Source organism: Gordionus sp. m RMFG-2023, chromosome 2 (genome assembly GCF_954871325.1).
Source record: "Gordionus sp. m RMFG-2023 chromosome 2, tfGorSpeb1-WG-v2, whole genome shotgun sequence".
Classification (NCBI taxonomy): domain Eukaryota; kingdom Metazoa; phylum Nematomorpha; class Gordioida; order Chordodea; family Parachordodidae; genus Gordionus; species Gordionus sp. m RMFG-2023.
In genome coordinates, this window is record NC_088776.1 from 63,589,045 (window position 1) to 63,661,133 (window position 72,089).

The window sequence follows — 72,089 nt, forward strand, 5'->3', positions numbered from 1 at the left end:
CGAGAAAAATAAACCTTACCTGAAATCCACTAACTGACTCAAATTACAATTTAAGGGAACTATAACTCAAAACAGTTATTTTGTAACAACACGATATTTTAATTCGAATATTTTATTCAAGAAAAATTACATCAGTTTCTTTTTAAAAAAAAATAATAATCACATAATCATCTTCCTTTTTATAAAGAAAATATATATATTTTAAAAGCCAATTTTAAATGATTGACATATATAAAAAAAACAATCTATAACATTTACGACAATAAAATTATCTGAAGCCTATAAAAATATAAAATAAATAAGTTAAAAAAATTTCAATAAAAGTCAATAAAATTGGATATATAATAGCGTCATTATTCATATATCACATCATACAGTAAGTTTATAATTCATGCAGATATTTTAATAAATTACATCTACAAATAGTGCACTATGCTATAATATTATATTTGGCCATCTGATCAAATTTGTTATAGACATATTATATATAAACGAAAATAAATAAAGATCTATCAGGTTTTTGTTATAATATGATTTATATTATATTAATTTTAGTATCTTCTATTTATAAAAATACTTATTTTTTTAATTATATTGATTTTGAATGTTATTCATATAAAATACTTCTAAATATCTTAAATTCTTAACTATTTAACATTTTATTATTATATTTATATTATTTGATTATTGTTATAAAGGGGAAAGTTTTAATATATCTGAATAATTATTTTTTTTGCATTGGAAAATATTATTATTATATTTTACAAGAAATGATTTGACGCTAGTGTTACTAACTCATTTATATAAGGTAGGTGTAGGAAAATTTCAATAATTTTCTTAGAGACCTGCAGAGGTACCATTTTCACGGCCCCCGCAGTTTTTATAGAAATATTTTTTTTATTTTTGGATTATTATAACTAATAATGGCGATTTAAAATATTTGGTTTTAACCGCCCGGCCCAGGTATTCTAAAAAAAATTAAAATGCGGCCTGTCAGGGCTTAGGACCGAGCCAGCAGGTTTCTGAATTTTCTAATAATTTCTATAGTATCAGCTGGTGGATAGCTGCAAAAAATATAACCTTTTTAAGTTTGGTTTATCAAAAATTAATAATGCAACTTTTAAATATATATGGTTTACGAAATGATGGTAGAAAACCAGAAGAATTAAGAAAAATTAGGTGTGAGATTGGTTTAAATAAACAAGCCAATGGCTCTGCTTATTATCAAATGGGGAATACAAAAATTTTAGCAACAGTATATGGACCACATCAGGTTTGAATTAGAAAATATATATAAATATTTTGTATAAGATATTCTCAAAACAACCAATATCAAATGAATCTGTTATCATTAATTGCCAAATCAGTTGTGCTTCTTTTAGTAATAATTCAAAACCTAAAAAAGGTAAATCAAATCAAAGTCATTTTGAGATTACTCAAATATTGCAAAAGTCATTGGAATCTGTTATAATGGTTCATCTTCTGCCAAAATGTCAAATCGATATTTTTATAGAAGTATGCTAATACCGATTTATATATGAAAATGATATTAAACAATAATTATTTATTTATGCTAGTTAAGTTATTTAATATAAAACTTCTGTTACTCATCTGGCAACTATTTTCAAAAAACCAATCCTAGTAGATATTATCAATTGTTTTTGTATACATTATTTTAATTTCCTATTATTATTTCAAAACAGCAACATGAAATCTTTTTTATAAAATTGATATTATTGAGATGATTCTCTTTCGAGGTATAAAAAAATACACTTAAGAATTTGCTTGGTTGGTCATATTCAAAATAATATATATTAGAATATAAATACAAATTCATAAAAAAAATTTTTATTGAAATTTGAATATAAATACGTTTATTTTAAATATAAATAATACATAAAATTCAAAAATGATATTTAGATACAAATACTTTGATTAATACTTTTTGCAAGATTCTTACCACTATCAATTTTTTTAAATGATACTTTGAATATTAACCATTTTCAAAAATTCATAATTATATATAATATCATTGTATCAAAAATCTTACAGTTATTATATTTTATCTGTGGGAATACAAACATTATAAACACTATATTGATTGCAACAGTGTATCCAGTGATGTATTGCTTATAAATTTGGTTATGGAGTAGGGGGGCTATAATTTTTTTATATAAATTTTAAAAAAATTAATGTCACAAATCTAATATTTACCTGTTGTACAAATTGAAATATACATAAATTTAAAAGTGAAAAATTTTGATAAATCCTTTATTTCTTTCTCTCTCCCTTTGGGCTCAATTTTTTTAAAAATAGATTTCATTTATTGTAATGATTTCATGGTATCTTGATAAATGGATCTGGAATTTAATCTGATATCGAAGGTCCACCAATACTTAATAAAATTGGACAAATTATTTACTCTCTAACAACTTGCACAATTATCTACCATGATCATTCATAAGATGGAAGCCCGCCTTTAACACTTTGGCAGAATTTGCAGGATGATATATTTCATAAGGTAAGAAATTTTAAAAACTTTTCTTTAGGAATATCTTAAGATAATTTGGTTTCCCTTCAATACCAGTCAATTAATAAAAATAAAAAATGGTTCATTGACAAATGGATATTGAAGAACCTGATAAAAAAAATTCCAACAACTTAACAACCTATCTATTTTAAAATTTCAAATTCCTATTTAAGCATTTAAAACATCTAGATATGATTGTAAAATTTCTTGCCCTCTGTGTTGTTTGATTGGCTCAATCCTAACAGTCGACAAAATTCGCCACGTCTTGAGTCATGTGATGTGAGTTACCCTTTAAGCTTGAATCCGATCGAGGGTTATATTTATCGGTTTTACCATTTTTAGGGTTCGGCTCCAAACTTGTTAATGGAGCCATTTATCGCCCTACTTTCTGATGGTGAACCTCACGCTATTCGTAAATAAAGCAGCTAAGACCGGCTATTAACGGGGCACTAATATCTATTTTTATAGAATACTTAAATGGACCGATAGCTCCGCTCCCCCCCCCTCTATCTAGTCGGCACCTCTAAATAAGGTTAAAAAAAAAATTTTTTTTAAGTCTATTGTCATCGCATTTTTCTTCTTGGAGCCTTTAGTTTAATCTGCGCCCTCTAAATTATAATCAGAATTTTATTTTAATATATTAAATCCTAGAAAAATTACGAAGAGATTCGATGATTGGTAAGGCTTGTCGGAATGAAGGTGTTTTTTAGGTTAAATTTTATTTAAGTTTTAATATTTCACATTTTTCAAAAAATACATATATATATTTATTTTAAAAAAATCTATCTCCATAAATTTATTAAAATGAGAGAATAAAAAAAACATAAAATTAAAAAATATTGAAATATAAAACTTTTTGCTTCCTCTATCATCTATGCCGTAAAGCATGTGGTGGCTATAAAAAAAAATATGCACTAGGAAAAAAAGATTGTATTTTTTGATTTTATATAAAGATAATAATCAGTCACCTGCAGAGGTACTATTTGTACAGCCCGGCCCTAATTTTTTTTTCAAAAATTTTCGGCCCGGATATTTTTTTAAAATAAGTTTTCAGGCCCGGGCCGGACTTGAAGTATTACTTTTTTTAAAAAAAATGGCGGAGGGTGAGTTCATCTCTTTTTTAAAATTTTGAAAGGGGGGGGGGCTAAATATAACGGTTAGCTGGAGTAGGGCTTAGCCTCCCCATAGTCTTCCTGGCCATATATCCCTTGAGAGCATATCACACAAAATTATATTATAATTGATGAAAATATCATTAATTTAACAGTTTTTTTTTTTTTATATAGAGTATTATAAAACATAAATTTTGAAAATAATTAATTGCTCACATATAATTATTATTAAGCATACACTAAAATTAATCAAATAAATCACTTTTTAAAAATGGGGGAAAATTAAATATGGGGAAAGGTTTTCGAATAAAATGCCATTTAATCTACACTTTTTATTTGTTCTAATAATTAAATTTTTTTTGAAAAAACCGAATAATCTTCTAGTTGAGCCGGAAGGAGACCAAATAAAATTATATTTAATAAAATTATTTATTTTTTAAAATTATTTAGCAGGTTCTATATATTTTCGCGCTCAGACTTGCCAGAGGTCAATTTGGACGGCCCGACCCTACCCCAAATTTTTTTTTTTCAAAAATTTTATTCGACCCGGCTTTGATTTTTTATTTTCAGACCCGACCCGAGTATATTTTAAAAAAAATTACTATCCGGCCCGTTCCGGGCTTGCATGTCGCTGCTTCAAAATAACCGAGTGCTTGAAGCATAAACATTTTATCGAATTTTTTAAAATTCATATCATTGGTCTTCCTTAATATTTACATATTCCATATATAACATCATATTTTTGAATGAAGATGGCTACACTCTAAAAAAAAAAGGGGGGGGGGGAGTTAGTCTAAAGAAATGATAAAAAAATAAAAAATTTAGTAGACGCCATCTAGCGGATGGAATATTTTTTTTTTTTTATTATTTTTATAAATTAAAAAAAAATAAAATGTTACGAGTTTAATTTAAACTTTATAAAAATTAGTGAAACTTCTAATAGATAATTTATTTTTTAACATTTTTTATAAAAAAAAAATATATATGTTACAATTCCTTATTTGAATTGTGATTTTCTTCATTTCTTAATTTTATTTTCCTTTTCAATTTCTTGGTTCTTAAATTTAATTATTATTTTTTTCTTACCACTTTTTGAATATAATTTTCTTTATTGTAATTAACAGGAAGAATGTAATTTTTTTTAAAAATATATAATAATAATAATCTTTTCTTTTTCAGGGGTTTTTATAACCTAACATAAAAAAAATATAAAAAAATAATAATGACAAAATTACAATATTGATAAAAATAACAAATAATATTGATTAAAAACAAATATTTAAAAAAAAAACAAATAAATTTACCGAAAGCATGTTTATCACAGTAATCTAATTGTCAGACTTTAATGAAATTGATGGAACATAGTATTAATAAAAAAGAATATATAAGAAATTTAAATAATTTTGTCAATAAATCTTACAACTCCTGTTTTTTCACTAAACCAAATTTTATAATCTTGAATTTTGCACGACAACCACTAAGTTTCTTCAGATTATGAAACCAGACAACTGACGTTTATTTTAAAAATTTTTTTCATTTTATATGCATTTTTACATTAAAAATTCATAATAAAACATAATAAAAATTTACAAGTATATTTAATTTCATAATAAAAAAAAAAATTCCTAGACTGCATATTCAAATTAACATTTAACAATCGTCGATCACATATTCACCAACTAACTAATTATACAAAAAAATATAATTTATATTCAAATGATTTATATACAAAAAAATATAATTTATATTCAAATGATTTATATACAAAAAAATATAATTTATATTCAAATGATTTACGCGAATATAAAAATTTTGCACAACTCTTCTTATTGTATTTCTTTTCCTTATTTATATCTAAAAATTAATTGTCACTTTAATTTTTGCGGTCGAAAGAATTTTTTTAATTTATTTTTTTTTTAAAGAAAGAAAGAAATAATAAAATAAAACAAGAAGAAAAAAATCGATAATTAATTACACAATCATCGTTTTCCACGCTTTTATATATTATTTTAGTTTTTTTCTTTCTTTCTCATTTTTTCTTCATTTATTTATTTACTTTTTACATTTTCATTCGTTTAGTCATAATTTCATTTTGCCATTATACCTATATTTATTTGGAGGTTTTGGTAAATTACGTTCTTCCTACCTTTGACACCTAATTATATTGTGTCCTTCCAAAAAAAACAAGAAATATTAAATAATTTTTTTAAAAATATGTTGCCAAGCGGGGATGTTAGCTTGATTATTTGTACGTTAGAATTGATAGGAATTCGTTGGGATTTATCCTCGATATGAAGAATTTAATTTAAATATTTTAAAACGAATTTTTTTTTTATTTACAAAAGTTAACTGACTAAAAATTTATAATAAAAAATCTCTTTTTATATACAACGTAAATCAATTGTTTCAAATCACGTTATCCATTTTACAACATATAATATATTATAACAATCTTTCTTTTCTTTCTTTCTTTCTTTCTTTCTTTCTACAATATAATATATCGTTACTAAAAAACGATCCCCTTAACCTTCTACAATGAAAAAGTATGCTAAATATAAACAAAAATAACATGTTACAAACGTGTAACAAAATATTTCAAGACGCCATCTAGCGGATTGAATATTATCTTCTTTTTTTTATATAAATTAAAAAAAAAATGTTTAAATTTAAATTTTATAAAAATTATTGAAACTAAATAATTCTAATAAATAATTTTTTCAACATTTTTATAAATAAAAAAATATATTCCTATTATATTGTGTCTTTCCAAAATAAAACAATAAATTAATATTAAATAATAAGATATCGATTTTTAAATATAAGTTTCAATTTATTCATAAATTATTAAATATAATAATAAATTATACAGTCATTTTATAATTAAAGTTAAAAATAAAAATTTTTTTTAATGAAAACTAATAAAAAAATTAAATTTAAAAAAGTGCATTCGAAATTAGTCATCTATTTCGGTTTTAGTTTTTCAAATCCGGCCCGACCCGTTAACCGGCCCGATCCCGAATTTATTTTTGAATATAGAAAATAATTTTTATAATCACTCAAAATAAAAGACATGTTATGTTATATGGCATCCTAGTTTCTGTAAATAAAATAAAATCATATATTTTTTAATTTTACATAAAAAAATTATATATTAAAATTGATAAATTTAGATATATTTTAAAAAAAATTTCAAGGCTCGACCCGACCCAACCTGAATTTTTTTAAAAAAAATATCCGGCCCGAAGACTTTTGCAGATATCTACTCCTAAATATTCAATTATAATATATATTAAAAAAAAAACTATTTAAAAATACGACAATTTGCATAAAAACATTTATTATTTACATGAATATTTACAACACATATATATTTCTTCCATAAAAGATTCCTGAAATTTTCTTTAATTTTCCTTGATCTCACGTGGAATCAAGTGTAAACTTTTAACTTTGTTCAACATTATTTAACACTTACAGGTTCATTAATCACAACCTCAGATATTTATTTACCTTCTAATTTCGCTGAACAGAGTGAATTTTCAAATTATCTCTTTCGATATACAATGTACTTTCTCGAAATATTAGGTTACAACACCCCGTATCCGATCCTTTAATTACGTTATTCCGACTGGAATTATCTATTTATTTTTTTTTAGCCCTGGAGTTTCACGATTTTTGAGCTTCCATTAAAATCAAGTTTAAACTATTTTTTTTATATCTTCAGAAAAAAATCATTTGGCAGGTGTCACAGAGACTACATCCACAATATTTGGATCATTTAACTTACCTAAGAGATTTCTCCTTTAATTAATTGTCGAACAACAATTAATGATACGATTAATATGTAAGAAAAAATAGAGCAGGAACCATACTATTGGTCAGTTCCAATTCGTTCCTCTTATGGTTACCATCTAAAATTGTTGATTGGCATGTAGAGAATGTGCAGATTATTAGTGTTAGTATTACAGATTGTCTGTTAAATATTCTAGAAACTTAGGAACTAGAATCTATTTCTTCTTCTAGTTTTTTAGCATTATCATCCAAAAAATTTTATACGTACGGTTTTATATATCTTAAATACTCATCTTAAAAAATAAAATGGGATTGAACGGATGAGTTGTTAATTTTTTTGTTTTGTTTAACTCGGTCACAAATTTAGTATTTTAATTAAATAAATGTGGATTTATATTTTAAAATTCAGTTACATTTTTTTTAAAATAAAGTATCTGTATTCGTATTCTCCTGAAATGGTGAGTGAAAAAAATACTTTTGTAATTTTTTTTTTAGTATTTAAGATCCTAAATACAAAAATAAAGAGTATTTATATTTTTAATAATACAAGTTTTCGCGTTACTACCCAACCCTGTGAGGTGATAATGCACAAATATTGCCTTGATCATGAGAAACAAAGTGTTTCTTGTTTTGCCTTATTAAATATAGTTAAGTTAATTGTTTTTTGCATAGAAAATATTGATAATTTTTTATAAGAATGTTATCTCGGGTTTGATTTTGCTTAAATATCAGAAAATATTGGATCGGATCGATGAAAAGTGTATTGTCACAACCCCAGTTTTATACCTTTTCTATGACAGTTAAAAAATTTTTATTCAGATTTTACAAATGGACGGAAGTGTATTATCGTCTTGTGTCAATGCCTCGACCTTAGCCCTAGCCGATGCCGGTATTCCCATGTCCCATATGCTAGTCTCTTGTACCTTGGGAATTTCTTGTGCTTCGAATATTTCAACGGGCCAACAAAAGTTCCAATGTTCTTTGGAAATCCCCGAACACTATACAGAAAACATGGAGGGGAACATATTTCTGATAGATCTTAATGGCTCTGAGGACTCTGGCATGGTAAGCGGCAATGTTAGGAACAACAATAACCTGCCAGGTATGTAAATAAAAATTCGAATCAAATAGAATGATACTATTATTCCAATTTTTTTTTAGGTATGTGTTTGATAGCTAAGGTCAAGCAAAGTTCAGAAACCGACTCTACCAATACCCTTAGTTGCGAATTAGTCGCCTTAGAAATTTATCACAGAATACCTTTTCAAGTTATAGAAGCCGCCCAAGAATCCGCTAATTTAGCTTGCCAAAAGATTTATACCTTACTAAACGAAAGTTGTAAATACAACTACGTGGTTAATTATCCCGAAAAATTTGCGACTTAATTTATTATCATTACAAATAATATTTTTAAAAAAAATGTTTAATGAAACGTTTGTTTGATTATTTTTAGAAGGAAGCATTTATCAGTTTTTGGAATTCCAAAACTGTTTCAAAAATTGTGTATACATAGTTTATTAAATTGATAATATATATATGAGGATCTAAGTGGGTTTTTTTGTGATTGGTTACAATCCTAAAAGGCGCCTTGTGATGAATTAAATAAGGGAAATATCATCTTAAATTGTATGGGGGTAAGGTAAGCTATATTGTAATTGGATTTATGAATGGCAATGGAGAATCTTTGCCTAAGGCAAAAACTTTCCCTGGGTTCACCAGTGATTTTATGAATAAGAGATCCGAGTTCCTTGAAAGAAGCTTTAAGGCAGGCTACTAAAGGTGGCTAATGTAGAGGAGATTATAGTTTATGAAAATGTGTTTGTTCATTGGATATTTCCGAATATATATTAATTTTTGTATAGCTATTTGATGTCCAAGATGTCTATGGTAAGATTTGTAGGAGGGCTAGGGGATCTATGTCTTCCTAAGTTTTTCTTTCCCCATTAGTTATTCATTTCTAAGTTTTTGTTTTCTTGAAGATTTTTTTTTCTGCATGCTTTTCGGGATTCATTATATACCCTAACTCAAATTCTTGACCTCAACACCATTCTAATTTATACAAACACGTATGCAACACTTTTTTAAAAATCCTTTTTACACTATTTTATTTATTTTTTTTGTATATAATATTCATTTATTTTTAAAAATTAAATTAAAACGTGCTATCTTTGGAAATGAAGTGGAGAAAATATGTTTAAGATAACTATTTTATTTATTACTAAATATTAAAATTTTATTTCAAAATTCAATATTAAAAAAGATTACAATAAGATAAATTTTTAATACTATATATTAAAAATTATATACTATCTCTATAAAAAACGAGACAATATTTAAAAAAAAACTATTTAGTTTATGTCGGTGAGGCCTAATGATCCATGTACAGATGGATATTCTTTGTCGCAAGTAAAAACTCTTGTATCAACTTTGATTAAACGTAACCTTAAGTATTATAAATTTAAGTCAAAAATAAATGAAAAATAAAATACCAATGTTGTCTTATATGGGGCAGGTAGTGGAGAGGATAACATTGTGATTTATGTTTGTGCATAATTGCTATAACCTAATCATCTGATGGCATTGTGAATATCATGTTAGGAACTTCCTTAGAAAATATCATAAGAGAAATATGATAACGCATCTTTGTCCCTATTATTTATAGTTTAAATAGATTTTGACATTGTACTAGTCATATATTTTGGCAAATGAGTGTTTATTTTCCACTGAATAATTCTGATTTGAAATATTTCATTGCGCATGGGCATCTATTGGATTCATGAAAGACTTACAATTATCATATTCTTTAATTCTAACACAGAATATAATTATAAAAAATATAATTATAAATTTAATTTTTGTTATAAGCAAAAGAAACCATTATTAAAAAAAAATTGTCAATAAAAAGATTTTGTAACATGTTCATCACTTTCCATAAGTGGGGCAGTGGTCTAATTTTATCCCCCATTCAAAGCCCGGATCTGTGCTCGGAATTCGTGCTAAGAGCTGGTTTAGTCGATTTTTAGACCCAAACCCCGTATCTGGGTTTTACACTACCAATAACAACACAACTTTTGATGTTACTCGTGAAAGGCAAAATTTTTATCATGTCTGAAAAATTTATGGAATATTTCTTCTAAAGATATTATAATTCTGCCATATATTATTACCATAATTTTACATCAAAATAAAATCGTTTTATACCTTTTTGCGGTAAATAATAATTCTCGCTAATCAAATCACAACATTTATAAATCAAATCTTTATTTGACAGATGAGAAATGTCAATCTTTTTTTAAAAAATTCTAGTTGCGCTCGTCTTCTCACTAGCAAAAAAACGATTTGTGGAGATACAAAATTATCGGTCACTGTCGAGAAAATATTCATATCGAAAACTTTAATAAAAAAAATAATATTATGTAATAATCTATTTATTTAAAATATTATATCAAATTAATACATACAAGTTTATCAATTTATTTTTTGTTGAGTTTGTGAAAATTCTATGTATTCTAAAAAAAATAATTTCCCGTTTGATTCACGCAAAATATCTTATCACGTCCTACGATTTTCCGTAAAAACCCATGATCATCGCTTTATTCACTCATGGCGTTCCCCGGATGATCACAGAGAATTTCATAGCCCGCTTCCATTTCTATGTCTTTTATTATACGCGCCTTAAGATATTATATCTACATATTTTTTTTCTGTCAGATCTTTTTTCGGACCAGGCTCCCATTACGGTATTATAATATTATTTTTGTATGTGTCATTTTTGAAATTGACTCCTAAGGACATTGGGTCCATAAAACAATATTCGGTTCTTGTTAAAAATTAAGCCTAGGCTCAAAAAAATTTGGACTGAGCTAGGGGCTATAAAAAATTAATTTGCGATGTTTCTACCCTATGCATGCTGTCAAATCGAGGTAGATTTTAGCGATTAAATCCTATAAATGAATCCACCCATCTTAACACTGTCCAATAACAAATATTTTTTTAATTTCTTTCACGGGGAGACCCTTATAAAATGGTAATAAAATAACAACATCAAGATGGCGCAAAAAAATCAACCCCAACAATGATTTTTAAAATTAAATTGTCCAAATCAATTGGAGATCATTTATACAATCTGCTTAAATTTTTCTAGGAACTCGATGACAATTTATATCGTAATATATATTTTTTCTAAAATTCAATATTTAAAAAAAAAAATTTTCTCGTTTTTTAAGGTAATTTATATGACGAATATTATCCGTGAACACGATTTTGTATAAAAATTTGAGTTAATAAGGAAAACAAGTATAAAATTAAGGTAGAATTTCGCGTTTTAAACGCATTTGATGATGGATTGTATGCTCATAAGCTCTTCTGGAGATATGCCCACTTTAACCCTGGCTTCTTTACTGATTTTCTCCGTGGGTTCAACATTCTTTTGCCCCGCAAGCTTATTAGCCAATTCAACCTTTTCTGGAATGGGAGAAGGGGCGAGCTTCTCGTCTAAGTTATCATTTTCTGGATCGGGTGGGTCTTTGGCGTCAGGGTCTTGGGCTGGTCTAACGGTATTCCAATCTTTAAGGCCGGCAGGTAAGTTTACATCTTCTTCGAAGGAACCGGTATCTTTAACGAAGTCTTCGTATGTAGATTTTTCTTTGAAAGGCCTGGGTCCCAAAAGTTCTATCATATCCTCCCTGTTAATCACTTCCTTTTCTAACAACCTTTTTGCCACCTTTTTTTGTCATTTTTTATTTTTAAAAATGAACGTGAATAATTTAAAAGTATTATTTTTTTTAACCATAATTCTCTTCTCTCTTTACGTTCGTTCCCAGACGGGAACTAATATTTTTTAGATCTAACCTCATAAAAGTGGTTGCGGTTAAAAGGGGAGATGTAAGTCATGGTATAACATATGTTGTAAATAATGGCTTCAAAATAGGTTATCCACTTACCTACCAGTTTTTAATCGAACTTAACACAGATTATAATTACTTTATTTTAAACTTTTAGAGACAAGACGTGTGTTCCAGATCCTAACCTCTAAGTTAGAATACTTAAATATATTTGGTAAATGAGGATGGGATAGAGGTCTGCGTTGGGCGGCTTTTTCGCCGCCCGCCCATACTTTGAATGGGCGTTGTCGGGTATTTTTTAAAATATTTTCAACAGTAGACGGGTGGCGAACGGGTTAAATAAATTTCAAAACAACGAGTGGGTTGCAGACTCCTAGGATGGAATGCAATAAAAATGTCGAACAGCATTTCTCGAGTTATGCACCGAAGAAAACGGGGTACTTATTGTAAAAAAATAAATAAATAATAAAACCTTTTCAACTTGATCTTTTTTATCGGTGAGCAATGCCAAAGTTTTTTGGTAGGCCTTATTAACGAGAATTCGGACTTCTTCGTCGATCATTTGCGCCGTCGACTCGCTGTACGGTTTATCGAATGCCATTTCACCCCGGTCTTGGGCCGATTCGAAGGATATGGGTCCGATTTTTTCGTTCATGCCGAATTTGACTATCTGCGATATTTTCGTAAATATGTCTTCAGAACATGGGATAATAAAATATTCGATTACTGGAATTTCGAATAGGAATAATTTTTAACCAATATTTTAATAAAGTTTTTCCTAATAGTTCTCTTTTTTTTTTTAGAGATGTATGGCTATTTTGTGGTTGAACGCTTCACGAGATGCAAATGAGAGCTATTATTATTTCTTCTCGCGTACCGATTGCGTAATCTTAACCTTACAATTTACAACAGTTTCAAATTAGGTTTAAGAAAATTGAACGAGAAGTTTCACTTAATCACAATTGAAAAGATGATAATAACTCAGGTGCCAGAAAAAAAAATGAAAAGCCCGCAGAGATAGGCACGAGTCACATCGGTCCTTTGGGTGGTTATGACGGGCCAGACCGGATTTAATTTGTGGCTTATCAAAATTCCATATCATAGTTTTTTTTTAAAAAATACTTAAATTGTTGTAGGCAACTAATTTGTGTGACACTTGTTCAAGGATTAGTGAATAGCTTGAGTTGTAAAGTTTTTTTTTTCTCTCTAAAAATCGAATTTGAAATAGATAATCATCATATGGATTACAATATTTTTATCAGTTATTTGAACATATTTTGGTAAAATATCGCAGTTGTACCCTCCATTATGCGTCCACTGTGACCAATCCATGGAATCGAATGTCTACCATCTCTTGCACAGCAAGTTCGGAGGTTAGCGCCGCCATAAATCCATAAAATATTATCTTAACTCCTCGAAAAAGTTGATTATCTCAATCTACTCCTGAACCCGTGGGCCTTTCAAATAAAAACGCTCTATGCCTGGATGGTATATCCCTTATCTCCTAAATGAACGCTCTTCCACTGACCTGGAACTAGACTTGCGGTGCAAGGAAGACTAACCTCTCTTTTCTTGCCATAGAAAAGGCAGAAGTTCTTAACAAAAATAAATAATCTGGCCTCACAAAACACAGTCTTATACCTATACTCGTTAAAACCTTAAGGATTTGGAAAGGAAGCCCTGACAAAAAAAAGGGAGACAGATTATAGGTGACCCCAATCAAGGATTCTACCTATGCACTCCTATCCAGGGTGAAATGTAACTTTTTTAAGTTCCTTATTAATATATTCTTAGTTGGTATTTTAAAAAATATGATTTGTTTTGATAGTTTAAATTTGAAATTTTATTTTTAAAATTGAAACAATTTTTTTAAAAAATAAAATTATTAAAAGATTTTTAAAAAAATTAAATTAAATTACCAAAAAATCGATATTCAATGTTCATTGATAAATTCTTAAACTCTAATAAATTTTTAACATAACATATTATTGTTTTCCCCACTAATTGATAAGGTAATAAAATTATCAATACGTGCTCCTAAAACAAATAGCATAATTATTACGAATATAATGTCGAAATAATTAGGAATGAATATTCGATAACCGAGATTTGATTCTTAAAGTCGGATAGTAACTAATATAGAAGAAATCTCTCTAATTACAAATCCATTTTCTTTTTGTACCTTTTTGAAAACGTAGAATATTAAGATGAAAATATCTTTGGCTAATAAAAATTTACTTGGGAATACGCCATCTGAGTGATTTTCTGAAGGTCGTCAGCAGCACCCGTCGTTATTTTACCGAAAAATATTTGTTCGGAGACGCGCCCACCCAAGGTCATGCACATCCGGTCCAACAGCTGTTCTTGCGAGAGCAAGTATTGTTCTTTGGGAAGGTATTGAGCGTAACCGAGACCTTTGCCGCGAGGTATTATACTAACCTACAATTATTTATTCGCGAAATTTTGATTTCATTTCACGAAATCTGAATTAAATTAAAAAATTTCCCCTCAAAAAAAAAACATACATCTTTTAAAGAATAATATTTGACGATATGGATTTTGTGAATATTGGGACACTCCCAACAGCTAAAAGATACTTTTTCATATGTACCTGAATACTTCAAACTGATATGTTTTTAATAACATACTTGTATCTGCATCTAAGATACATTAGATTCCTCTTTTTGTAAGGGCTTGTTCTACTATGTATTCAACCGACCCAAAAAGTTTCCTATTTCTATCAGATCTCGTATCTCCCAATTTTCTGATCCCTACCATAGGGGCTAGCATAACTATAATTAATTTTTTTTAGCCATTTATTCCATCTCTAACTAAAATTTCTTCCTCTCCAACAGTTTTCCCCTTTTCGTCATCGTCATTGCTAACCATATTACCGTGGACCACTTTGCCCATTTATTTATTTTTATAACTATTTAAATGAGCCTTTTTTTTCAAATTTTATACTTTTAAAAGTGGATCGGCCTCCGCCAAAAACCAGCCAGCGACTGCGTGGCCCGCTTCGTGATAGGCGACGGTGGTTTTTTCCTCCGGTTGTAGAACGCGCGTTTTCTTTTCCATACCTGCAGTATAAAATTTCAATTTTTATTATTTATTCATTTTAAATCTTTGTTTTTTTCGTTTTATTCCTCTCTTATTTAGTTTTTTTTCTTCTTATTATTACCGGCTATAACCCTCTCTATGGCCTGTTCGAAATGTTTGAGATTGATTTCCACGTTCAAATCTCGAGCCGCGATAAGAGCCGCCTCATTGCAGACATTTGCGATATCGGCACCTTAATAAGAGTCGTTATTACAATATTTATTATATAAAATTATGAAATCAAATACGAATGAGATTAACATCAAAGCAATACGCAAGTATAGGGACAATAAAAATGTATTTTGTTTGTGTGTGAATCAGTACCTGCAAAGGCTATCAGTTGCACGGGCCGGTTTGTATTGTTTTAACGGGCCGGGCCTGCAGGTCTCTAATACATATATAATGTCGGTCAGCACGCAACTTACTAAATAGCAAATAAATTTTATTGAAAATAAAAATATACAGCGATTATTGTCTTAATCTTACCTCATTTACTAAGCTATATCCTTGAGGTTGATTTCAAAAAAAAAAAATGTTCCAAACTCGGGATTGAACACGAGTCAAAATAATTTGCTGCGCCTCAGTTCTATCTGTATCAGAGACCTGTAGGCCAGGTCCTAAGCCCGGGAACAAGGTCCGGGCAACAAGAGCTGGGCCGTGCATATCGTTTCTGTAAGTATCTGATTGATTTGCATATAAGGATATTTAAGAATAAACACATATTTTTTAATAAAACTATCAGTGTCCGACATTATATGACCTAACCCTTTTCTCCATTTATTATATTCTTTAGTGTATTAATTAAATCATATACCCGTAAAACCGGGTGTAAGAGCGGCCATCTTCCTAGAGAGTTGATTCTTATCCAGAGAAGATTTCAAGGGGCCTAAATGCACTTTGAATATCGAGGCTCTGAAAATAAAATGTTTATATATATATATAAAATTTATCCCTTTTTCTTCAAATTTTTTCATTCAAATAGAATAGTAAAAAAAAAAAAATTTTGATTCGCAGTATATTTTTAGTTCTTTTCGAAAAAGGCAATAAGATCCATAAAACGATTTAAATTAAATAATAGGATCTAAACCCCAAGATTAAATTCTTATTGCAGCTGGTAAGCACAAGTTAACTAAAGTTGTCCACCTTCTTCAGCAACGTTGTCAAACAGCTCAATTTAAGTCGATTTTTTTTAAAACGGCCAACTCGATATTTTATCCAGAATAATAATGCACGAGTCTGAAGAGCTTGACTGACAGATGGCACAAAGGTCTAAGACAGCTATTAGCAAAATATCGATGCTTAAAAAATATTTATCTGGTTAAAATATTGAGCGAGCCATTTAAAAGCACTAACTTCTCGGAAGGGAGGGGTCAGTGCTGGGCTGTAATTGGCAATAGGTTGTTGTTAATTTTTTTTTGGCAAGTTAAGGAAGCACGTTTAACAACGTGGCTAAGACTTTTAGGAGATAAAATTGTCAATCGTTTATGTTTCAAAACGCGAACCTTCCTTTGATATCGGGAGCTCCAACGTATATTTGTCTGTCGAATCTTCCCGGCCTTAGCAAGGCCGGATCCAATATGTCTAACCTATAAGAAAGATTTTTTTAAAAAAACATTAAATGTATTGTTATCGAATTATAATATTAGAATTTTTTCCCAATTTATCTGTCTTGTATAATAAATAAATCTTTAAAAGTATTATGCAAAAAAAAAAGCAATATTTATCCAAAGCCTAACCCGTAGCTTGCTTGGCCTCAGAGAGTATGGTTAAATCCTTATAAGCAATAAACGGGATATTATAACTTTAAATCTAGACTTTTTAATGATGGATCTTTCGTCTTAAAATAATCAACATTTATCCCAAGCCTCATCGGTGGCTTGCTTGGCCATGGAGGATATAGTTATATCCTTATAAGCCGCCATAAACACGATACTATAACTCTTAATTAGGCATTTTATGATGGATCTTTACTTCTCGAGATAATAGCTGACCCAACTAACTATTCAGTTTAAAATCCCTTCTCGCAAAGAAACCGCCACTTTTATAAAATATAAACATAGTAATTCGCTTAACTAACAATGAATTTTTTTTTAAATGATGTCCGGGATATAATAGTATCCGCTGGAACATAGTTGCTAAAATCAATTAAATAGCTTGGTGACAGGGCATTTGATAGTTTTAAAAAAAACAGTTTTGAACCAGTGATGAATGTGGTTGCAGTTCAAATGGAATTGAAAATAATGGGTCATACTAATGTCGACGAATATAGAGAAAAGGGAATTAGTCCTCATAAGAGGGTAAATCTAAAAAAAGGGACAATTGAACGAAGATAAAGGACGAGTGCTGGGTGCGGATTGAAAGTTTTCCGCGAGTCAAACTACGCGAAAAAAGGAACATATGTTTATATGGGAATTTCGTTATGCGGGTAAAATAAAAGGACCACGTGATCCTAGTCATTCATTTTTTTTTCGATGAAAAATAGCGGTTCGTTTTTAAAATTAATATACCAATTCATTTCCTGTAGACCGACCCCACATCTCACACGTGTCTTTTATCATACAATAGAATAGTAGTAATCTCGCATAAACTAAACTGAACTCTTGGTCCAAAGTCAATCATGATTTATATAATTTTCACGTTTTTTTAAAAAAATATAATCAAACTCTGAGAGCTTAAAAAGTGTTAGCGGGGGTTGGGTTCAATAAAATTTTGGGTTCACAGACATGGCTAAGATATTACCATATTATTTCGAGGAAATCCATGGAGCAAGCCTAATCTAGAGCAAAAATAAAATTTTCGTATAAAATTCCTCTCAAAAGCGTTCGTAAAATTCCTGAAATCATGAAAATAGTTAAACGGAAAAACGAGGCGGTATTAGACTAGGTATCGTAATAAGACCATAAGATAGGTAATGGTCGAAACTCGGCTAAATTACGGGAGCGTCCAGTTAATCTATTTACTCTTTTCCTAAAATTGGGCAGTATTTTCATTTTTTAAAAAAAATTCCTCCTCGCCGGCTAAAAAATAAGCAGTTTTCCGTCGATATAATTATAGGGGCCTATAAATATTTTTACCCTAGGAGGAGAAAGATATAACAATGTAATAATGTGTAAATATTAGACGGATAAATAAGTAAGGTATTATTTTATATCTAACCTATTAGTCGCTGCCAGAATAACTACGTTGGTCGCGGTATTGAAGCCTTGGGTAATATGGGGAGGGGGGAGGGGGTGAAATCGTATATATTGATAGGGTTTATAAATAGACATTATGAAAGTATTATTAACAAAATATAAGCGTTTCATTTGTAAAGTTTCCAAAAAAAAATCCACTTTAGCTTAGGTTGACTTCAATGCAAACTTTACTTTCCCATCTTATTTTATTTGCCATAAAATAATCATAAAGTGGTATTTAGCATGTAAAAAACACAAAAGCTACAGGAAATAAAAGGAAAGGGTAAGAAGCGATAAAAAGAATCAGAGATACATCCATACCATCAATAAAGTATCTACCGATACAAATATAGATACATATTTTTATATTGCTATATGTAATGTCTATAAAAAAGAGTGGAATGTATGGGTGAATCTCCGAAATAAATGGAATAAAAAAATGGACAGGAAAAAGAATCAAGATTATTCTAAGTTATACGAATTAAATAATACCGTCCATCTCGACTAGCAGCTGATTGAGCGTGTTTTCCTGTTCGCTGTGCCCCCCGAAAGACCTGCCCCCTCTCTTGCGGCCAACGGCGTCGATTTCGTCGATGAAAAGAATGCAAGGGGAATTTTTCTTGGCTAAGGCGAACATATCTCTCACCTTTGTAAAAATAGGAATGGAAAACAAACGTTAAATATGTACAAAAACCGGGCTTCATCGAATGCCAATCAATTTTAGTTTCAAGTTTATCAAGTCCCCCTTTGTCATCCCACCCCTTTCCAAATTTGAAGGAATTTATATCAAATTGATGATCAAACCCTGGAAGGCCCGACTCCGACAAACATTTCCAAAAATTCGGAACCGGAAACGGTTATGAAAGGGACGCTAGCTTCCCCGGCTGTGGCTTTGGCCAAGAGAGTTTTACCCGTGCCAGGTGGCCCCGTCAAAAGAGCGCCCTTGGGTATTTTCGCTCCCAAATCTGTGTATTGCTGAGGATTTTTGAGAAAATTGACGAATTCCATGATCTCTATTTTGGCCTCTTCGCAGCCTGCCACATCTCTAATTATATTATATTTTATTTTAAAAAAAATCAATTTTCAAATTATTCTCACTTTATTATTTGCAATCTTTAACTCTCTCTATCTTTCTTTCTTTTTTCTTTCTATTTATCTAAAACCGATATCGTTTTAAACTTGAATTTGACTCCGAGAGTATCCCCTTTGACGAGCTTGGCCGTACTTTCCCCGATACCGAAAAGCGAGGCAGGTCCCGACCCGCCAGCTCGTCTCCCGCCACCACCCATTCCTAGACCCCCGGCGGCTCCACCCTTTCGCCACATCCAAATGAACAATCCGAGAAACACCAGGGTCGGTATGAGTCCGGTCAGGGTTGATCTGCGATAAAATTATAATGTAGGACTTTTTTGTAAAACTATTTTTTTTTTTTAAAAAAATATAAATTGAAGGTAAATCTCAATTTAACCAGAGAGTTTGGAACAGGAACCAGAACATATCTAGGAACCGATTCCCTATTTCACAATTTCCGGAAAAAGATTCTAAGTGCTACAAATGTATATATACAAATACAACACAACTTCATATGATATTCGTTTTTTTTCTATTGATCCTCTGCATATAATATGTTTAATTAGAGGCTTAGAAAATCACTGGATAAAAAAAAATATATGATTCGATAACTGAATTTTATAAGCAAGAAAAAACTCTTTTCAATGATTATTTTTTTTTCCTTGAGCGCTTATCTAGAGAAATGATTGATAAATCTTCCATCCCAATTCCTTGTAAACTGGCAATTCTAAGAAAAGAACTTTATAGGTACATATTCAATAGTAGATCCTATATTTTTTCTTTAAAAAAATGATTACTCGAGAAAAGTCATGCCAGCCCCTCAGGATTTAGTTCATGAACGAAAATCTGCAGGGAGGAAAAGATTTCGGCAAACATGTACTATTATAGTGTACGCACAAATTAAGCGTTTACGTTTTGTCCCTTTGTTTAAATTGAGGATGTCTTTTTATTAATTATCCATCGATTCAAAATTTTAAAATAAGTTTTTAATAAAAAAAAAGGATTTGTCTTTTGAAAAATTATATTATCGTCTGCGTTCTTATTTCTTTTAATTTCTAAAATATTCCTTTTTTTTAGGATAATGAGTAAGTTATTTTATATTACATTTTTATATATAATATTACATACAAGGCGAAGAATAAAAACCTATTTCCGTTTTTTTTAAATGGCTGCTAACGCCAAACGATAATTTTATTAATTGCCACGAGGCCATTTTGAAAAGGGCATAAATTAGCGCTCGGAATGCAGCGTTTAAAACGCTTCAATTTGCGGGCACTAATGGGCCCTTGGATAAAGTTGTCGCGATGGAATACGATCTCCATTAAGGAGAATCCCGTTCCGACACCAACTAAGGGAAAATGTTACGGATATGGTAACAAGAGTGAAGAAGACTTCCATGACGTTTGTTTTTAAAACGATCTGTTAAATATCTAGACAGCATTTCTATTGGAGATTTACGAGTTTCGAAGGTGTTGAAAGTCGGTCTTATACAAAACGCAAAAATAAGCGTTTTAAAGTATTAAAAATATATCATAACCCAATTACCAGTGCCTAATTTCCTGGAGGAGCACAAGTATATTCTAACAACCAGAAAAATCAGGCTTCTACTGAAAAATGGTTTACCAGACAGATGGAATACTGCTTTTTGGATCTCCAGCAACAGACTCTCGGAGTTATACTCAAGGATTAGAGGAGAATCTAAGGAGAAAAAAAAACAATAGAAGATATATTCAAATCCAATTTTTATGAGAAGTATGCGAGTACATTCAGAAGATAAGATCAATGCGATCAAAAATAAATGTAATATATTTTAAGTAAAACCGGGCCGGGCCTGAAAAATAAATAAAACCCGGACCGGTCATAACAAAAATCCGAGCTTGGTCATGCAATTGGTAGCTCTGCAGGTTTCTGATATATATATATATATATATATCCAATATTCATATTTTATCTATATTTATAAAAGTGCGTAATATACAAAAAATTATTCATTAAAAGTTTACATCAATGAAAAAACAGCTGGGGACGCCATTTTGATTACCCATACCATTATTAAGAAATTTTAAACGAGAGGCCAATTTTATTCCTATTTCTGACGCAAACTTTATTAAAGAATTTACCTGATCATCCGAGATAATAAAGAAGCATGTTAGCGCAATTTAATAGTAATTTTTTCAACATGAGAATAATTACTACTTGGATTTACCAAAATGGCGAGTCCAGCTGATTCTCATTCAACGACGCTTCCAAGTGCATTATTATGAATGATTGGTCAGTCTAGGTATTATTATATGTCATTGTAAGTATATACGTTAGGAATGCTTCGCGATTCATTTTAGGTGGGTTTAGCTTGCTCTAATATAGTTCGAACGAAAACCAAAATTCACTTTTCCAAAATTGCCGGAGCTAGAATCGGAACCGCTCTTTAAAAAATATCCGGGAAAACAGCCATTTTCTTTTTAGTACAACCCCAATTTCTCAATTTACCCACTAGGGATGTAGACCTTGGCTGGATACATAATCCGAAGATTGGGACAGACAGTAATTCATCGATCACCAAAGAAATTAAGGAGAGGAACACTAGATCCCATTTTTTCCCTTCCTCCGGAAGTAGTAGAACAGTTAATTTAAAAAATTTATACTTGGCAAATAAAAATAAGGATTTTTTTTTAAAGAAAATCCTCAAAAAATCCAATATTTTTTAAATTCGTACACAAAAGTATTTTTTTTTTCGATTTACCAAGAGGAGTTATATAATGATCTTAAATAAAAACCCTTCGAATTCAGTTTTATAGATGACGTTAACGAAACTCTGGCCAGTGAGTGATTGATGTTTTTGATCGTTTTGCAAGTGTTCCAGGTTTCTTTCGAAGCTATCCACGCTTCCTATCATGAACCACGGAATTATCTAAGGGTAAAAAAAAAAAATTAGAAGAAGGCAAAGTTTAAATGGCAGTGTCCTAAATACATTTTTTTTTAAACCTATAAATTTTTCGTAAATTAATAAAAAAAATTGTCTAAACATGCCCCAAAAAATCTTCCATTTTGAATTTATGTAAAAAAATGCTTGATATGAATCAATTATCAGTTAATCGTTATGGTAGAGATCTGCAAAGTTAGGTCCGGTCCGAGTTCGGTCCAATTCTATTTAAAATAATCCGGTTCGGACCAGGACGGGCCTAATATTTTTAAAAAAAAATTCGGGTCAGGTCGGGGCGGACCTTGGAAATTTTTTTTAAATATATCTAAATTTATCAATTTTATATCGAATTTTTTATGTAAAATAACAATATTCGATTTTATTTTATTAAAACTAAACGACAATATAACTAGTGTTGCGTAATCGGCTAATTTTAGCCGACTAAAAACGGCTTAGCCGAGATTTTAGGTGGAAAAATCGGCTAAGCCTAATTAGGCTAAGCCTAAAAATCGGCTAAGCCTAATTAGGCTAAGCTTAAAAATCGGCTAAGCCTAATTAGGCTAAGCCTAAAAATGGGCTAAGCCTAAAAATTGGCTAAAATAAATTAGTCAAAATTCTGCATCGATGCTTAGCATTAATTATTATTTATTTATTTTAGTAAAATAATTTATTTTATTTATATTTAATGTAAATATTTTATTATTATCAACAAATAAACATGATATGATTTAATATTTTTTATTTATATTATTATATTTTGAAATGAAAATAAATTTATTTATTTGATGTTTTTTTAATAAAAAAAATAATATGCTGCTATATTGTAAAAATGTAATATTCTTTATAATATAATTTATTAGTGATTTTCACAATCTTCTTTGTAATTACATCTTTTATTGAGGAATTATATTGTAAATTTTATTAGATAAATAAACAATCTTTTAGGTGAAATCTTTTATCATTTTTTTAAAATTATCTATTTATTATTAAATAAGGTGGATTTTATGAAACTTTTTTGATGTTATTTTATATGATCTTTTTAAGGATAATATTTTAATGTGACAATTGTCATAATCGTTCTTTTATAAGTTTTTTGAATTTTTTTGAAGGAAGTAAGTTAAAATAAGTATTAATAACATGTGTAAATACAAATTTAGTGAAGATGTACCAATGAAAAGTGACAATTGTCATAATCGTTATTTTTAAAGTTTTTCGAATTTTTTTGACGAAAATATGTTAAAATAAGAATTATTAATATGTGTAAATATAAATTTAGTGAAGATGTACCAATGAAAAGTGACAATTGTCATAATGGTTAATTTTAAAGTTTTTTGATGAAAATTTGTTAAAATAAGTATTAATAACATGTTAAATATAAATTTAGTGAAGATGTACCATAGAAAAGTGACAATTGTCATAATCGTTATTTTTAAAGTTTTTTGAATTTTTTTGACGAAAATATGTTAAAATAAGTATTAATAACATGTGTAAATATAAATTTAGTGAAGATGTACCAATGAAAAGTGACAATTGTCATAATCGCTATTTATAAAGTTTTTGAATTTTTTTGACGAAAATATGTTAAAATAAGTATTAATAACATGTGTAAATATAAATTTAGTGAAGATGTACGATAGAAAAGTGACAATTGTCATAATCGTTATTTTTAAAGTTTTTTGATTTTTTTGACGAAAATAGTTAACTTGCATTGATATTGATTTTAAAATAGAAAAAAAAGTTTACCCAAATTTTAAACAAGATTGTCTGGTGAAAATTGGTAAAAAAATAATAATTTCTAACTTAGGATTAGATATTATGATATAAATTTTGCATATTAATTTCTGACCCGATGAACAAATGTAATAAAATGCCAATTTGCTCCTGTTTTTGGGGAAGAATCTATTATTACCATATGTTTTTCTATGGCATATACTCAGGCAATTTTAATTTTACAATCTATATTTTTACCCATTTACATAAAAGAAATTTTAAAAATAACGATTATGACAATTGTCACTTTTCTATAGTACATCTTCACTAAATTTTTATTTAAACATGTTATTATTACTCATTTTAACATATTTTCGTCAACAAAAATCAAAAAACTTGAAAAATAATGATTATGACAATTGTCGCTTATCTAGAGTACATCTTCATAAAATTTTTATTTAAACATGTTATATATACATATTTTAAAATATTTTCGTCAAAAAAATTCAAAAAACTTTAAGAATAACGATTATGACAATTGTCACTTTTCATTGGTACATCTTCACTAAATTTATATTTACACATGTTATTAATACTTATTTTAACATATTTTCGTCAAAAAAATTTAAAAAATAACGAATATGACAATTGTCACTTTTCATTGTCTTAACTAAATTTATATTTACACATGTTATTAATACTTATTTTAACATATTTTCGTCAAAAAACTTTAAAAATAACCATTATGACAATGTCAATTCTCTATGGTACATCTTCACTAAATTTTATTTAAACATGTTATCAATACTTATTTTAACATATTTTCTTCAAAAAAATTCAAAAAACTTATAAAATAACGATTATGACAATTGTCACTTTTCTATGGTACATCTTCACTAAGTTTTTATTTTAACATGTTTTTACTATTTATTTTAACATATTTTCTTCAAAAAAATTCAAAAAACTTTAAAAATAACGATTATGACAAATGTTACTTTTCATTGGTACATCGTCACTAAATTTATATTTACACATGTTATTAATACTTATTTTAACCTATTTTCTTCAAAAAAATTCAAAAAACTTATAAAATAACGATTATGACAATTGTCACTTTTCTATGGTACATCTTCACTAAATTTTTATTTAAACATGTTTTTAATACTATTTTAACATATTTTCTTCAAAAAAATTCCAAAAACTTATAAAATAACGATTATGATAATTGTCACTTTTCTATGGTACATCTTCACTAAGTTTTTATTTTAACATGTTTTTACTATTTATTTTAACATATTTTCTTCAAAAAAATTCAAAAAACTTTAAAAATAACGATTATGACAAATGTTACTTTTCATTGGTACATCTTCACTAAATTTATATTTACACATGTTATTAATACTTATTTTAACCTATTTTCTTCAAAAAAATTCAAAAAACTTATAAAATAACGATTATGACAAATGTCACTTTTCATTGGTACATCTTCACTAAATTTATATTTACACATGTTATTAATACTTATTTTAACCTATTTTCTTCAAAAAAATTCAAAAAACGTATAAAATAACGATTATGACAATTGTCACTTTTCTATGGTACATCTTCACTAAATTTTTATTTAAACATGTTTTTAATACTTATTTTAACATATTTTCTTCAAAAAAATTCAAAAAACTTTAAAAATAACGATTATGACAATTGTCAATTTTCTATGGTACATCTTCACTAAATTTTTATTCAAACATGTTATTAATACTTATTTTAACATATTGTCGTCAAAAAAATTCAAAAAACTTTAAAAATAACGATTATGACAATTGTCACTTTTCTTTGGTACATCTTCACTAAATTTATATTTACACATGTTATTAATACTTATTTTAACCTATTTTCTTCAAAAAAATTCAAAAAACTTATAAAATAACGATTATGACAAATGTCACTTTTCATTGGTACATCTTCACTAAATTTATATTTACACATGTTATTAATACTTATTTTAACCTATTTTCTTCAAAAAAATTCAAAAAACGTATAAAATAACGATTATGACAATTGTCACTTTTCTATGGTACATCTTCACTAAATTTTTATTTAAACATGTTTTTAATACTTATTTTAACATATTTTCTTCAAAAAAATTCAAAAAACTTTAAAAATAACGATTATGACAATTGTCAATTTTCTATGGTACATCTTCACTAAATTTTTATTTAAACATGTTATTAATACTTATTTTAACATATTGTCGTCAAAAAAATTCAAAAAACTTTAAAAATAACGATTATGACAATTGTCACTTTTCTTTGGTACATCTTCACTAAATTTATATTTACACATGTTATTAATACTTATTTTAACATATTGTCGTCAAAAAAATTCAAAAAACTTATAAAATAACGATTATGACAATTGTCACATTAAAATATTATCCTTAAAAAGATCATATAAAATCATCAAAAAAGTTTCATAAAATCCACCTCATTTAATAAAAAAGATAATTTAAAAAAAAATGATAAAAAAATTATAAAAGATTTCACCTAAAAGATTGTTTATTTATCTAATAAAATTTACAATATAATTCCTCAATAAAAGATGTATTTATAAAGAAGATTGTGAAAATCACTAATAAATTATATTAAAAAGAATATTACAATTTTACAATATAGCAACATATTAATTTTTTTATATAATTAACATCAAATAAATAAATTTATTTTCATTTGAAAATATAATAATATAAATAAAAAATATTAAATCATATAATGTTTATTTGTTGATAATAATAAAATATTTACATTAAATATAAATAAAATAAATTATTTTACTAAAATAAATAAATAATAATTAATACTAAGCATCGATGCAGAATTTTGACTAATTTTTAGCAGATTTATATAGGCTTAGCCGATTTTTAGGCTTAACCTAATTAGGCTTAGCCGATTTTTAGTTTTAGCCGATTTTTAGGCTTAGCCTTATTAGGCTTAGGCGTAGTTTTTAGCCGATTACGCAACACTAAATATAACACATGTCTTTTATTTTGAGTAATTTATAAAGATTAATTTTTATATTTAAATAAATTCGGGTCACTATATTATGGTACCCAATAATTGTAGCCAATCAAAAACTGGAAAACTAGAAATAATAATAGTATTGGCTCAAATTTGTTTTTTTTTTAAAAAGTAGCTTTCAATTGGACAATAACAAAACAACTCTTATATACAAAAATGATAATATAATTATATTCTTTTTACACTTATAAAATGCATATATTATTTATTATCATATATGAATATTGATAAAAAAAATTTTATACTTAAACAAAAATAATGGTTTAAATTATATAACAAAATTTAATTTTCAATAAATTTACTAATTTACTGTCATATCGTTAATTTAGTTTAACGGGTGTCTATAATCAAGTTTAGCAGTTTTGTTTAAATTCAATAAAGGTTCCCAGTAGTCTGGGTCTAGAAAGGGAGGGGGTGTAAAAATCACCTAAATAGGGGGTTGATGTCAGGATGGGCATCCGATTGTAAGAACCTTGCTGAAAAATACAGAGGAAAAAACTGGCCAACCCCTGGGTAAACCTGGAAATCGCCATTAAGCGGAGAGAAGAAGAAGATAATATATATGTACTATTTAGAATTTCTATTCAATTCTTTAGAAGTAGGAATATGTATATATATTTTTTATTTTTTTAAATCATAAAAGTGCTTTTTTTTTGAGTCTCATTATTATAATGATCTAACTTTTATTCAATAACAAGTATCAAATAATAGAATTATAATGCATAGACGTTATAGTATCACCAGAGGAATCAATACCTATATTTGATCAACTACTTAATAAATCATTCACATCAGGGTAAACAATAAAAATTAAATATATTTTATATACAAAATACAAAATAATTACTGTCCCTAGAATGGCAATATTTAGATTCCTAAATCTTGTGGGAATCGAAAACTTTGCCTCAGTGTGTTTGGCAATATCTTCTACATTTCTCCTTTAAAAAAATATTTTTGGTTCAATAAAACTGAAGATAGATTCTCTTGCTTTTCATGATAAGAGCACCAGAAGAATTTTTATCATAATTTTATTTTGATGGGTGAGATGCAGTAAATGGTCATTGGTCAGTTATTTAAAAGTTGTTTCAAAATATGGAAGATAGGAAACAACTTATTTGGATCCAGCAATTCAGAGGCTTCTTTATTAAAAAATAAATTGGTAGATGAATCTTTTTATCCTAATCTTCACATACTGACAGCGAGTGTTGTTAAACGGCTCGAATTCGAGCCGGTTTTTAAAAACGGCATACTCATTATTTTAGCCGGAAAAGATATTCTTTAAAAAACTTCGAGATTTCTGTGATTGTTCTAGAACCTTGTTCCTTCTAAGAACGAAATCTTCAGGGTTGCCTAATATTTTTCTGGATGAAACATGGAGTTAGCCCCGTTTGACAACACTACCGACAGCTGAGTTCTCTTCCAAGCCTCGATATTTAGGATTCTTATCAAATTATTCTTCTATTTCCCTTACCATTACGATTGATAGAACTGCCCTTTCTTAATTTGTAATATAAATCGCTATGAATTAACGACTTCTTTTTTTTCGTAAAGAATTTCACAAGTTTAAGAATTTTTGTAAATTAGGAGAAAAAAAATGATTTAGGCCACTATTTTTATTTTTACATTTAAAAAATGGCTTATGTTTTTTTTCTCATTAATTAATAAATTTATTTATATTTTTTGATATTTAGGACACAAAAAATAATGTAAATTTTTATACGTTGGAATTAGTAGGACTCGCAGATCCGCCAGAACTAGGCGGCGTTTCTAAATTCTCGTTAGGTTGAGGACTTTGAGGTAAACCGAACCCAAAAAAGGATCGATGAACAGCACCTTCGGGGCTCCTCATAACTACCCTCACCCATTTCTTGTTGACAACTTCCAATTTGTCGACCTAAATATAGTGTACGTTTATGTGTAAATATATAATTTTTTTTTTAATCTGTGAAGGCTCGTCAAAATAATATTATATCGTCAGTCTAACTGCAAGATTTCTTAAGTAATTAGTGTACCCAAGATGTTAGTTAGAAAGGGGGGGGAGCTAGGACTTTTGTTGATGGCCATTTATATATTTTATGGGATAATTTTCAGGCCTCTCTAAGAAGGCCTTTGAATTGTATTTAAAAAATAATGATTTTCCATTATAGTCAATATTTTAAATAAAATGCAGAGATTGAAGTAGAAGGGCCAAATTTTATACTAATGAATTTATTAAATTCCCACCCCACCCCCCTTGTTTATGTGCCAATGTGGTAACATAAAGTCAACAAATTAGCTTATTTTAAAATATAAATTTTAAAAAAAATATATCTTTGCCTATCCCTTCAATTTTTATTAAAACAATTGTGTATGATAAGGCCCAACATATTATTTGTAGGAATTTTTTAAATAAAATTCACAATTATTTTACAGTGTAAAAAAAAATAAAATTAAAATGTAGAAAATTGTAAATTAATATTATATACAATCAAACTAGAGGTGTGCGGGATCTATTTTTCTCACGAGTATTTTAAGCAACAGATTGTATAGAAAATTCATGTTTTTCAAATGAAATAAATGCATCTATATTTAAAAAAGATGGCTATCTTAAAAAGAATTGGCCATATCTAAAGGAAATCCTGGCCCAGACTGGTAGATTTTTGTATCATATCCCTAATTAAATTTAAACCCATTTCAGAAATAAAAAGTATTCACAATTTCCAGACTCATGGGTTGGGCGAGGCTTTGTAGCCATCTATTACTTTTTTAAATAATAATCTTGATATATGAGTGCCAAGTCCTAAATGTAAAATAAATTTGCCTTTATTTTCCTCAAAAATTTCCTTGATCTAAACTTAATTTTTATTCCTTTATGTTAACAAGTTATAAAAAAAAAATGTATCATACCAATCCTTTGTCAAGATAATCGTTAACAAATTCTTTCCATGTAATCTCTTTGTACCGCATTTCATAGAAGGCTACTAATGCAGCAGAACCTATACCAGCAAGCAAAGCTAGAGCAGTTAATTTGACATTATTTCCCCCCTTTCTAATTTTGTATACAAAGTTGTTTAATAAAAAAATATAATTTATATAATATTTTTTTTCAAAAAAAGAATAAAAAAATTGAATAGCTTAAAAATTTTCCATTTCTAAACTGACATCTTTGTAAATTATGCTTAATTCATGCATATTTAACTTAAAATTATATATTTTTTAAGTTATATCATTAATCATTATAGTTTCTACCCAGATCCAAATGTAAATTCAAAGTTCCATTCACTCTTTTTTTTATCAGTTGATGGATTAGGTTTAGGTGGTGGGAGTGATTTGGATTCTTTTTTAGGAGGATTTGTTTCATCTTTGGGGAAAATAAATATTTATTATAATAAATATAGTAAAAAAAATTATAAATACTTTCAGATTTTTTATTTGGTTGTGAGGGTTTTTGATTAGGAAAATATTTCTCGAATCCTTTTGGTGCAGGATTGGTGGAATAGTGATTATATAAAAATTTACATGGTTGATATCTATATCTTCCTCGCAGCAAAAATTTTTGAAGCTATAAAAGATAAGATTTTTTAAAATTAAAAACATAATTAACTAACTTGATAGCTAAAAAATTTATAATATTTTGGTAAGATCTTTAGTGGAATAGGCATTGCTTAAATTTTTTAAATCCATGCATATGAGATTGGATAGATGTATAAATTATTTTAAGAAATTAAATAATAACTATTAATAATTTTATATTTATATTTATTACATATTGATTTTATATATAAAACAGATTTACAAGTTATATCCATCTTTAAAATATTTCGTATGCCTACTTAGATTAGTTAATTTCAATTTTATTATCTAAAGTAAACTTTATTGTTTGTCATCACGAAACATCAATCATATATTTATGTATATATATGATAATCATGATAATAGAATCAAAATAAACTCTAATGTAAAATGTATGAAATATAATAATATCTTATATAGCATTCATCACATTTCCCCACCCTTGAGATTTTAAAACTTCTCAATCAGAGCATATATATGCTTCTTCGATCGTTGTGATTTCTCATTGTTGATTCTAGTTCTCGGAGAATGAAGATATATCCTGTAGACCCAAATTTTTACCAGTCTTTTTTATTTCGTCATTTGGGTGGTCCTATATTTTCTAAATTTATATGTATTTCCAACTCCATATTTTCTTCCTCCCTCCTTGACCATGGATAATTATTTTATTATACTGGTTGTTATATAGCGCAAATTTTTATATGTCGCATTCATTTAATTTACACAATTTATATTAACTTCACTTAATAATTTCATTTAAATTATTTAATAGTTTTTTTTATATATATAAAGAATAAATTTATTATTTTTGAAATATTTATATATATTTTTATAAATAAAAATCTTAAATTTTTTTGTTAAATCTTGTCTAACTCCCTGCCAACCTTAACATGGTAGCAGCGGAATTTACAATTTTAAAATCTTTTAAATTTTATTTTTCTACAAAATATAATATAGATCAAATGGATAAATCAACAATGAGGAGAATTACTAAACTTAATATCAAACTAGACGAATCTATCATGGATAATGGAGTTGTTATAAATAGAAATGATTACTAAAATTAGGTATATGAACTTACAAGAACCAATATGATAGTTAGACAATTGGTTATGAATTCTATAGAGTAAAACCAATGACGATTTACAAAATATTCTAAATCCAAGTAAAAAAAAAAGAAGTTATTAAAGAGTTGTATAAAATAACTTTATAAAATTAAATATAAATCAGTAATAATGAACATATTTGAATACTTAGATGACCTTAAAAAATATTTGCTTAATAATGAATTAACAGTTAAATTTATTGATGACCTTACCCATTGATATTTTTTGCATTTTTGATTTCTGGGATTATGACCAAATGTGGGAATTAACTGAATTACCTAAAGATAAATTCTTAGCTATAATTAAAAAATATTATGTAGATAGGCCATAATTAATTCAATTCCCGGATCATTATAGATTTCATATTGACAAAATTCAGTCTAAAAAAAATTATTATAATTGAAAAATATTGAATTAGAACCAAATATTCAAAATGAAAGAGATTCTTATAAACTAAAAGAGATAAATTATATAATAAAATTTGAAACATTTGTGATTATAGAAAATAAGGAAATAAACATTAAAGAAAATAGTGAAAATAAGGAAATAGACATTAAAGAAAATAATAAAATAAAAACTTTTATAATTGATAAAAAATTTTAAAAAACTGTGAAAATAAAGAAATTTCAAACAATTATTATTAAGAGAGGCAAGGTGATAGTTAAACATCTTGATGATAAAAAAGTTTTTAAGAATATGATATGGAAATCATATATTAGAAATGGAAGGCTAAATAAAATTCTTTTTAGAAAGAACAATTAAAATAAAATTTATGATATGAAAAAGTTGTTTATATTGAAAAATAAGGGAGTAAAATTTTAAAAAATAAAAATAATTGAAATTTAATTTTAATTAAAAAAAATTATTATACAAAACGCTACAATTAAAGATATTTAAAAAAAAAGGATGATAAAATTGAATTTTAATATTGATAAAAATTATTATATAAAACGCGTGATTAAAAATAAATATAAAGTGATATATTATAAAAAACGCGGTATTAAAAATAAATGATATATTCTGAAATCTATTATATAAAACGCAAAATTGAGAAACGTAAAAAGCTATTATCTAAAACGCAATATATATAATACAAATTAAAATGCGACCAATCATTCATTTTATTTCGATTATTTAATATTTGATTAATTTATTCTACTTCAATTATTCTTAATCAAATTCGATATTCAATAAATTAATACTATTTCGATTATTCGACGATTCTTATTTTATTATTATGATGTTATTCATTAATACCTATATTCTAAAATCATTCAAAATCTTCGCATATATATTTAATAACAAACAATGATAATAATTAAAAGTAGGATGACAAAGTCAAATCACATGAACAACTAAACCGTTTTTCAAAGATTTGGAGGGAGTAAGACAAGATAAGAAAGTTTACGAACAAAAACCAACTAATACTAGATATGACAATACCCAGATGATGCCATATATTGAGAACAACAGACTTTATGATAATAATTACAAACATCAGTTTAGACAACCATGGCAGATTTGACCATATTATGGCAACCAAAGATTTAACAACCAAAACAACTATTATATTTCAAGACGAAATTATGACAGATTTTACGATCAAAATAGATGAGAAACCTTTAACACGAAAGATTAAAGTCTAAAGAGAACCTAAGCGGGGTTTTTTTAGAGGGTGGAATGAATAACATGGATAATTATTTTATTATACTGGTTGTTATATAGCGCAAATTTTTATATGTCGCATTCATTTAATTAACACAATTTATATTAACTTCACTTAATAGTTTGATTTAAATTTTTTAATAGATTTTTTGTGTATATAAAGAATAAATTTATTATATATTTAGAGTTAAACACTTTTAAAATATATTAATTAAATAAAAGTTTTAAAATCACTTTCAATTTTGTTCTTCTCTCTGCCAACTTTAACACCCTATATCCCGTTTTCGCAGTTTATCAGCAGGCCTTGGTTATCTCTCTTTTCTACCGAATAGGAATATCTACCAGTATTTGATTTTATAATTCCTTCTCTCCACCCTCAATTGATTTCATTATGTACCCATCATGTTGTGATACCATGCTATTTCTCATTTGAATGTGTTCATTATGAGCAGCCTTCTATCGGATATTAGATGGTTTCATCTATTTGGATGTAACCAATCTAATCCAGTTTTTAGATTATGCCCAAACAATCGTTTTTCCTGTTAAGGTCCATTTGATTTGTGCCCGTCGATTCTGTATTCTGTCAAAACTTCTCCCATCGCTTTCTCTTGCTCCTTAATATTTTCTCTTGTGGCAAAATATTGACTCCTATATGTTCTTATTTTTCTTTCAGTTAACATATTCGTTTTGGGATGGTAAGGTGTTAAATGTATAAATTTAATATTTTTCTCTATACAGAATCTTCAAAATTCTCCAAAAATAAATAGAGAGCCTTTATCTCGCACATTTTATCTTAGCGTTTTTAAACATGTAAACCATTTCCTTAGCACTATGCTCATTGTTGTAGACGTTGTCTCTCTCATCAACTTGACCTCAACCCAAGAATGTGCATCAACTCAACTAGCCATGAATAGGAATCGATAAATCTTGCGAAATCTAGGTGAATGTGTCCCATAGCGTATTAAAGATGTTCCACTAATATAAAGGAATCTCCATTGTATTCGACCGTTTGTTTGACGTGAAATACATTGATAAACGTGTTGTTCAATGTCTTTCAATTAGGTCACCAAAAATACATTCTAAAAATTGATTTCACAGCATTTATTCCTGAATACTCCCTGTATATGAGAGTTAATATTGATTTCCTTAACACTGTTAGAATTACCAACTTTATCTTTCATTCAATGTCATCTCGATCTACTGATAATTCTTCGCGATGATTATTAAAACAAATTAAGTCTACAAATTTTTTCGCATAAAACCACACCTATCCTTGCTCGATGCTTCTATTTACTTTATTTACCAATCTATCTTTCCTTGTTTCTTTCTAGAGTTCAACTGGACCAATATATATATCAAGCTAATCTATAACTCTAATTTTTAAAGCATGTTTCTGATTGTTATTCGACTCCACACTTGCTACTAGAAGTGTAAATAATGCATCAGCCATTATGTTTTCTTTTCCATGGACAATATACAATTTCAAAGTGAATTTATGTTTTAAAAAATAATTCTTTTAGGTTAATTATATTCTGATAGTTGGTAATAGAGCATTAAAAATTTAAATTATTCTATTTATAATTTATGGAGGGGTATCATTATAATTAAACCGGCTTAATTAAATAATGAGGGGGGGGGGGTAGGTATTGGCTTTTGAAGAGGGTTTGCATCTAGAAAATATCCTGTCTTAAACGCTGACCAGACATCAACAATTATCTTAAATGATCTAATCTTGTCAAGAGTAGCCACATATGTAACCGACGGTTGGCCTAGGAAAGTTAACGTAAACATGCAAAATTTTATTCAAAAAAGAATAAAATTATCAAAGATGAATAGTCTTTTACGAGGTTAGGTATTGCAAGAATCACCAGGACATCGAGAATGACACGTATGAAAACACTTCTTTAGGACATGTATGGTGGCTAACAGTAAATAATGATATTGAAAAATTCAGATTATATCACAAAATCTTCACTTGCTTTACATGTCTTAAAATTTGTACCCCAAGTCCCGTTAAATAAATTTAAACCAGAATACAATGAAAAAGAAGGTTATTACATGAAAAATACAGTAAGGTTTGAGATACAAGAAAAGGTATGGATAGATTTTCAGGGAGATCCATGGTGGGGTTAGTGAACAGATCGATTCGATGTTATATCTCGTAAAAGGAGAAAAAGGATTATGGAAAAGACATTGGTGGCAATATTATAAAACCCTACTGTTAAAATAAGCGCGATACCGCTATTTTCCAAAAAAAGGTAGTGCGCTTTTAGCTACTTTAAAAAAAAAATTAAAGATTCGTTTTTATTTTTTTGGGTATAATGTAATTTATTTTTGTATATAAACAAAAAATTAACATTTATAAATATTTAAAAATTTATTTATTATAAAAAGAATTTATATAGAAAGACTATAAATAATGCAATAAAAAATATTTATTTAATTATGTTTTTTATTGTATTAAATTTTAATAATAAAATTATTTCAATATTATCACTCCCAAGTCTAGATCGGCGATCACTAAATATAGGTTTAGCTTTATTTATAATGGCTCAAGCATAACTATCCAAAATACCAATTTGCATATTTATTAAATTAGAAAATGAATTAAAGGGGACAGGGGGACAAATTCCCCCCCCCCCCCAAAGCCAAAAAATTCAGATGCGGGATATATTTTTCAAAAATATTACTGTTTATATTTATATATTTGTTCCTATTCTATATTGAATATTTAATTACATTTATTGTTCATATTCATCTACTAAGTTATTTTATCAATTAATTTCGATTTCAAGTTTGTTTACTTATTATTTTCAAATTTTTAGTGGCGTGATATTTTACCATTTTCATATTTTTGTGTCAAATAATAATTATTTCTGAAACTCCTTGTCCAACAGGGAAAAAAAATTGCAAGTTTGTCCAACTAGATAGAGTCTTCGCCATCAAACAGTAACAGCTTTTATGGAGTTAGAAGAGCCGATTATTTGCTCTTACTGAATATCACAATGGCCTGAAAAGAAATATTTTATCAGAAGCAAGAAAATTATAGGATTCAATGCTTATTCAATTTTTTTTTTCTCATTAGAATGTATTATTTAATTATACAACTATATGTAATACTTTTCAAAAACATGACATTGCTTGATTAAGAAGATGAAAATAGCGGAGAGCATTTTATTAGAACTCAAGAAAATTATGGCTAATGTTGATAAAGAATTTCATATTTTATATTTTATTGTTGAGTCAAAAGCATAGCTATACGTGTTTAATATTTGTCTCCCTCGACTTGCAGCAAGGCAAGCTCATCGTTAAAACATTATTATAGGATCAGTAAAAGAGTATTAACTAATGTCTCCTGTCTTAGATACATTTAAAACCCAAATAAATGGATGGTTTTTAATTCATCATGCAGCACTTACCAATCTGCAGATATTACTTCCGCCCACCCTTCGCAACCTTTTTTAGATGGTGATTGAAAAAAAAATATTTATTAGATTTAATATGTTTAAAGGATTAACTATGGTTGTATAATTGTATAGTCCCAAAAAATGCTATGGATGCTTTGCATTTCAAATACATTTTAGATTATATTCCCAATGTATTAAAAGGGTTTATATATATTAGCAACTCTTCCCAATAGTAAACTATTGAGAGAAAACTCTCTTTTTTAAGAAGAATAACAAAGCCCTGCAGAAATACCATTTGCAGGGCACGGCCCGGATTTTTTAAAAATAAATTATATTTCTTTTTGATTTTTATAGCTAATAATATCGAATTCAACTATAGGCTGTTTTAAAATATACAACCCGGCCCGGATATTTTTTTAAAAAAAAATTGGGCCCGGTTTGGGTATATTTAAAAAATTGAAATACGGCCCGGCCCAGGTACTGAAAAACATACCAAGAATTACAAACTTCTGAAAGTAGATTGAAAGGTTTGGATTTTTTGAATATGCATAGGCTTTTGACGACAAGCAAGGATGAGATAATTGAAAAATTAGCTCAATCCCAACGAAGATTGGATTGTACATGTAAATATATTACATTCAAAATACAATTATTCCTAAGAAACTTTTTATGTATTAATTTATATTTCCAACATTTATTATTTTATAAATTTTAAAGGCTCAAAAAAATTCTTAATTTTGGGTCATTTAAGTGATTCATTGGTTATATTCACCTTATATTTTATAATTCACATTTATTTTATGGTTTTCTATACCGCCAGTTATATGCGTTTAATATTTTTTAATTCACTTTTATTTTATAGTTTTTTTATATGTCTGTTTATACATATAGTTTTTTTATAATTCACATTAATTTAAAATTGTGTATTAAAAATAATTATTTCTAATAAATTTATTTATATTTTTAAAAAACAATAATATTTCTTTAAAAATTTTATTACCCCCCCCCCCCCCCAGACCAAATTCCTGCGTATGCGCCTGACAATATGGACACTTCAACTGAGACAACCAAAGCTGCAGATTCCATAATGCCAGGGATTAAATAAAATCCTATTAATATAGAAAATAATACTGTTCCCTGATGTCAATTTTTAGATTCTTAAAATAAAAAACTATTTTATATTCTGCGTCCAACTCAAAAAGAGTAAAGAAGCAGATCCCCTCATGGTAACCACAGCTGCAACACTCACGACCTCAGAACTTTTAACTGACATGATACTGATAGTGGAACTAGGACCGCTGTAAAATCAGTATCCTTCTCGAATAAGGAAGCCCCTAGGAAGATATCAAAGTTAAAGGGTAGAAAAGTAGTGTGTTTAAAATAATATCTATTTAGTGATGTTTTTTTAATATATATCATATTTTGTTTTTATACCGTTCATAAAATTAATTAATTGCTTATTTTAAAAACATGTATAGGCTTAGACAGGATAGACGGGAGCATAGGCGTAGCCAGGATTTTCATAAGGGGGGGGGAATTAAAAAATTAGGCCGGGTTACTTTAGTCTATATATAGTCATAAAATATTTTTACAAATTTTAATAAAAAAAATAAGCCTGGAACAAATATGAAATATATTTTTATTAGTTTATATAAAATAAAATATAATAAATTACTTGTATTGTATATACCTTAATATAAGAGCATGGTAATAATTTATTCCAAACAATTATAAGAAATTTATTTATAAAAAGTAAGTAGACATATAGTTGATTTTACTCTATTATATAGAATTAGTTATAAAATACTAGGTAAAATCCCACTTTTACAGACATATTTGACAGTTAGAGAATATATTAGAGTTAATAATTTAACAACTTTTACTAATCAATGCTCTTGATATTAAATATAGCAACAATTTGCATTCAATTATTTAACGCCATATATTTATTTTAAATAAAGATGATAATTAAAATTTAATCTTCATATTATTCATCCCACAATGTCTTAAGATATTTTCTGATGTCCTTATCAATATTTTATAGTTTTCTGTAAAATATATAATTCGCTATATTGGTAAAAATTACTTGATTGTCATTTGATAATTAGATATACTGTAAATCTACGACATATAATATTCCACTGTTTGTATTGTGCTTTAATATTTTTTTAATTTATGATTTAATTTTATCAATAGTTATAATTATATTTTACTTTTATTAAGATAAATAAATTAAATTACTCACTTTATAAAAAATTATATTTGATATATTATATTATTTAGTAATTTTATGGATCTATTATTAATAATTGTAATACATTTCACTTCTGTCTTAAGACTTATCTTTGGCTTATATTCCATTTATTAAAAAACATTTTTGGTTCATATATATTTATAAATTTATTTTCACAAAAATCTATGATGAATAGTTTTATAAAAAAAATATCAACTTTTACATTCTTTCTTTCACATTATTATTTAAGATATATGCATACATATTTGAGGGTCAGGGAGTGGGGGGAGGACTAAGGGGGATATTTTTTAATAGTAGAAGGTTTTAAAAGAATCAGAAAACCAGTATTTTTAAAATTGGAAAACATAGTAGAAGGTTTTAAAAGAATCAGAAAACCAGTATTTTTAAAATTAGAAAACATAGTAGAAGGTTTTAAAAGAATTGGAAAACCAGTATTTTTAAAATTAGAAAACATAGTAGAAGGTTTTAAAAGGATCAGAAAACCAGTATTTTTAAAATTGGAAAATATAGTAGAAGGTTTTAAAAGAATCAGAAAACCAGTAATTTTAAAATTGGAAAACATAGTAGAAGGTTTTAAAACAAACAGAAAACCAGTTTTTTTTTAATTGGAAAACATAGTAGAAGGTTTTAAAACAAACAGAAAACCAGTTTTTTTTTAATTGGAAAACATATTAGAAGGTTTTAAAAGAATCACAAAACCAGTATTTTTAAAATTGGAAAACAGTAGAAGGTTTTAAAAGAAACAGAAAACCAGTATTTTTTAAATTAGAAAACATAGTAGAAGGTTTTAAAAGAATCAGAAAACCAGTATTTTTAAAATAGGAAAACATAGTAGAAGGTTTTAAAAGAATTGGAAAACCAGTATTTTTAAAATTGAAAAACATAGTAGAAGGTTTTAAAAGAAACAGAAAACCAGTATTTTTAAAATTAGAAAACATAGTAGAAGGTTTTAAAAGAATTGGAAAACCAGATTTTTTAAAAATAAAGAAAACGTTTGTAGTAGAAAGTTTTAGATAAAAGATAGAAAACCAGTGTTAAAAAAAAATATAAAAAAAGGTTTTAAAAAAAAAAGGAAAACCGGATTAATAAACTTCTTGTACGGAATACAAGATATATGTATAGTTGCATCTTTCGTTTGTTTACCATTCTAATAGTATTTTATTTATTAACGTTGCAAATAGTTAAACTCTTTATATTAAAAGTATTAATTAATTTTTTGTAGAGGGAAAATGAAAACTTTTAAATTTATAAAGTGTTGGGAATTACAATATAATATTGTGGAAGCATTAGTCATATTAGTGATTTGGATGTGTAGTTTGATTTGGGGAAGAAGCGTTAAAAAGAGTCATAGCGTGAGAATAAAGGGCCAGACATTAACAATAGAGGGCATAATGGAGAGGAGGATGTTATGGGAAAGGTAACATGGTTGCCAGTTCAAGCATTAATTAATGTATGGACAGAGAGTGAGGTAGATAAATTAATAAGTAAACCTGATGGGAGAGATGCATATAATAAACAGATTGGGACCTTATAGGGGACCAAGGGAGATTTCTCAAGGACGGAGAGGGGAAATAAGACCCAGTTTCGATTCGAGAGTGAAGGGAAGAATGAATTGTTATAATTGTGGAAGACCAGGACATATGGTCAGAGATTGTATGGAGGCAAAGTGTTTCGAATGTGGTAGATTTGGTCATATAACCCATTATTGTCCAGGAAAGCAAGAGAAATTACGATGTTGCGGAAGACAATAAGGAAGAATGTAATACGGGAAATTATAATACTCGAGGAGGTTTTTCCCAGAGAGTAATTGGACCAAATACTTCAACTGTGCGAACCATTGATGATGCCAGAGTTGGGGGAAGAGAAGTATTTCCGGAGGGAGTTGAAGATCAAACCGTGGAATGTTTTCGATGTCGAGAAAGGGGACATGTGGCAAGGGATTGTGCTAATTTGTGACTATATGATGGTAAAAAAAATGATACACGGGGCAAAGAGAGTGGGTTATTGGAAACAAACAAAATATATTCACGAGGACAAAGAAATATAATTGGGAATGTAAGGATGATACAAGACGAGTTAATACATGATCCTTGTCCTAGAGTAATAATAGACTTAAATGGAAATAGGGGACCTATGCTATTTGACACGGGAGCAGCTATTTCAGTAATGAGTTATGCGAGATATAGGAGTATTTGGCCCGATGGAATGATAGCAAATGAAGGCTTGAGATAACGACAATTCGATGGGTCGCAAATAGCAGTAATGGGAAGAGTGGAAATAGAGGCAATGACGGAAGGAGGGATAGAGGTTTTGGACTTATGGATTATTAATAGGAGAGTAGAAGCGGTATTAGGGTAGGATTGGATTACCCGGATTGGCCCATGGTATAGTTTTGTGGGGTTATTTGCATGGTGGGGGGTATTCGTTCCGATGGTGAGTGGTGATATATATGGGAGGAGGACTTATGAGGACGTAGAAGTAATGCCTGGAATTGAGAACATGTTCAATTGGGAGCGGGAGGAAGTTGAGAAAATGAGGGGAGAAATTAGGGATGGAGGTCGGGAAGTAAGGTTCAGGAATGAGGGAATCAGGAGAGATAGTTATAGTGAAGAGGTAAGCGGAGAGTGGGGAAGGGAAGGAATAATTTCATAAGAGGATTGGAACGAATAAGTTTAAGAGGGAAATAAGGGCGCATAATTCTAAGGGGAAAATAGGGAATAATTATAAAGGGGAAATAGGGAATAATTTCAAGGGGGAAATAGGGGCCTATAATTCCAAGGGGAATATCTCTAAGGGAGAAATAGAGGCGTATTATACCAAGGGGGAAGATGGGGGCAGAAATTTGTACAAAGGAAGGGGAAAAAAATAATTGTAATGGGTGGGTGGGAAGGAATTACGAGGGAGAATTAGCGGAGGGGAGTTATGGGTATGCGAGTAAGGAAAAGACAGGCAATGGGAGGGGGAGATCCAGGAGACAGCAGATAATGAAGCGAAGAACGGGAAAGGGAAGTTGCAAGATAATAATGAAAATATAATAAAAAAAAGAAATGACAAAGGAGAATCCGAGCCAAAAAACGGCATGTTGGAACCGGGAAGGAGAATTGGAAGTAATCAGGATGCAGGAGGGAGTAAGAAAATTGGTGGATGATTATCAAGAAATGTTTGACGAAGAATTGGGCTGTCTGAAAGATTACGAAGTAGATATCAAATTAAAAGAGGGATGCGTACCAAAATTTTGTGCTTTGAGGCGAGTACCGTTTGAATGGAGGAAGGATGTCGAAATGGAATTGGATAAATGGGTACAGAAAGGCATCGTATGTGCTGTGGAATATAGTGAATGGGCAACACCTTTAATGCCTGTGAAAAAAGCTGAGGGTCAACTACGCCTGTGCGCTGATTTTCGAGGGACTCTAAATCCCTGGGTCGTAGAAGTTAAATATCCGTTACCGAGAATTGAAGAAATTTTAGCGAATTTAAAGGGAAGTATATATTTTTCAAAAGTTGATTTTTTCAATGCGTACTTGCAATTGCGGGTAAAATCAGAAGTAAGAAAGTTGTTAACCATTACTACTCCCAAGGGGTTATTTGCGTTTTGTAGATTACCTTTTGAATTAAGTGTATCCGCTCCGATATTTCAGAAGACTAGGGCTGCGGTTTTTCAAGGCATGGAAGGCGTATTCTATTATATGGCTGACGTATTGGTAATGGGGCGAACTCCGGAACAGCATGAGCTAAGATTGAAGGAGGTGTTCCGAAGAATCTAAGAAAAGGGTTTGCGGACCAGTGCCGAAAAAAGCGTGTTAGGAGGGACGGAAGTCGTATATTTGGGACATAAAATAACAGGAAAAGAGGTTAGACCGTTGGATAAAAATATGACGGGAATTGCGAATATGTTGAGGCCGAATAATAAAATTGAGGTTCAGGCCTTTTTGGGAATGGTAAATTACTACCACCGATTTGTAGAGGGATTCGCTCATAGCTGCGCCATTATATACTCTGCTAAAGAAGGGTGAGAAATTTGATTGGAAGGAGGAACAGGAGAATGCGTTTGAAGAATTAAAAGCTAGAATTGGAAGGGAGCCCATTCTTATGTGTTTTAACAACGAGTTGAAGGTGGTGTTGGCGGTAGATGCATCGATTAAAGGAGTAGGTGGGGCGTTATTGCATTATATAGATGGGATGGAAAACCGGTTTTGTTTTTCTCGAGAATATTCAGAGCCGCGGAAACGAGATATTCCGTGATTGAAAAGAGACATTGGCTGTTATATTTGGACTGACGAAATGCCGTGAGTATTTGATTGGGCGTAGATTCGTGATATATACAGACCACAAGCCGCTGGTACACCTGTTCAAAAAGGATAATAAGGAGCTGATGTTATCGCCTCGATTACAAAGATGGCTCTTACTTGTGCGAAATTTTGATGTACAATTGAAATATCGACGGGGAAAGGAAAACTGTTTACCAGATATTCTTTCTAGGTGTAGAGCTGGAGGAGAGGGATATGAAATGGCTCAAGAAGATCTAGAGGAGGGAAAGGAGCAAGGACTAATTAGAGCGATGGTTAAAATAGCCAAGGGAGGACCGATAACGTGGGAAAAACTTAAAAGGGCAACTCTAAAGGATCGGGAATTGACTCAAATTAAGGCGTGTATAAAGGGGCGAAAACCTTGGAGCGACGGAGATAAGGTTCTTAAATACATCGAAAAGGAATTAGCTATAGTGGACGACTGTGTGGTACGGGGAAGTCGGGGTATAGTACCGTTCAAATTGAGAGATTCGGTCTTGGCAATGATTCATGCAGGGCATCAGGGAGTTGAGAAAATGAAACAATGGGGCCGAGATTATGTATGGTGGCCAGGAATGAACAAAGAGATTGAGGACATAAGCCGAGGCTGCGAATTGTGTAACCTGTGGGCGAGTATGCCTCACAGAGACAAGAAAAGTGTATGGCCCAAGACTACAGAGCCGTGGGAACGTATCCACACCGACTTCTTTGACTTTGAGGGGCAAATATATTTATTGTGGTAGATGCATACTCCAAATGGGTAGAGTACGAGGCAGTAAGGGGGTTAACTACGCAAATTGTAATAAAGACATTAAAGAATTTATGGGCTCGTTTTGGGGTCGCGGACGATCGTGTCCGATGGCGGTCCCGCTTTTGTGAGTAGACAATTTGAAAAATTTAGCGCGGAAACCGGGGTAAAACATGTCTTAGCACCTCCTTATCATCCAAGCTCAAATGGACAAGCGGAAAGAATGGTGGCTCTGGTTAAGAGTTGGTTAAGAATTGGTAAAGAAAATCAAAATATGGCGGGGGGGGGAGACTATGGATTGCCGTGGCTTATTATAATAATAGTCGAAAAGGGGAGGAGTTGTCACCGGCGGAAAATTTTTTGGGCCGTGGAACTCGCATTCAATTAGATTTGCTAAAACAAGAGGTACCTCCAGAGATGGATTCGAGAGATAACGCGTGTAAATTCGTGGTGGGACAAACGGTCTAGAATTTTTTGGGGTACCCGAAAATGAGAATCCGGTGAGGTCATAGAGAACGTGGGGCACAAATTTCATAGGGTAAAGTTCCTAGACGGGAGAAAAGGAATAAGGTATGGGGATCAGTTAAAGAGAGGAATGGACCCCGGAAGACTTAGGTCAAATCAAAAGACTTAGGTCAGGTCAGGAGGGAAAAGGGGGTCAGCATGTGTGAAGATAGAAAGTCGTATATAGAAGGAAAATAATAATAATTGAGAGAATGGGGAGTAGGGAGAAATTAATAAAATTGGCGAAGAAAACAAATGTAAATTATTTCTAATAGTCAATTTTTATCAAATGTAAATTCTTTCTAATAGTCAAATCGTATCAAATGTAAAGTTTTTTTTGATTGTCAAAATTTTGTCGAAGGGAACAAATATAATTTATATAGTCCCAATTTTTTAGTCGAAGAGAACAAGTGTAATTTTGTTTGTTGTGATAATTAAAATGTCAAAAGAGTTGGAACGAAATGTTGTTTGGGATCATATTATTGGAAGGGAAATTTGGATATGTTAGAGACGGGGGGCGGTGTCCCAAATTATTTGATGAAAAGATAATTAATTACTCGGCGTGCAAAGCATAGGCTTAGGAGGCACAAAGAAGGGGAACAGAGAAAAATTATTTATTTTTGTGAAGAATTTTTTTTTTTTTCGTTAAAAGTTATAATTATTATTTTTTTGTAAGTTAAATAAAATTGGTGATTACCTTGAATTGTAAAAGAGGAAAGATTCTATTGTATAGAATATATTTAGGTGGGTAATCAAAATGGATCAGAATAATGCTCCGGGTTTGCGTAGAAGTTGGATCTGTGGGAATTATGAAGTACTACTCATGGTGCGGCCCGCTAGGACCGGGGGCAGGGGTCGGGGAAGCTAACGGGGAATGATAAGACGAAATATGGAGGATGGAAGACGGTGCTATCGCTGCCAGGAACGCGGGCATATTCAATATCGATGCCCATGGAATCGGGAGAGAAGGGCAGATGGTAATCGGACGGAGCAAGCTCGAGCAAGGGTAAAGCAGGTACCAGCGAGGCTAGCGGCGATTGTGGGGGCTCGGACGGAGCAAGTAAAAACCAGTGAATTAAGGCCCGTCGCAGAAATTGAAATTATGGGAACGAGTAGAGATGAAGAAGAGGAGCAGCGTGAACATCGTCCAAGAACAGCTAGCGTGGAATGGACCATAGTTGATTTAACAGTCGAGAGTGAGGGCACAAACGAGAAGACGACGGGAAACGGTATAACGAGGGAAGAGGATATCGCGGCGGCCGAGCCTATAGGAACTAGTCAAGGAGTGAGGGGAACCGAAGAATGGAGGGATCGAGTGGCAATTTTGGACGATGTTGATGAGCTTGAAAGCTGGTTGGATGTCATGGTAGAAGAGTCTGAGTGGGGCAACCTCTGGGAGGAGGAGGCGGAAGATCGTCTTTTCTGAAGGGGGCGTGTTAAGGGAGCAAGCTATTAAGCCTAGCCCTAAAGGAAGATAATGGCGCAATATACGAATAATAAGGAGTTGAATAAATAAATATTAAAAAAAAAAGTTGATTGACTTTTGATAAATAAAATAATAAATAAACGGTATGATTTTGTAAAAAAAATTAATATATGAGCGTGAAAAAAAAAGAAACGATTATTATTTTTTTTATGTACGATTTCATATTTTAAGGAAAGAAAAATAAAGAAATTGAAGGAAATATCGTTTTGATATTGATATATTGTTTCGATAATAATGACTTAATTGCGAATTGCCTTATATAATGTTAAATTATAATAACTAAACTACGAATTGCGGTAAATAATGTTAAATTAAAATGACTAAAATACGAATTGCCATGTTAAATTTAAACTACTAATTGCCATATTTAGTGCTAAAATAAAGTGACTAAACTACGAATTGCCGTATATAATGTTAAATTAAAATAATTAAACTACGAATTGCGGTAATTAATATTAAAATAAAGTTACTAAACTACGAATTGCCGTATTTTATTTTAAATTTAAACTACGAATTGCGGTAATTAATATTAAAATAAAGTTACTAAACTTCGAATTTACTTAATTAACATTACATTAAGATAACTTATTGATATAAAGAAATGATGATAATCACTAAACTGCAAATCGCTGTAATTGATCCTGAATATTAGATTTTATCAACTATATTACCCTACATTTATACTATATTTGCCTCAATACAAAATTTAAACATTAACACCTATTATAAAGTACGCAATAAATTTACTATTATATTTATAAAATTTGTTGCAATTATTATCGTTTATAGACATAAATTATTTAATTTATAAATTTACAATCTTTAATTATTTGCATTTCTTGCGATTTTCGATAGGTGACTTCTTAGGTTTAGCTAAATGTTAAATACAGCATTTATAAATTTATACATTTTATCTCATACTTTTTAAATAAAAAAGGAATTTTACGATAGCAATTTTTTTTTTCATGTTGCAAGCTCAGATTATCCATAGTTATACTAACATATTAAAAAATTACGAAAATAAATGTAAAGATTCTGTCTCAATTTTATTTTATAAATATTAAATTAGTAAATCTAAATAGTTTACTATAGAAATGAATGTTTTGTAAATAAAATGCCCTTATTTCTCCTTTATTATAAAATAATATCTATAAACCTGATAAATTATCTCAAATTATTAAAAAATCTTATTTGTGAAATATACTTTGCATTTCACATTTAATCACAGCTAAATATTTTTACAATTAAATTAACTATAATTCTCAAGATGTGAGATTGATTAAAAGGTATTGGAACCACTTCAAGGGGTTTCCAAAGCCTCCGTATAGAATAATTTTATTGTTCAAAATATCATAATATTAATAAATTGACGTTAATTATATATAATTTTGGACATAAAAAAATAAGGAGAGATTGTGATTTCTTGGTATAAATCCTAAATATCAATCATAAACAGCCATGAAATTGCCTTTTCAAGACTTTGAAATTTTTCTTTTATTAACTGCCATAATTTACATGTATAGTTTAGCAAACCCCGCTAACTCTAAATTGCAAATTATGATTGAAATAATAACTAGATTTGATAAATACTCATAAAACTTACCCAAATTATAGAGATTGACATTAAAATTTAATTTACATATAAATGATTATGTATAATTAATAAAAATTAAAATTCTGTCGTAATATTTTGCAAATTTTATATCTTTTTGTCTATAGATGTAAACTAATAAAAACTTTATTAGGATAAAATTTTAACCTTCTGGTTTATTTAATTTTAAAATGAGATTAAGTGATTTGCTAAGCCCCGGGGTTTACCTAGCCCCAGTCTCTCCTACTATATTTGCCTGAAAACTAAATTTATAATTATCACCTATTATAAAGTATATTATAAATTTCCTATCTTATTTATAAAATAGGCTGCAATTATTATCAATCTCTATTTATTAAAAAAAATTGACATTATTAAAAATAAGATATTAAAAAGGTAATTTTATTTTACAATTTCAAAATGTAAATATACAATTAGAAAATATTATAATTATTGACTAATTTTATTTATTTTCAATATATATATTATAAATAATTTATTTTTAGTTCATAAACTTACAAAATATACATGCATTAAATTATGACTAAATTACAAAAGTAATATATTTAGAGATTTCATAATTATGTTCCATCAACTTCATAAAGAGGAATTTTAGGATAGCAATTTTTCTCATGTTGTGAGCTCAGGTTATCTATAGTTCTATAAACATATTAAAATTATAATCATAAATGTAAATATTCTATCTAAATACGGCAATTCGTAGTAGTTACTTTATTTTAACATTAGTTACCGCAATTCGTAGTTTAGTCATTATAATTTAACATTATATACGGCAATTCGCAGTTTAGTCACTTTATTTTAACATTAAATACGGCAATTCGTAGTTTAAGCAACATTATATACGGCAATTCGTAGTTTAAATTTAACAATATATACGGCAATTCGTACTTTAGTCATTTTATTTAACATTATTGTTGCATGTGCGCATGTGCGCTATTATTTTATTACTTATATTTAAAATGTCAGTTATATTTAAATAATTTATATTTAAAAGTTTAGTTATATATCTGAAGGCAACAGAAAATATATATAAAATACATATATATTTTTATTTTAATCACTTGTGTTTTTGTAAATTAAATTAAAACGTATAAATTCTCGTTCATTAGTCTATATTACATCCTTTGCGAACATTCTACTTTAAATTAGTCTTAATTGAACTTTTCCACCATTGCTCAATAATATGTTCAAAATTATTCTTAATTGAACTTTTCTCCCAGTTCAATAATTATATACAGCAATTCGTAATTTAGTCACTTTATTTTAAGATTAGATACGGCAATTCGTAGTATAGTCACTTTATTTTAAGATTAGATACGGCAATTCGTAGTATAGTCACTTTATTTTAACATTAAATACGGTAATTCGTAGTTTAGCCATCATATTTTACAGCATTTTATGATAATTTATCAATATATACGGTAAATCATAGTTTAGTATGGGAATTCGCAATTTACCTGGTAATGAAAGAGAAAAAGTATAAGTTTGAATATTTAAAGTAGAAAGGTTATTAGAATGGTCGCACAGGATGTAATATAGGCTAATGAAAAAGAATTTATAAGGCTTGAATATTTAATCTATATTTTTATTTATCTAATTTTTTTTAAAAGAAAACAATGCAAGTTATTATATATCAGAAAAAAGTAATTGTCAAATAAAAATATATATTTATTTATATATATATTCTGTTGCCTTAAGATATATAACTGAACTTTTAAATATAAATTATTTAAGTATTTAAATATATAATAGTTTTAACTGACATTTTAAATATAAATTATTTTAGTAAGTAATAAAATAATAGCGCACATGCGCACATGCAACACCTGGCAATTCGTAGTTTATAGCAATTCTTATTTTAGTCATGGCCTATTTTTTTTAACCTTTTTTTGAGAAACAAATTAAATATTTGCTTTTTACCAATTTTTATAAGTGTCGAATAAGTGTATTGCAAAAAAAATAAAAATTTAATTATAGATTTTAAAGAAACATTTAATTTTAAAATATATAAAATATTTGTAAATGATGATTAAAATGTTTTAAATTGTAAAGCAAAATTAAATGACAATTATATAAAATAATTATTGATGGTATCTAATACTTAAATCGAAAATGTAATAAGCGTTGTTGGGCTGACTCAATCTTTTTATTCATAAAACAATATTATGCTAGCCTAAAGATTAAGCTCACAGATGGCACATAGGATTGAACATCACATGGGGAAATCTCGACTCTCAGGCAATATTTTCCTGGCTATAATGTTGAGTTGTTTTTAAAAATTGGCTCAAAACGAACCATTTTATCAACACTAAATTTAGCGATAGAAGAAAAGACAAATGAAAAGCGAAACTTCCATAATTTTTTTAGTTTGATTTTATATTTAATGAAAGAGAAATATCAAGCTTGAAAATTTAATCTATAACGGTTATTAAGATGGTCGCACAGGATAAAAATTAGACAGAAAAAAGACACTTTATTAAATTCAATAGTCTTTATTGATTATATTATTAGAATATTGACGTTGATATGATGTCTTTTTATTTTATAATATGGTTATACAAAAAAAAAGTGGTGTTCGAAAATGAAAATATATATCAATATATATATATATATTTAATCGCCTTGAGATGTATTTGTATACATGTTAATTTCATTGAATAAAAAGATAATAATAACATATTTAAATATACAATTACAACAAATTGAATAAGCGAAATATTTAAGAAGTATTTAAATATACAATGAATTACAACAAATTAAGCGAACATGTAAGTTTTATTTATGTTAAATTTGGAATTATTTTGATCTACATATATATTAATAAATTAAATTTTGCATCTTCTATTTCTTGTTCATAATAATGGCTGTGTTATTTTAAACAATAAGTAAATTAAATTTTCTCTTGTTTATTAATTATTTGGAATTTTAGAAAAGTCTTAAATATATAATCGATGATAATTTTTTTCAAATTGTTCTATCTAACTTTAATGAATAATTCATCAATCCTATAGAATTCACGTTGAATTCCCATCCCCCCCCCCTCCCAAAAAAAACAGCAAATAAAAGAGTCAAATAACCACTTAATAATAAGGTACATTGAAAATATTTATTGAAATTCCGAAATGAGATTTTATTTAAAAAAAAAACGAAATGGCTCGGCATAAGAGCGAATAATTCATTTTAAGGTAAGTTTCAAGATAGACCAATTGTTTAATTCTAAAGGCTAGCGGTGTCAAACCATCTGACTTTGTTGGCCAGTTTTTAAATGGCTTGGTCAAGTTATTAGTCTAAAAAATAATTAGACTCTATCATTAAGTTGAGGCTAGACGTTTAAGTCAATTATTTAGAGGAATAATATTAGTGTTGTTAACTTTGACCATCTCTATTGTGTCTTAGTTAAACTTTTAGACTTAAAAAATTTAATTAAGCTTCTAGAGCCTCAACTGGAATGTTGATTAGAATATCTATAAAAATATGGATACGCTGTTTTATGGTTGACTAAGGATAGGTAGTTCAACAACGCTGGATAATCTTGACCATGCTGGGAGTTGTTTAGAGTTAGGTGATTTAACATCACTACTAAAGGCTTAAGATTCTTAATTGGTCCCCCCACCCCCAAAAAAAGAAGATAAGGACAAAAACTATCGAAAAATTAAATAATAATATTTTCATTAATATATTAATGTAGTTTACCTCATTATACATGAAGAAGCCTAAAAGAAAAAAATTCAATATTTGATTGTATGTTTTTTTAAAAAAAAAATAAAATGAAATGTCCATTCATTGTTTTCCTCTAATATTTTATCATATTTTAGTTTCTCGGGAAATGTGGTTTTTACTTTTTGTTCTTTTTTGTTGAATGCAGGTTTTCGAATGCATAAAGCATATTAATTTGCCGATTAAATAAATTTATATGGGATATACCGATCTCTATAAGAAGAGAAGAGAAGAGAAGAGAAGAGAAGAGAAGAGAAGAGAAGAGAAGAGAAGAGAAGAGAAGAGAAGAGAAGAGAAGAGAAGAGAAGAGAAGAGGAAGAGAAGAGAAGAGAAGAGAAGAGAGAGAAAGAACGAAAGAACGACATTTCATTATACACTGTGAATCGCGACTACAAAAAAATTTAATCGCAAAATTTATATTTATTTATTTTTTAAAAATGTATTTTTATCCACCCTTTTTGTATCCAAATGATTAATAAATATAATTATATTGAAAATCAAATCATATATATAAATATAAACAAATTTCTGACAAAAAGATTTTTAAAAAATTTAAGATAACCACCCCCCCCCCCCACCATGGTAAAATAAAAACACCTGATTCCACCATTTTTAAAATTGAGAGAAAAAGTTATGATAGATAAGATATAAAACGCCACAAATTTTTTTTGAAATGATCCATAATTTATTCTTGGTAGTTTTTTCTTGTGTTCCTAAGCGGTGCTTTTAACAGCTATTGAGGGTAAGAAAATAGTGACGTGTATTAAATATGGGTAAGGATTCATATGATTCGAGTATTCGCTAAGATTTTTAAGTAAGCACGTTTTATCTCCCACATACTTAATCAGGTGACCATTAATCTGTTTGTTTGTTTGTTTTTTTTTTCAAAATTTAGTGCGCTAGATTTTTTTTTTAAACATAAATTGTGGGAATTAGCCTATAAATTTTAGCCAACTTTGCCAGGAAACTTTAGAAACTACTTCTAATTTATACTAATATTTATATATGGATTTTTCGATATAAATTAGAAAAATACTAAAATGTCTATGGCCGAAATTGGCTGAAATTTATAGGGGAAATACTCTACACACATACTAGAATGCATTTCCGGTTAGACCGGATTTTAAAAAACGAATTCTGAATCCCAACGGATTTCTAATCCCAACGGATTCCGAATCCCCATACGACATACATATATAACTAACAAAACAATCCATTCCTAAATCTAACCCTGAAAGAAATCGTATTAATTTTTTTTTTTGAAAGTTAAATTTGATAATAATGGAATTATTATTAAATGGATAATCTTAAAATATTTAAATAAATCAATATTTAGGTTATTAATATTACACTGGAAAAGGGTGGCATTGAACAAACAATTGCCATTTGGCCATTCTTGTGTTTATAAACATATCCACATTGTTGGATACCTATTTTATTTTTTGTTTTTTTATAGCTGGAATATTATAATCGAATTTATTATTCAAAAAAAAAATAAAATTTCCTCTTGACCATATTTGCCGAAACTACAGAGATTCTCATTTATAAAAATTACTAAATTTTATAAGATTCGTTAAATATTTGTATTGTAAGGAGAGAACGTTATAATTAGATGAAAGGTATTCTCTAAATAATATTATACCCAATTCTTATGGTAAATCGAAAAGTGTTCAAGTGTTTTTGGCGGGGTACAGAAGGATTGGTTGTGGAAAAAAGAAATGGAATATTAAAATTAGCTTAATCCATTTCCCCAACTTAAATATAAAAATTTGTAATTGAATAAATAAAATTGGTTTACCATCTCCATCTGATATAAATATATATAATATATTAAAAATATTGGGTTTAATTTCTTTTTTAATAATATAATGTTATGTATTTATGATATAAAAATAATATTTACAAACATTAACAATTTTGATTTACTGTTAATTTATATATATATATTTATTTTAATTTAAAGTTTTAATTTTAAATGATATTAGTTTTTAAATATATAATGTCTTACGGCAATAATCCAAAATATTATAAGATTTATATTTAGTTGCTTTTGTTTATTTCATTGCTAAACTTAAATTTCAGTTAATAATATCATCCTTTTAATTATACATTTTATTTTGTTTTATTTTTATTATTGCGTAATTTCAATGATAGAAATATATATAATAGAAAAGATATGTTTTTGAATTTTGAGAGAGAGAGTTATATATATTTTTGAAATGTGATTAATGATAATTATGATATATTATGATAGCTACTTTGATACGAAATAAATTTATAGAAAAAAAATATATGATTATGATTCAAAGATATTTGATACACAATAAATATCCACTCTAACATACCTATAATATTATGCTCATATTTCGTGAAAAGTGATCATAAATTTTAAATTAGGGTTAAATAATTTTGATATTTGATTTTAATTGTATTCCTATCATATATTTCACTATAAATTAAATAAGTTAATAAAAGATTAAACTTACATATATATTCTGTTGGATGAAATAAATAAAATAATTCAAATCAATAAACTCAAATTTTTAGAAAAAATTTATTATAGCCCATTTATCACAAATGTTTGATTTTTGGAACATCCACTTTGGCATTAAATAATTCTTTTGCTTTGCGATTTATGAATTAAAAGCCTGTTTTGCCATAATCTTCTCTTTCTAAGAATTCAAACAAAAAATTTTTGAACATGTTTTTGTTAAATTTATACGTTTTTTAAAATTTGTAAATGGTTATGATTTCAGATATATTTTTTTAATTTCAAAAAACAAATATATATATTTTATAATATAACTCATTTTTTAAACTAATAATTCTTTAAAATATTAACCACAGAGATATAGATTTCCCCAAAGTTATAAGGTAAAATATTTATATGTTCCATTTTTTACCGATATCAAAATTAAAAATTTTTAAAATTATTTAGCCATTATGAAATTATTTCATTTAAAAAACAACTTTAGACGTATTATTAGACAAGATATAGATGTAGGTTCATATTTTATATAAATTAAGTGACATTTTTATCTGGCTAAAAATTATCGATAAAACTGATAAATTAGCGATGATTATACCATTTTTATTGATCAAAAAAATTTGCAATAATATGTGATACTCAAAAAAATTTAAGTCTGCATGAACAAATGATCCCCTATTATGGAAACTAAACCAATATACATCTTTATGTGAGAAAAGTTAATGTAATTTGGAGGAAAAGTTTGGGGTTTATCTTCATCTTGTGTATATCCATTTACTTTTGATATTTATACCGAGAAGGTTAGCAACGTTCTCTTGCTGAATGAGTCCTGTGAAAAATTAACAGGTGTTATTTCTAATGTTCAAAAACATGACACTATTCTTAGGTAATTATTTTACTTTACGTAATACTAGGAAAAGAGGTTTAGATTGCACAGTAACAGTCTGCATAAATCGAATCGAAAAATGTTCTGTTAGATCAAAAACGAATGAAAAAAAGTCACATAGCAACTTATGAAACCTTCAGTGATAAAAGATTGGTAGTCAATAGCAGTCTTGAGCAAGTAGCAAGGAAATCCTCTAAATAAAGTTAAGCAATGGAGTTCTAAACATAAGGTATTTATTAATATGATCACATTCTAACATCTGGGAGGAATCGATTTATTAGATAGATTTTTGAATGATTATTCTCTTCAACTGACTTTCTCGAGGTAGACATTGTACAAAGTCTTCGACAGTTTTGGCCCAGACATCAAGGATGATAAGATGCCCATCAATCTGATAAGTAGTGAAAAGTTAAATGCCAAATTGTCAAAGTTGTTGCAAAAGTTGAAAGATAAATACGACATACAAGTGTGATGTGTACTAATTTCTGCATATAAAATGCTCAATGAACTCGTTTACCTCCCAATGTTTTATTTTTGGAACATTCAAAAAAAATCGTATGATGAATGATTTTTTTTAAATAAAAATTTTTATACAGAAATATGTCCATGCTAATTGTATTAATAAAGATAAAATTAATTTGTTAAAATTTTTTTTAAAAATGTTTTTTTGAAATCTTGTTATTAAACGGGTTAAATTCGCGACAAATTGAGCGAAATCACTTTGCTAATAAATAGCGTTATGTGTGATAAAGTCAGGGAATTAATTCCTCAAGAAGAAGAAAAAAACTGTCAAAATCTCTATTTTTCTAAAATTCTATAAAATATAAGTTCAGAACCAGATGTTAAAAAACTGTGGGGAACTATGTGAAACTGATACAAGGAAGGAAAAACGGAGTTATAAAAACTTATTTCTAACTTAACTCCGCTTGCTCTTTCATTATCATTCTTGCCATAGTAAACGATTCTTCAATATCCAATATAGAACCTTTTATTTGTTGGCAATTAAATAGCTTTTTGTTTTTTTTGTATATAAAAGATAGTTAGAAATGTACATAATTTATTTTTCCCCAATTAACTTTATAAGAGTGTTGTGTGTGATACTTACTGATCACCTATTTAGGGGATTCAATATATTCCATACTAACTAAGGTGAACTATACGATGCATTAAACTATGTATTCATCAAGTAAGATGTGATTTCAGATTATCATAGTTTTCAGGAATAACGCTAATGTAAATTCATACCAAAGGCTATAATTTGGTATGTCATATTAAATACAATTCATTCTATAAGCACAAATCTACGATAAACACTCTTGTCAAAATAGATTTGTTTAAATTAAAATGATTACTCATGAATGTTATGTATAGATTATATTATATATTAAAGGTTTATTGCATTATATTGAGGTTATATGTAATATTATTTAATTATAAAAGCGTTTAATCTTGTATATTGTAAATTCATTATATAGAAGTCATTGTAAATTGAATAACTTAAATATAATCGTTTATTTATATAAAGGGATATAATTATGTTGTTAGGTTGCAGAATCTTAGAATACTTAGATCATAGACACTAATAGAACTATTGGCGCAGTTAAGAAATGGGTCTATTATTAGAGAACATATTATCTTTAAAAAAAATCCATTGATTTTAGAGAAATAATGAATGACATTACAAAGACATCTATAAACGAATTTCGCAAAGAAGAAAGCAACCCTAGAATATTACTTGAACTACATTAGATAATTTATATATATATACATATTGCATATTCTTTATATAAATTAAAAATTACGTCAAAATTAATGACAAATTTTTCTGAAATTTGCAGAGTATGTGCTTGCTCTCTGCAGGCTAAAATATGATTTTAGTAAAATTAGGTGTCCTTATTAAATTAATAAAAAATGCTAGGTATAAATAAGTGAAGTTCTTATAAATTTGCTAAAAAAATTGGGACCTATGAAACTTATCCCTGAATTTTTTTTTAAACCTCTCTATAACTCACGTAATTTTGTATATCTTATTTTGTTAATAACCTTCAAAATTATATAATCTCATTTATATTTTTCCTACTATTCGTATTGCTAATTTAGGCATGTATAAAATTTTTTTTGAAAAGCTTAAAGCTATCATTTATCGCATGAAGAATAGAGGCAAAATATAAATTAGGGGAAAAGTTTGTAAAAAATTAATGATAAAAGAAAGAAAGAAAGAAAGAAAGAAAGAAAGAAAGAAAGAAAGAAAGAAAGAAAGAAAGAAAGAAAGAAAGAAAGAAAGAAAGAAAGAAAGAAAGAAAGAAAGAAAGAAAGAAAGAAAGAAAGAAAGAAAGAAAGAAAGAAAGAAAGAGAGAAAGAAAGAAAGAAAGAAAGAAAGCTGAAATTCAAAAGGTAGGTACAATCTTCCTGTTAATTTTTTAGTATATTGAAGGTAAATTCCGTTCAAAATCAAGTTCCCATTTTATTAAAACCCTAATATAATAACTATCTTAATATGATAAGGAACCAAAAAAATATATAGTATACTGATGTTATTATTTTTTATAACATTAGATCAAGATAAACGTCACTTAAATGTGGTTGTAAAATTGATGTAAAAAAAATATGAATAGTATGGGTAATTATAGATAAGAATAAAAAATATATATAGTACTATTGGTATCTTGCGCTAAATAAGGTTAAAATAGTATTTATATATTTAAGATATTACACATAAAATTTTCCAGTGTTTAATATATATTTTTAAAACATCCCTTCCCCCCCCCCTCCATCAATCCCTTATTTTCCTAATTTTACAATACATCTATTTCCGTTTTTTTTAAGATTTTTCTAATTTATAAAAACTTTAAACAATTTTAATATAAATATTAAAAAAAACATCTCAACAAGGAAATATTAATAATCATTGCTTAATTTATTGTTTATTACCTTCTGCCATCATACGCATATTAAGATAGATAGTTGACATATCCTTATTCGTTAATACGCTTAGCAGTCTTAAAAAAATTATTTTATATTATTAATACAATTAAATTACAACAGATATATAAAAAAAATTAAAATTAAAAAAAAAGAAAGAAAATAAAATGAAATGAAGGAAATAATGATATAATAGTTTTTATGATTGATTGATTTTATTAGACGTTTGTCCCTCAATTTATTTTCGAGAGAGAATGAGTAATATCTAGCAGTGTTACGAAATAATTATTACATTGTATTATCACGTGAACCAATTTGAATCCATATTTTTTTTATATCAGAATCGTAAAATATAAATAAAAACAAATAATATAAATTTTTTGTACTGGCAGGCCTCTGTTGTATTAATAAGCTAAAATAATGATATATATTTTTTTAACATGGAATCTATTTACGTAATCAGCTGTAATCAATTTCATAGGCTGCAATAGACGCCCCCTATAGAAAGTCCTTTTAAAATGGCGGATTTTAATGAAATGCATACAATTTTTTAATTCTCCGCCACACGGTGTCTACAACTATCATAATATACCTCGTCCTACCTTACCATTATTTATAGTCATCTTTTTAAAAACATTAGCAATGGCAGAAAAATTTTTTTAACAGTGACAATTATTTTGTCAAATATTTGTTAAACTACCTAACTTTAGTTAACTATAAAACAGTGTAGCTATGTTTTTAACCAAAAATTTCCCAATCAATCTCTTCGAGCTGAGACTCCACTTAGAGGCTTAATTCATTTTTTTTAGGCTAAAAGCTTGACTTAATCCACAATAGAGATTGGTCATAGTTATGTAATTTAACAACGCTAATTTTGTTTTCGCCTAATAGTTTTAGAATGATAAACCATTTTTTTAAAAAAAATGATGCATTGCAAAAGACTTATAAAAAACCTTAATTTTTAATATAAAGTATATAATATATTTCTTTATATAAAATTATAAATGGACAAGAGTCAAATTAAGCATCCAAAAGTCTTATATAGATATACTTAAGATGAAGCAATATGTATTGTAATACTTATAAAAACCTTACTTTTGAATATTAGAGTATAATATATTTTTCCTTGTTTAAAAATTAAGCATCCAAAACTCTTATATAGATATACTTAGGATGAGGCAATATGTATTGCAAAAGACTTATTAAAACCTCAATTTTTTAATATTAAAGTGTAATATATTTTCTTGCATAAAATTGTAAATGGACAAGAGTCAAATTAAGCATTCAAAACTCCTATAAAGATCTACTTAAGACGAGACAAATTAGTTGGTTAGAATGTAAGATAAAAAATTCGATCGGAAAGTTATATGTTTATGTGAAGGATCATTTTTAAAAAATTAATATTTTTATTCTTACTTGGTTCTGCGTAACAACTTGAAAATGATTAATATGTTAAGTATCAATTTAAAGTTGTTTAATTATCATTGACGAAAATTCGGTGAAAATTCACTTTTGAATTTTAATATATAGAAAATAAATTATTTTGTAGAAAAAAAAATGCTACAATATCCAATTCGAAATGCCAACAGGTATGCTACAATAATATTAAGTCCCACTTCTTAGACTCCATGTGTGTACAGAGAAGGGAAGCTGAATTCCGGTTCAGAATTATTGTATAGAAGACCTCATTTTGGGCGGCTAAAATCTGCAGATTAAAGTTTCTAAGAAAAATCAATGCGAAAGCAGCTGACCGCTTTAGATATTTTTTAATTTTAAAAACTTAATTGAGGCAGTCTTAATCGGTTCTGATTGATCCGCACTTAGGGTCAGTTATAATATAATGCATCATATTAAAAGATCATCAAAAAACAATAAAAATAAAATGGCGCTTACCAATCATCTGCAGCGCAATTAAGATTGATAAGATCATCTTCATCTTTCTTTTTCAGGAGTAAAAATTTGATTTTTAAAGGTTATACAAAAAAAAAAAATTTTTATGATTGAAAAATGAATATCTCGATACTAGGTAAATGATACAAATATACGTGGCAATTTATCATTCAAAAATATGGGGGTAAGGGGTTTATTTTAAATTTTAAAAACAATAACAAAACAATATTTTCTACCAGATTGACAATTTTAAAATTATCTAATTTTGTAACAAAAATAATCTAATTTTGTAACAAAAATAATCTAATTTTGTAACGAAAATGTATAATTTTGTAACAAAAATGTTAAAATTTTGTAAAAAAATATATAGATTTAGAAGAAAAATAAATAAAATGGAAAGAATAAAAAAAAATAAATAAAAAGAAGTAAAAGATTATAAAGAAATTTAAATTTTTTTTCCCCCATCTAAACAAGGACTGTAAAATTGTTGATTGATTAACACCTGATCTCCCGACAACGGGTTTCAGGATAAAATCGCACATACTATGCTAAACATCTGCGTAGGCCTGTGCGCCGCCGAACCTTTAGACTTCTTATATCAGCGCCAATTTTAAATGGCGGGCCATCGACGCCATTTTTTAATCGGGCATTTACCCGTATAAAAATATATGCTAATGGATATGATAATAATATAAGTTTTAATATATTCAAGTCCAAGTTGAGAACTGACATGCTGAAAACACAGTTAAAATTACCAAATTTAGCAAAACTTGCTAGGAAAATACTATCGACTCAGCTAAGCTAGAGTTCTGAGTTTAAGTATATTTCCTCAAAAAAAGACTTTCTTTATCTCCAGATTACTCCGATAAGGGTCATATTTTATACATGGTAACTACAATGATATATATATATATATATCCTTCTAATATAAATTTATAAAATTCAATTTTGTATATTTAAAATTTATATATATACGTGTAAAATTGCATTTATGTATCCATTGTATTTATTATTCACTTTTTTTTATAAATAATGTTAAATTTTTTATAATAATCTTGCCACGCATTGCTTTAATTTGTTTATTTTTATGTATCAATTTTGAAAATCGAAACAGTTTAGAAATTGCTAAAAAACTGATAAATGCTTCCTTCCAAAAATTACTGGAAACAACGTTACATTAACATTTTTATTATTATTATTATTATTATTATTATTGGTAATGATACAAAATTAAGTCGCAAATTTTTCGTAAATTAACCATGTAATTGTATTTACAACTTCCGTTTAGTAAGGTATATAAATCATTTAGCAAGCTATGTTAGCGGATTCTTGAGCAGGTTCTATCACGTGGAAAGGAATTCTGGGGTAAATTTCTAAGGCGACTAATTCGCAACTAAGGGAATTGGTAAAGTTTGTTTCTGAACTTTGCCTGACCTTAGCTATCAAACACAAACCTAAGAATATTGGAATAATATATATATATAATTTTATTTGATTGGAAATGAAATGCGTTTTTATGATAATTAGTTAAAGAAATAATTATTTTTATTACATACCTGGCAGGTCATTGTTGTTCTTATCATTACCGCTTACCATGCCATAATCTTCAGAACCATTCAGATCTATCAGAAATATGTTCCCCTCCATGTTTTCTGTATAGTTTTCCGAGATTTCTTTAGAACACTGGAACTTTTGTTGGCTCGTTGAAATATTGGAAGCACAGGAAATTCCCAGAGTACAAGAGACTAACAGATGGAACATGAGGATACCAGCTTGACACTTCCATCCATTTGTAAAATCTGAATAATAATTTAAATTGTTAAAGAAAAGATATAAAGCTGGAGTTGTGCCAATTTACAAATTTTTCATCCACCCGATTCAATATTTCCCGATATAAGCAAAACCAATCCGAGATAACATTCTTATAAAAAAAATAATATCTATATTTACTATGCAAAAAGAAAGTAACTGTACTTATAGTACAGTTAAAAGACAAAACAAGAAACACTTCGTTTTATCATGGACACTACTACAATATTTGTACATTATCACCTCACAGGGTTGGGCAATAAGACGAAAACTTCAAAGTATCAAATACAAATACTCTTTTTTTTTTGTATTTAGGATCTTAAATTCTAAAAAAAATACAAAAGTATTTTTGCATTTACTCACGATTTCAGGAGAATACGAATTTTAAAAAAAAAGTAACTTGAATTTTAAAATATAAATCTACATTTATTTAATTTAAATACACTTAAAAAGACAACGGTGGCAGGTCAAGATGAAAATGCAAAGATTTATTTATAAAAAATTAAATTAACATTTTTATTGAACATATCTAAATTTTAAAGTTTATATAGTTTATAAAATAAAATGAAATAAGTTAGTATTTTATACAAGGTCGTTCGAATATCATAATTATTTTAATTAATATTTAATTTTAATTAATATTTAATTTTAATTAATTTTAATTTTATTTTAATTAATCATCTCTAACAAAATACTAAATTTGTGACAGAGTTAAACAAAAAAAATTAATAACTTCCGTTTAAATCCCAATTTACGAAAGTTTAAACCGAAAATATAAAACTTTTTGAAGGATAATGCTATAGAACTAGAAGAAGATATAGACTCCAGTTCTTAAATTAATTTTTTAATTAAGCTATTATGTTAATAAGATAATTTTGTCAATCGGTAACTCTAATACCAATAGCTACGATATCCTCTACATGCCAATCAAATTATAGATGGTGAGTATAAGAGGACATTTTTAGTAACTCTTACACACCCTTATTTTAAAAATTAGATGCACTAATACTAATAATCACCACATTCTCTACATGCCAATCAACAATTATGGATGGTGAGTATATGAGGATATTTTTAGTAACTCTTTTATACCCTTATTTTAAGAATTAGATACACTAATACTAATAATCACCACATTCTCTACATGCCAATCAACAATTATGGATGGTGAGTATAAGAGGACAATTTTAGTAACTCTTTCACACCCTTATTAAAAATTAGATGTGTATCATGTAGTAAGGGGGGAATTTTTTTTTGCATCATATGCTTTTCAAGCGGTGGGTCTTTTTATCGCTCATAATAAATCATTTATTACTAAATATCGTTCGGCATACAAACAGTGGAATATTATGTGTCGTAGATTTACAGTATATCTAATTTTATCAATTATATGACAATCAAATAATTTTTACCAATTTAGCGAATTATATATTTTACAGAAAACTATAAAATATTGATAAGGACATCAGAAAATATCTTTTAAAAACATTGTGGGATGAATAATATGAAGATTAATTTTAAATTTTATTTATATTTATATAGATGGCGTTAAATAATTGAATGCAAATTGTTGCTATATTTATTATTAAGAGCATTGATTAGTAAAATTTGTTAAAATATTAACAGTTATATATTATCTAACTGTCAAATGTGTCTGTAAAAGTGGAATTTTAGCTAGTATTTTGTAACTAATTCTATATAATAGAGGAATATCAACTATATGTCTACTTACTTTTTATAAATAATCTTATACTTGTATGGAATAAATTATTACCATGCTTTTATATTAATGTATATACAAGTAATTTATTATATTTTATATAAACTAATAAAAATATATTTCATATTTATTCCAGGCTTATTTTTTTAATTAAAATTAACCTCTTATCCTGTAAAAATATTTTATGACTACATATAGACTTAGGAAACCCGGCCGACGGCCGGGCAAAAGCGGGCTAAAGGCCCGCCTAAAATGGGGACTGAGGACGAAGCCCGCCGAAATTTTTTATTTCCCCCCCCCCCCTTATGAAAATCTTGGCTACGCCTATGATACTTCTAAATATCTATTTGAGTTTTTGGCAGAATATAAACAATTATAACATATTCCAATAATTTTTTGCAATATTTGAGTAATCTCAAAAATGACTTTGATTTGATTTACTTTTTTAGATTTTGTATTATAACTAAAAGAAGCACAACTGATTTGGTAATTAATGATAACAGATTCATTTGATAATGCTTGTTTTGAGAATATCTTACACAAAATATTTATAAATTTTTTCTTATTCAAACCTGATGTGGTTCATATACAGTTGCTAAAATTTTTGTAATCCCCATTCGATAATAATCAGAGCCATTATTTTGTTTATTTGAACCAATTCACACCTAATAGTACAAATACAGTACAATCACTTATTATTAATACTAGAGCTTTATGTCCAACTTTGAAGATAATCCTCCATCATACCGAAAAACTGAACCCCCTGAAGAATTCCATTAATAATGTTCTCTTAAAAAAATAGAAAGGATATCAAATCATATTTAAAAGTTGCATGATTAATTTTTGGTATACCAAACTTAAAACGGTTATATCAGATGCAGCGATCCATAAGCTGATCGTGACTGGGTGTAACTAAACTGAGAATTAAACTGAGAATGGATAGTTAATCTGAGAATATACAGATAAAATTTATTTATGGCTCAATAATATTTTAAAAATATAAATAGTCTTTTTATTATATAAATCAAATTTATCAAAAATTATCTGAATAAATAAAATGGTATAAGGAAGAAAAAGTAATCCATAAATTTATGTATGTATAGAACAGATATATTATATATAAGAGATTTCTTTATAAAATCTAAGTAGACATATATTTTATAATTTTCTATTATATATAATTGGTTATAAAATATTTAGTAAAATGCCACGTTTTACAGACTTACTTGACAGTTATATAATATATTATAGTTAATATTTTAATAAATTTTACTAATAAATGTTTTTGATAATAAATAGAAGTACAATTTGGATTTAATTCTTTAACTCCATCTATTTATTTAAAAATATTATTAAAAATTAAACATCTTATTATTTATCCCACAGTGGATGTAATAAATTAGATCTTTTCTTTTTTATATGTTTTTAGGGAAATCTATTTTTTTCTTATTTGAAAAACAGTTTTGAGTTAAATTTTTAATACGGATATTTTTGATATTATTACAAACTACTATTATTTTAAGATATAATAAACCAACTAGAGGTGGTGCGACAATAATATATAAAATCTTAAATGCTTTCATCATATCACTCTGGTTCTTAAAATAGTTAAAAAATGTTTTATTTATAATATGGCCTCCTTGCTGTGCATGTAACTTAAGGCTTCAATATATTGCATAATTTCTTCTAAAGATTTTAAGTGTTTTTGTTTAATCAACTTACCTATCATAATAAATTTTGATATAAGTTAACATCGTGAGTGTCATGGGTAGGACTGCAAATTAACCAGCATCTATTATTTGTGTGACTATATAATTTAAGATTATTACTTTAGCTACTGAGAGCATATGATTTCATATTTTAGAAAGCAATAATTGTCAACTGTGTAGTCGTTATATATATGGAAGATAATATTTTAGAAATTTAATATCTCACAAGATATTTCTCAATTACTTATCTAACTCTTCCATCATGTAATCTAAGAGGAAGCCCTAACCACCATATAGTTTTATGATTTGGATTGGTGGTTTATATTCTCTTCTTCAAGAATTGTTGATTTGGTTAGACCTATAAAATTTTATTTATTAGTCCATTCTATATATTTGTCAATGTAAGTTGCTAAGAATTATAATATTGCATTATGTGGTTATTATAAACTATTATCAATTGAGTCATATGAATGAATAAATTAACCTTTGACGCAATTTTTTTTTATATCAGCAATCGAATATATTTTATACTGTAATAAATAGATTTATAATTAAAAAAATATTATTTTTAGAAATGTCTTGTATTGTTTTCATTATTTAATTCATGTTTATTTGGAATGTATAATATAATAAATGACAAAATATAATAAATGACAAAATATAATAAATGACAAAATATGAAATTCAGAATATATGTTCAGAGTTAGCAAATTTTTAAAAAAGTATAATATATTAATATAAAACCCGGCTGAAGGCCGGATAAATGCGGACCGAAGCCTTGAGCCCTCTGAGATTGTAAAGGCCAGCGACGCCTCTGCTCTTCAATTGTTGATTCACCTCAGATATCACACAAATAACGCTCCATACATCGATGCTTCCGAAAACCAAATAGGATAATCTTTCTGGGGCTTTAATAATCTATTTGTTTCATATCAGGAAGCTTTTCTGCTGTTTAACATTCCGTCATACGCCATTAGTCACACCAATGCCAAAGAAGATCTTGCGCTGGTGTAGGAGCCTTATTAGCTATTGACAAGGTTATACCACCCATGATCTTCATTGATTCAACGGCCTGCTATTTTGTATAAATAGGGGGGCTCCAGGTCTCCACCCATCGAAATAGTTATAACACAAATACTGGAAAATTTAGGTCTACCTGACTTTACTGCTATATCGCCAAACATTTAGTAGGTACCCACCAACGAAAACCCAGCTGACGAACCATCCAGGATCTTTTGGTGACGGTGCCCCTATCACTTTGTTTGAACAAGACCCAATTACAAGCACAGGACAAATCGAGGAAATCATAAATTGGGTTGACCAAGAATGGTCCTTAATAGGATCCGAAGCAATTTTTAATCCATCGTTAATCTCGGGATTGCCAATACCTTCCACGACAATTTGGCAACTAGACCAAATATATTGTCGGTCTAGAATTAGAGTGCTCCACTCGACATTTTCAAAATTTTTGAGTTAGAAGTGGGTAATAACTTATTTATGCTCAATAAATGTAAAAATAAAAACTAGGTTAAAAAATATTAATTTTTGCCAAAGTTATTGTCAAAATTGATCAATAACTTTTTCCTGTATTTTATTTTAAACTTTAATGTTGATTTTCTCATTTTAAACATTTGCGCAAGTGAAGCACTCCAATTCTAGACCAAATATATATCAACTCGAACGAAGTAGCCTAAACAAGACTATACAAGCCGAAATTTCAACAACAACAACAGTATACATCTTAAGAACAATTCATCACCCCGATAAATATATATATATATAGCGATAATAATAACATCTCTTGGTTATTTCTTTTTTTTCTGATTATATTTATATATATATATATAATATACACTAAGAGACATTATATTCTTATTCTTTAGTTTCACGAATTACTCTCGAAATATTTCGACTTAAAATATTAATAAAAAGCATACAAGTGCAAAAAGCCATCAAGGCCAATTTACTTGGCTAAATTTTATATATTAGCCCATCTATAAGCAAAATCAACTGGCTTGAACAATATTATTTTGGTTATTTTTAATCGGGTCGTTTAATCGATCCTAATCGCTTTTTAACGACAACTAATTTTGGTAGATAGTAAAGCATTAATAATTTTAGAAGGGAGTTGGGTATCGGCTTTTGAAGGATGCTTGCATCTAGTGAATCACTTGTCATGTAGACGGTGACCAGACGTCAAAAATGTGTGAGGTATGATTAATCGCGAATGATCCAATTTTATCAAGAGTAGCCAGATATGTAACTGACGGTTGGCCTAGGAAAATTGAGAAAAATATGCAAAAGTTTTATTAGAAAAAAAAATGAAATTATCAAAGAGGAAGGATGCTTTCTATGAGGTTTACGAGTAATCGTATCAGGGGTATTACAAGAATCTCCAAGGAACATCGGGAACGGCACCTAAGAAAATACTTGCCTTAGAACCTGTATGGTGGGCAACAGTAAATAATGATATTGACTGTAGAAGAAATGTAGCATATGTCAAAATTATAAAAATTTTATAAAAAGAGAACGAGAATGGGCATGACTATATTTAGATTTTTCAGGCCCCTAACATGGAAAAATTATGGTTAAACTATACAATTTGGTTCCTAAAAAATAATTCCACGATTTCTTTTATTTCATAAATATATCACTATAATAATAATGTCACTGATTTACAAAACGAACACAATTCATTGTAGTATCATGTCTTCTCAAAAATATATTGAAAAACGTCCATATTTTTCAATTACAAAACGACAGATATAACTCAATACTCAATGAAACAAGGGAAAAATGTTTAAGAATTTAGCAAAAATATTTAAATATCGTCTAAATCAGTGATTATAAGAAATATTTGGGATTGTAAAAAAAGAAAATCAATGATTATAAATTAAAATTAAAGGGCTACAATTATGCAAGATGATACAAAAAGTTTAGATTTGTAAAAAAAAATGAAAAGCAACGATATCAACTCTTTGTGAACCAGCCTTGTCTTCCTTGTTATTCTACATAATACAGATAAGTTATTCAAATTCGAAATCAAACATTAATTTAATTATCATGTATTCCTTTGACATCATGCTTTTCTACATACTTTTAATTTTATCTGGGCATAATATTACTCAGAAGCATCTCCGAGGAATGGGAAAAAGGAGATCAATCAAAACATCTTCCAAAATTAGCACAACTAATCACCTATAATAAATTATGACAGGTAATCATCTAGATCTATATCTAGGGAATTAATGTTCTTTTGCGAATAATCTTGATTGATATGGCCAAATGTACAATAAATTTTCGTTGAAAGTTTGAATCAAGCTTTAGTTAGATTCAGAAAAATAATTATTTCGATATACCAAAAAGATGGACATTTAATTTGGCATTTTTAGGTTAAATTATGATAAAATAGTATTATATTCGATTTTCCCAGTTTAAATGATTTAACTTTTTTGAAGACAAACTAAATATTTGCTTTTACGAATTTATAAAAGTAATTAAATTTTCTCTCGTTTATTATACGGAATTTGAGAGCCTTTATATTATTATATATGATAAATTTTTCTAATTGTTTTAACTTTTATTAAATCGTATTTATCCTATATAATTCACGTTGAAATTTCCAAAAAAAATAAAAATCTGAAATAACAAGTAAATTGGCCACTTGTAAAGTATAATTGTAAATTTCGAAATGAGATTTAAAAATAACTAGGAAATCGATATAAGATAGACTAATTGTTTAATTCTCGAGGTTCAAGATCTAATTTGGAGTATTTCCCAAGTAGATGATAAGGACAAAAACTATCGAAAATTAAATATTATTTTCATAGATTTATTAGTAATCTTCCCAAAAAAAAATTTAAAGAAAATAAATTTTGTTTACGAACTTAGTATTTATTTATTTTTGAAAGGTATTTTTATTCCCCCCCCCCTTTTGTATCCAATGATTTATAAATATAGTATATTATAAATCAATCAGTTATATATAAAAACAAATTTCTGATAAAAAGATTAACAAAAAAATTACGATAAACCCCCTTGGTAAAATATAAAAACACCTGATTCCACCATTTGTATAAAAATGTAAGAAGAAGTCATAATAGATATAAACACAAATTTTTTTTGAAAATAATCCATAATTTATCTTAAGTAACTTTTTTTTCTCTAAGCGGTTGGTGTAATAGTTAAGGGAATCCTGAGATGAATTAAATATGGGTATGGGTTCATGAAACTCTCGTAATTTTTAAGATTGTTTAGAATGCATGTATCATTATTGCCCACCTTAAACATAATCAGGCTACCATTAATCTATTATTTTTTTCATTAAGAAATCGTATTAAATATTTGTTCGTTTCTTGAAATGGTAGATTAATATATATATATATATATATAAATATTGTGTCAATAAGGGAATTATATTAATGGATAATTTTTAAATTTTTTTTTTTTCAGAATTTAAATTACATTCGCGAAAGGCAGAAATGGACATACCACTTCAACAGATTTGTTATAATCGTAAAAAGTTTCGCATTGTTGGACACCTATTTTATTTTATTTTTTAAGTTGGAATATTATAAATTAATTTTTTTTTTATTTTGATATAAAATTTCCTTCTTGAGAATATTCAAGAAAGTACAGAGAATCATTTATAAAAATACTAATTCTATTAGAACCTTAAAGAGAAGCCTGATATTATTTATTTGAATTGTAGTGGAGAACGTTAATATTAGAGGAGAAAGGAATGAATATAAATTCCCCCTAACTTAAATTCGAAAATTTATAATTGAATAAATAAAATTGATTTACCCATTCCATCTGATATATGTATATAATATTTAAAAGAAAATATTAGTTTAATTTTTTTATTAATATAATGTTATATATTTATTGTTATAAAAATAATATTAGAAACAAGATACAAATTAACAATTTTGATTTACTGTTAATATATATATTTATTTATAAGCTTTAGTTATATATTTAAATGATATTTGTTTTTAAATTTTTAATATCTTAAGGCAATAATCCAAAATATTATACGATTTATAATTATATTTAGCATTTTTTTGAATTATTTTATCTGCTTAACTTAAATTTCAATTAATAGTATTATCCTTTTAATTATACATTTTATTTTGTTTTATTTTTATTATTGTATAACTTCAATGATTGAAATATATATAATAGAAAAGATATGTTTTTGAATTTTGAGAGATAGTTATATATATTTTTGAAATGTGATTAATGATAATTATGATATATTATGATAGCTACTTTGATACGAAATAAATTTATAGAAAAAAAATATATGATTATGATTCAAAGATATTTGATACACAATAAATATCCACTCTAACTTACATAAATTCTCTATTAAATAACAATTTGTAATATTAAGTTAATATTATGCCCATATGATTTCGTGAAAAGTGATCTTTTATTTCAAATTAGGGTTAAATAATTTTGGTATTTGATTTTTTAAAAAATATTCCTATTATATACTTCACTATAAATATAAAAAGTCAATAAAAGATTAAACTTACATATATGTTCTATTGGATAATATAAAAAAAAATATTCAAATCAATATCAAGAATTCAGTTTTGCTGAAGCCATTCGATTAAATGTAACAGCCTCAGTTTCTTATAAGTGCGCCAAGTAAAGCCAGTAAGTCAAACTGGTCGTCATTGCCTCCAATGCATCTTTAGCAGTGGACACTCAACGGCATACCAGATGCAATGCTCTCATAAAACTAGCTTTACAGTTCGCAGGCTTTCCTGCAACTATAGAACCCCCCAGGTCTATTTACGAATGCGAGACGACCCGATGGAATTACACAAATTCCTTGGGAGAATGACCGATTTCTAGCGTGGGATTTCTCCTCTCTTGACCCCCTCTCACCCTCCATCATCAATAAGGACACTTTAAAATACACAGAAGACTTAAAAAAATATAAATATGTGGATAATCCAGATGAGTATAAATTCGTACCAGCTGTCACGACAACCTTAACACCCTTTGGATGTCAGGCTCTTAGCCCAATTAGAAAGATTGGCAGAGCCTTAAGAACTAAATCAGGATACCCGAAAGAAGGCGTCTACTTACGTCAACGCGTAAGGAATTCAGATTACAAAATCTAATTTCACATTCTTCATAGGTTCATTCCCCGAGGAGCCAGATCAATCTAGATTTTCTTCTTCTTCCCTAAATTATTTAAAATTCCCCCCCCCCTCTTCTTCCTCATATAATCATTTGCGCATTAATTATATTTCCATTATATCTATTATTATATCTGGTATGGATTCGTTGTTTGCTAAATTTCTTGAATTTTCTAGAATTATGTTTTGGACATGATTTTATTTTTTTATATTAATATAGAAGAATTAAAAATAAGAAATAAACTCGTTTTTATTTTAAAAAAATCTTAATTAAAAAAAAAAAAAATTAAGACCGTTATAACCCATTAATCACAAATGTTAGATTTTTGGAACATCCACTTTGGCATCAGATTAGTGATTTATGAATTAGCAAAGAGTGTGGCCTGTCTTGCCATAATCCTATCTCTTTCTAAGAATTCAAACAAAAATTTTTTGAACATGTTTTTTGTTAAAAATATACGCTTTTTAAAATTTGTAAATGGTTATGATTTCAGATGTATTTTTTTAGATTGCATAAAACAAATATGTATATTTCACAATATAACTCATTTGTTAAACTAATAATTCTTTAAAATATTAACCTCAGAGATATACATTTCCCTAAGGTTATAAGGTAAAATATTTAAATGTTCCATTTTTTTTTAACGATATCAAAATTTAAAATTTTTAAAATTATTTATAAAAATTTTTTTATAGCCAATCAATGAAATTATTTCATTTAAAAAACAACATTTAGACGCATTATTAGAACAAAGATGATAGATTTAGGTTCATATTTTATTTCCCCCCAAAAAATGTCTAAATAAAATTTAAACGATATCTTCATTTGGCCAAATATTTTCGATAAA

General features: G+C 27.9%; 3 protein-coding genes across 5 annotated transcripts; 1 reads left to right on the forward strand and 2 right to left on the reverse strand.

Annotated features, from left to right (window-relative positions):
* The first annotated feature begins 1,079 nt into the window (after positions 1-1,079).
* Positions 1,080-8,896, forward strand: LOC135924639 (uncharacterized). The gene is made up of 4 exons (XM_065459728.1): positions 1,080-1,273; positions 1,312-1,515; positions 8,251-8,533; positions 8,593-8,896. The coding sequence occupies exons 1-4, from the start codon at positions 1,112-1,114 to the stop codon at positions 8,814-8,816; spliced, it is 873 nt and encodes a 290-aa protein (XP_065315800.1). The 5' UTR covers positions 1,080-1,111; the 3' UTR covers positions 8,817-8,896.
* A 2,727-nt stretch (positions 8,897-11,623) lies between these two features.
* LOC135925182 (AFG3-like protein 2) lies at positions 11,624-31,010 on the reverse strand. The gene is made up of 17 exons (XM_065460393.1): positions 30,910-31,010; positions 30,719-30,863; positions 30,551-30,662; positions 30,209-30,350; positions 29,043-29,216; positions 22,393-22,526; positions 19,727-19,927; positions 19,352-19,592; positions 19,040-19,193; positions 18,531-18,576; positions 16,877-16,960; positions 16,189-16,286; positions 15,457-15,567; positions 15,240-15,355; positions 14,514-14,714; positions 12,748-12,945; positions 11,624-12,154 (listed from the first exon to the last, which is right to left on the reverse strand). Exons 1-17 carry the CDS (start codon positions 30,961-30,963, stop codon positions 11,756-11,758), a joined length of 2,610 nt encoding a protein of 869 aa, XP_065316465.1. The 5' UTR covers positions 30,964-31,010; the 3' UTR covers positions 11,624-11,755.
* A 30,007-nt stretch (positions 31,011-61,017) lies between these two features.
* Positions 61,018-69,587, reverse strand: LOC135924785 (uncharacterized). Of its 3 annotated transcripts, none has more exons than XM_065459892.1 (3): positions 69,548-69,587; positions 61,402-61,644; positions 61,018-61,299 (listed from the first exon to the last, which is right to left on the reverse strand). In XM_065459892.1, the coding sequence occupies exons 1-3, from the start codon at positions 69,570-69,572 to the stop codon at positions 61,151-61,153; spliced, it is 417 nt and encodes a 138-aa protein (XP_065315964.1). In that variant the 5' UTR covers positions 69,573-69,587; the 3' UTR covers positions 61,018-61,150. The 3 variants fall into 3 exon arrangements, with proteins under 3 accessions (XP_065315964.1, XP_065315966.1, XP_065315965.1); XM_065459894.1 differs by lacking the exon at positions 69,548-69,587 and adding an exon at positions 62,018-62,127; XM_065459893.1 differs by lacking the exon at positions 69,548-69,587 and adding an exon at positions 62,014-62,095.
* Between the last annotated feature and the right edge of the window lie 2,502 nt (positions 69,588-72,089).

Excerpts from the sequence above, each read along its gene's own strand:
- LOC135924639 (XM_065459728.1), top strand. The coding sequence starts at position 1,112 with ATGCAACTTTTAAATATATATGGTTTACGAAATGATGGTAGAAAACCA. Across the intron at positions 1,274-1,311 it reads CAGTATATGGACCACATCAG|ATATTCTCAAAACAACCAAT; the intron begins GTTTGAATTAGA and ends ATTTTGTATAAG. Across the intron at positions 8,534-8,592 it reads GAACAACAATAACCTGCCAG|GTATGTGTTTGATAGCTAAG; the intron begins GTATGTAAATAA and ends ATTTTTTTTTAG.
- LOC135925182 (XM_065460393.1), bottom strand. The coding sequence starts at position 30,963 with ATGCCTATTCCACTAAAGATCTTACCAAAATATTATAAATTTTTTAGC. Across the intron at positions 29,217-30,208 it reads ATTATCTTGACAAAGGATTG|GTCGACAAATTGGAAGTTGT; the intron begins GTATGATACATT and ends CACTATATTTAG. Across the intron at positions 19,194-19,351 it reads TCGGAGTCGGGCCTTCCAGG|GTGAGAGATATGTTCGCCTT; the intron begins GTTTGATCATCA and ends ATTTTTACAAAG.
- LOC135924785 (XM_065459892.1), bottom strand. The coding sequence starts at position 69,572 with ATGTCCATTTCTGCCTTTCGCGAAT. Across the intron at positions 61,645-69,547 it reads CATTTCTGCCTTTCGCGAAT|ATTTTACAAATGGATGGAAG; the intron begins GTAATTTAAATT and ends ATTATTATTCAG. Across the intron at positions 61,300-61,401 it reads GAACAACAATGACCTGCCAG|GTTTGTGTTTGATAGCTAAG; the intron begins GTATGTAATAAA and ends CAATATTCTTAG.